General features: G+C 45.4%; 4 protein-coding genes across 4 annotated transcripts in view; 3 read left to right on the forward strand and 1 right to left on the reverse strand.

The window, feature by feature from the left end:
- Nucleotides 1-7,488, forward strand: part of hibadha (3-hydroxyisobutyrate dehydrogenase a) — a 22,670-nt gene extending 15,182 nt beyond the window's left edge. Inside the window, exons 5-8 of the mRNA XM_084455597.1 lie at nucleotides 782-915; nucleotides 1,126-1,202; nucleotides 5,547-5,703; nucleotides 5,947-7,488. Of these exons, the coding sequence (XP_084311723.1) occupies nucleotides 782-915; nucleotides 1,126-1,202; nucleotides 5,547-5,703; nucleotides 5,947-6,105 (527 nt within the window). The 3' untranslated portion in view covers nucleotides 6,106-7,488. The remainder of the gene's footprint in view (nucleotides 1-781; nucleotides 916-1,125; nucleotides 1,203-5,546; nucleotides 5,704-5,946) is intronic.
- Nucleotides 7,489-28,720: 21,232 nt separating this feature from the next.
- evx1 (even-skipped homeobox 1) lies at nucleotides 28,721-31,237 on the reverse strand (the record flags this gene model as incomplete). Its single annotated transcript, XM_084455678.1, has 3 exons — nucleotides 28,721-29,248; nucleotides 29,646-29,878; nucleotides 30,865-31,237. 3 exons carry the CDS (start codon nucleotides 31,235-31,237, stop codon nucleotides 28,721-28,723), a joined length of 1,134 nt encoding a protein of 377 aa, XP_084311804.1.
- A 9,927-nt stretch (nucleotides 31,238-41,164) lies between these two features.
- hoxa13a (homeobox A13a) lies at nucleotides 41,165-42,298 on the forward strand (the record flags this gene model as incomplete). Its single annotated transcript, XM_084455683.1, has 2 exons — nucleotides 41,165-41,831; nucleotides 42,057-42,298. 2 exons carry the CDS (start codon nucleotides 41,165-41,167, stop codon nucleotides 42,296-42,298), a joined length of 909 nt encoding a protein of 302 aa, XP_084311809.1.
- Nucleotides 42,299-52,848: 10,550 nt separating this feature from the next.
- hoxa11a (homeobox A11a) lies at nucleotides 52,849-54,741 on the forward strand (the record flags this gene model as incomplete). The annotated part of the gene is given in 5 exon segments (XM_084454846.1): nucleotides 52,849-52,876; nucleotides 52,879-52,923; nucleotides 52,926-52,997; nucleotides 53,000-53,638; nucleotides 54,509-54,741. Coding segments are annotated over 5 exon segments (1,017 nt in total).
- Between the last annotated feature and the right edge of the window lie 2,890 nt (nucleotides 54,742-57,631).

Below are 57,631 nucleotides of genomic sequence, written 5' to 3' on the forward strand. Positions count from 1 at the left end.
TGTGTTTACGGTATTATGTTTAGGGTATTACACAATAATGCGCTGCTGAAACTTGATATTTCAAGTTGCTTGCAACAGTTAATTTTGTAATTTAATATAAGCTTGCTATTAATATACTGTGCTTAATTACAATAGTGTGTATTTTCCATCATGTGTTGCACTGTAGTTCCTTCAAAGTAAAATACTTGTTTTTTTGTGTGTTGGGGAGGTGAAATGACGGATACCGTGAAATACTGTAAACCGTACCGTGTAACTAGATACCGTACCGTGAAGTCCGCAAAAATCCATACCGTCTCATCCCTAGTGTAGCCTAAAGCGTTTGCTTCTTTTCCTCTCCCACTCTATGTTCATTCATCCATTTTCACCTCGCCTGTCTTTTTATACTGTGTAAAGACACGCGCACACACACACAATCTCTCAAACACACACGCACACACACACACTACACACACTCCACATTACCCATCTATTGTGATCTACTATTCTTATTACAGTGTTACAAAAGTATTGAAGATGCACTTTGTCTTTGTCAGCCATTTTGAATGAATACCCGTGTGGAGCACTGTCCTGCTGCCATACCACCCACCGATATAATATACTGCTTATGCTCTCTCTCCCTGCCGAGTGCGTGTATGTGTGTGTGTCTCTGTCTGTGTGTGTGTCTGTCTGTGTGTGTGTGTGTGTGTCTGTGTGTGTGCGTGTGTGTGTCTGTGTGTGTCTGTGTGTGTGTGTGTGTGTGTGTGTGTGTGTGTGTGTGTGTGTGTGTGTGTGTGTGTACCAGGTGTGGGAGCTGCCAGCCTAGCCAAGCTGACGTTCATGGTGGGGGGGCTGGAGGAGGAGTACCACGCAGCTCAGGAGCTGCTCACCTGCATGGGCGCCAACGTGGTGTACTGTGGACAGGTCGGCACCGGGCAGGTAAGACCGCACGCACACACACGCGCGCACGCGTACCACACGTGCACTCCCATTTTCATTCAAGCATTGAAGCACTCCTGCTTCATGAAGCACTTCCCTCTACGCATTTCCACTCTGCAGTGTTCAAATTACTCATCTCACACAGTGCATACACACACACACACACACACACACACATTATCATAAGTTAGCCATGTTTCTGTCTTTCAGGCAGCCAAGATCTGCAACAACATGCTGCTGGCGATCGGGATGATCGGAACTGCAGAGACCATGAACCTCGGCATCAGGTATTGTGTGTGTGTGTGTGTGTGTGTGTGTGTGTGTGTGTGTGTGTGTGTGTGTGTGTGTGTGTGTGCCTGGACCAGGGTGGAGGGGTCAACCCCGCCCCTTCTCAGACCTGTCATTGGTGGAGTGAGACGGATGAGGGGGCGGAGACTCTCATTTACATCCACTGATTGAGCTCTCAGTGGAGCCATGTCCCAACTCTTACCAGAAACTACACATCCCATCATGCTTAGCGTTCACGATACTGCCTTTAGGAATACCCTTATATGTGGCTCATGCTTCAAGGATGCTTAGCCAGCTTATTGCACATGTCTGGAAACTGCAGTCGCTGTGGCGCATGCTCCGTTTTCTCTGTGTGTGTGTGTGTGTGTGTGTGTGTGTGTGTGTCCATCCATAGTGCAGCTGTATTAGTGCGGCTGATATATCAGTGCTGAGACAGAGAGGGAGAATTGGCATGAGCGCTCGGACGTAAATCCCCCCACTGGTCCCCTGAAATATGGAGGCATTAGGAGAGCAACACAGATTTACACACCGCCCGCTGTTTCTGCTACGCGAGCACACACACACACACACACACACACACACACACACACACACAGAACATTTAGTAGCAATTTCGGCGGGAGTATTCCATTAAATCTCCTCTAATAGCAAACATAGTGGGCATTGAGATGCTGAAGTCCTACGGTCGTAGAAACTCCGTAGTGTGCGTGTATTTGTATAATTTAACCATACTGTTTTGAGACGGGGCTGTGGGTGTGTGTGCCTATGCATGTGTGTGTGTGTGTGTGTGTGTTTTCCCCCTCCTGACTGGCCCATCTCGCCGGCTTTATTAGGGGGGTTGACAAAGACTGTCATCGTTTAGAGAGCCGACACCCGTAAATCTCCCAAGCTGCATTGCGGCCCGGCCTCGTATGCAGATGGGAGCGAGCAGATCCATGCGGGGACGACGCGGCGCTCTCTACATCCAATTTACAGGGAAACAGCAATAACATTTTATCATGCTAGAGTAGGGCCTGATAAGAGCTGCCCTTTCACCAATACCTGTCCACACACACACACACACACACACACACACACACACACACACACACACACACACACACACATATTGGCTCGCTCCCTGTCCCGTCCCTGCTGCTAATTTGTTGATCTCAGATGGAAGCTCGGGCCGTCTCCGACAGAGCGTGACGTTCCCTTAGAGCGGGGAATGGCCCCGCATCACAATTATAACGCCACACACACACCCCACACACACACACACACACACACACACACCCCACACACACACACACACCCCCCCACACACACACACCCCACACACACACACCCCTCCTCCCTATATTCCCTTTCTCTCAATTTCATTCCTTTTCTACTCTCTCTTTCATCTCTCCTCATGGCTGGTGTCACTTCAGTATGCAGCCAGTCTGTGAGGGGGTGAGCAGTTAACAGCGCGGACGACCAACCCTGGTTTTAATGATGAACAGAGAGAGAGAGAGAAAGGGGGCTTTAGAGCTTATGGTTCATCTCACATGCCTGCATCCATGGATTTATTCATGCATCCACCTACATACTGTACACACTCGCATGAATACTACTACAGTACAGACACACACACACCCTTACTGTATAGAAACCCACGCAGAGACACAGGGGGACAGCGTGTCGAGAGACAAGAGGTTTGTAAGTTGGACATGGGCTACACACACACACACACACACACACACACACACATCCCCCGCCTCCTCGTAGTGAATTAGATTGCGAGCATATGTTCCAGATGAAGATGAAAGTTGGGTGATAAACGCGCTTGTTACCTCTTAAATGTGATAGTAAATTGGTGTGTGTGTGAGATCGCTCGTTAGCTCTTTAATGTAATAATAAATGCGGCGCGTGCTTCCTCTCCTGTGGCTCTGAGAGGCGGGGCCTAATAGTCATGGAACAGACCGTTAATATCACTCCAAATGAACTCCACCTGCTCCACATCCACATCACCCCCCTCTCTCTCTCTCTCTCTCTCTCTCTCTCTCCTCCACATCACCCCTCTCTCTCTCTCTCTCTCTCTCTCCTCCACATCACCCCTCTCTCTATCTCTCTCTTCTCCACTTCACCCCTCTCTCTCTCTCTCTCTCTCTTTTCCACTTCACCCCCCTCTCTCTCTCTCTCTCTCTTCTCCACTTCACCCCTCTCTCTCTCTCTCTTCTCCACATCACCCCCTCTTTCTCTCTCTCTTCTCCACTTCACCCCTCTCTCTCTCTCTCTCTCTCTCTCTCTCTCTCTCTCTCTCTCTTCTCCACATCACCCCTCTCTTACTCTGGCTGGTTCTCTTTGATGTGATGGCATCGCTTGGCAACACATCTGTGCCCCCCCCCCGTCCCCCGTCTCTGTGTGTTTTTAGCGTGTCAATCTTGTTAAACCGTGACATGTCCTCTTCTCCGCGCAAATTATCCCTGCCCGAGAGCAACGCCGGCATTGCAGCTAATAACCACGACTGTGTGTGTGTGTGTGTGTGTGTGTGTGTGTGTGTGTGTGTGTGTGTGTGTGTGTGTGTGTGTGTGTGTGTGTGTGTGTGTGTGTGTGTGTGTGTGTGTGTGTGTGTGTGTGTGTGTGTGTGTGTGACGGAACAGGGAGCGGGGGTTCATTGATTTATCGTTAAACAGAAGACAACAGCTCGCCGTCAGCGTCTCTCTGGTCGCTATAACAAACGATCTGCGCGCTCGGACGCGCTTTATTGTAGCACAGCCAGTAACCTTTTCAGCTGCTGACCCAGAACAGGGAGGGGCCGAGTGCGTGTGTGTGTGTGTGTGAGGGGCGTGCGAGGGACGGAGGGGATGAACGATGTCAAACATATGTCCCCCTTGAGTCCATAGACGGGCTGGTCCAGTGTTGGGGGTGAGGGGAGTGTGTGACGGCTGTATACACACACACACCGAGAGAAAAAAGCTAGCATGAGTGAGACTTCTGTGAGGAACAAGCTGACACACACACACGCACACACACACACACACACACGCACAAAGTGTCACTTATACCACATTTCCAAAACAGTCTGTAAAAACGAGGGAGGGAGAGTCTGAGAGAGGAAACCAAAGAGGCTAAGAGGGAGATGGAGAGAGATGGAGAGAGATGGAGAGAGGGAGATGGAGAGAGGGAGATGGAGAGAGGGAGAGGGAGATGGAGAGAGGGAGATGGAGAGAGAGAGAGAGAGAAGAGAAAGAGAGAGAGACAGACAGCACACAAGACGAAGAGAGTAAATGTAATTCCCAGCCTTAATTAGTTAGTAGACGGCTAATAAACCCTCTGTGGCGGTGCTGGTAGAATGAGAGCCAGGTGGGGGGGCGGGGCCCTGGCCTGAAGGACCCATGATGGTTTAGATATCCAGAGCAGAATAGAGTTACGGGCCCTTCGGTCTGCGGCGGGCCGGGCTTGATGTGGTCATCTTTTAAAACGGCGCCCTCGGAACCCTCCGTGCGAGAGCAGCAGCCAGCAGACGGACGCAGACGGACGCACGCCCACTCCCGCGCCCGCCGCTGCCGCGATCCCCGCTCGGCCCGCCGGCGGCGGTCGGCGTACCTCGCCGTGCCGTTTTTACACGGAGCCGACTGCGTGCGCCGCCCCGCGGCGGCGCACGGCCACGCTAACGACACGCCGCCCTCTGTAGCGCGTTCCCTCGTCCTCCGGGTCTCAGTGAGCACCGTCCCGTGTTTATTTCTCTATTATTCTCTTCTCTCCGCCTTCTCATCCCCCGCTTTTGGCAGCAGATTGCTATGGAATAGGAGTGTGAAAGGGGGTGTGTGTGTGTGTGTGTTTGTGTGTGCGCGTCTGTGTGTGCGTGTGTGTGTCTGTGTGCGCGCGTGTCAGCGAGGTTTATGGCCCCTCTGTGCTCCTTAACCACTTGTCCTCTCTTTTTCATGAAGGAGGGATGATGAAAGATAGTGGTCCTGATAAACATCAATACTGCATTAGTCGCTATTACCAGCCCTCCGCCATTAACACTGAGGGATGGACAGAGACACGGGCACGGGGTTCAGCATGGGTCAACACCACCCCATCTCCAGTGCTCTCTCTCTCCCTCCCTCTCTCTCTCTCTCCCTCCCTCTCTCTCTCTCTCTCTCTCCCTCTCTCTCTCTCTCCCTCCCTCTCCCTCTCTCTCTCTCTCCCTCCCTCTCTCTCTCTCTCTCCCTCTCTCTCTCTCACTTCTGTTTTGCTATCCATTACCGTTTCTGTCCATCTTTTTTTCCACCTCTTTAATTTGTCGGACTGTACACCCATCTCACAACCCCCCCCCCCTCTTTCTCTCTCACCTCTCTCTCTCTCTCTGGCCTCTCCTCTCCTCCGTCTACCAGGCTGGGTTTAGACCCCAAGCTGCTGGCCCAGATCCTCAACATGTCTTCAGGCCGCTGCTGGTCCAGCGACACGTACAACCCGGTACCGGGCGTCATGGAGGGTGTGCCCTCCGCCAACAACTACCAGGGAGGGTTCGGCACCACGCTCATGGCCAAGGTGCGCTGGCTTGGCCTCGACTTCCTGTCTGTGTTTCCGCCACTCTTGTCTGTCTTCCCGTCTCTCTCTCTCCACTCTTTTGTCTCACTTTTCGCTCTCATTTTCTCTCTGCAGCGCTTGAATCTCACTAGGAGCTCTAGTTTCTAGGTCACTCTCCCTTCCTATCCTGGCCAAGTATTTGCATATGTTCATGTATATATAACCCCCCCTCCCATCTCTCTCTCTCTCTCCCCCCTCCCTCAGGACCTGGGTCTGGCCCAGAACACGGCCACCAACACTAAGACCCCCATCCCCCTGGGCTCGCTGGCTCACCAGGTCTACCGCGTCATGTGCGCCCGCGGCTACGCTAACAAGGACTTCTCATCCGTTTTTCAGTTCCTACGCGAGGAGGAGGGTCAGTAGGGGAGTGAAGCGCGAACCCCCCAACCCCCCCCACCCCTCTCTCACTCTTTAAACAACCACACCCCCAGTGTTCCTGTCCCCTGACCCCCCCCCCTTCCAACCACAGCTGGAGTCTGCCCTTAGATCTTGCACAGATCTAGGTTCAGAAATGACTACTTAAGGATTATTATATAGGATTTTTTCAGAGATGGGAAGAGGTTCACCCCCCCCCCCCCCAGGTACCAGGAGGGGGTGAGGGGAGCCAGGGACGGGCACCGGGCACGAGGGCGCTGGGTGGTCCAACACAGTGCAATGTGTAGAGGGGATATTTAGAGGTTTACACAGTAAATGATTGACACTTCAGATAATGTAATTTTTTGTTGTACTTCCTGTTCTTTTGTATTTGTTTGTTTTGCCGGGAGTTTGTCTGTTACCCGCGTGAGACCGAACATGCCTCCTTGTCAGAAGGGGGAAAAAACTAAACGGAAAAGCAGCACTCTGTGATTGCCAGGTTTGTTTGTTTGAACAGTGACATATGTTGTTCAATACTGACGTAACAAGGACGATAGGGGTGATAATGATGAAGATAGCAAGGATAACAATGATTTATTTTGAAGACAAAGTTGAGTTTAAGACCATGGAGGGAATTGCCTGCTCTCCAACTCTCCACACACACCAGCACTATGCACCTCATTACCAACAATGCCCATTCAGAGGCATTGTGTTTACTCAATTTGATAGTCTTGTCTGATTTCTGGGATGGGAGGTGGTAACCACAACCTCCCATTATGGAGGGAGGGTAGTATTATTGAGTCCTGCCATTTTTTCATTGTCCATCCATTTAATAACTTCTTCATTTACTTGTTCATTTTGTCATTTGCACGTTTTATAACACGCTGAAGAGCACAGTAGTGTCTGTTTTTGGCACTATGGCCACGGTCAGCACTCATTGGACTGACCAATGAGTGATCAATGCTTTAAGTACTGTGAGATATGATTGGCTGCAGCTCCTGGGTCACCCAGGCACTCCAATCATTGTGGAGCCAGGGAAGTGAATTCTTTGATATACCTCCTTACTGTAGTTTCACAATCTGTCACATCTCTGTAGGTTATTTTAGCTGTCCTGGACTTTATGTTTTTACCTTTTTACTGTCTGTCACAAATATCTGGAACCTCAGTACCTCTCCTCCGTCATCTTTCATTTTTGTCTTCTGTTTCTTCTATTCTCACCCCCCCCCTCTCTCTCTCTCTCTCTCTCTCTCAGCATGTCTGTGTAGAGCCCTGTCGAGGGTAGGCCCTGCCCTGCGAGCATGTACATAATGTATATTTCTTTTGGTTGCTGTAATAAGGAGAAATCAAAGAATAGTCACGTTTTTTTGTTTTTTTTGCTGTAAACTGGTTTATTCGTGGAGCATCTGTCTCTGTTCTGTAAAAAAAAAAAAAACACATCCTCTATCACTACTGTCTACGGAATAAAAGAGGAAATTCTCTCAAACTGAACACAGCATTCTTGTTTCCCCCCCCCCTCACACTCAGATGTAAATGTGTAAATGGTAGTCTACAATTTACAGTGAAATGTTACTGCCGGCTCTGTGATGTGCTCAAAAAAATTACAAACAATCAAATGAGATTAGTCACATGACACAAAGCTATACAAATAAAGTACCTGCATGGATGAATTATGTTATGCTATAAGTACTATGCTATAAAAGTATACTATATAAGTATAAAATAATACCGGGGGGGGGGGGGGTATACTGTCTACAAATGAAGGCATAGGTGTATTATGTACATGCTATAGCTATGAATAATCCCAGGGTAGAGAGATACCATATGCATACAGATATGGTGATATTATATACACTAGTATACTGACACCGTACACTTGATGTAGTGACACTATACACTAGCTAGTGCACACAACTACTACAACTAGCTAGTGCTCACCGTGTGGGTGCAGTACCTTTGACCCGACCATAGCAGAGAACAGTCCATTGCCGGGGTGGCAGGGGTCCTTCAGGATTCTGTTGGCCTTGGTCTTGCATCTCTTGGTATAAGTGTCATGGAGGTGAGGGGTAAGGTGCGTTCAGCTGACTGGAGGGTCTTGCGTTCCTGCATGCTGCTGTTCCTGTACCAGGTGGTGATGTTCCCAGCAAGGATGCTCTTGATTATGCATGAATAGAAGCTCGGTCGAATCTGGTGGGACGTTCTGAATTTCCTCAGTTGTCTGAGGTGGGTCAGTCTCTGACCTGCTTTCCTCACCACGGTGCCCATGTGTGTTGACCAGGTCAGGTCCTTGGTGATCTGGACACCAAGGTACTTGAAACTGTCCACTCTCTCTACAGGGGTCCAATTGATGTTTAAGGGGTTGTAGTTCCTCTACTGCTTCCTCACAAAGTCCACCACCAATGTCTTGGTGACATCCAGTCACCTCCAGATAGGCCTTCTCATCATTATTGGAGATCAGGCCTAGCACTGCTGTATTGTCAGCGAACTTCAAAGTCAAAGATGGCTACACAGTCGTGTGTACAGGGAGTACAGCAGTGGGGACAGGACAGTCCTGGGTGGCTCCCGTGTTGAGGGTGAGGGAGGAGGTGTGGCTGCTAACCTTCACCTGGGGACTGTCCGACAGGACGTCGGACACCAGGCAGTGTTGTGCTCCTCCTCTTGGTCAAGCTATCTTATTTTGTCAATGGTTGCTTCAGGTTCGGTCAATAGTGCTCCTCCAGCTGACCATTCCAGGTTATTCTATCAGGAGTGTGCATGTGCTCCTACACACACACACACACGCAGGATAGGCTAGTATTGAGGTGGGTTGAGGACCAGTGTTCCTCTGTCTGTGTGTGTGTGTGTGCGCGTGCGTGCGTGCGTGTGTGAGTGAGACGGTGCCCTGTCTACGCACCCCAAGGTCCTGTCCCTTACGCCAGGCAGGCCCAGCCAGGATGGCCAGCCCTGTGGGCGGCTGTTGTTTCATTGTCTCTCTAAAGCTCTTCAGCAGAGGCTCGTATAACGCCCAACGTCAGCCGGGGAGGAATAGAAGCACTAATCTCAAAATGATGCCCTTATTTCCAACATTACAATGAAATGGGAGGAAAAAAACAAACGCGGTTTTGTTTTATTTATGTTCGGGGGCTGGTGGTGTTTTTTTCTAAGGGCTTTTATGGAGCTGATGTTGTGCCCGTCGGAGTGCGCAGCAGACTGCGGCTAGCCATGATGGTGTAGCCGTGGTGATGTTGGTTTGTGACTCAACCTGTTGTTCTGGTGTGAAGTTGTGGATTCATCACTTTGTTAATGTTGGTTATTAATTAGTGAGCTAACCATTTTGCCAGTGTCCCGTGTGACAACTATTTTTAGAGGCTAGATTGCAAATGACAGAGCTCCATAGTTCCCTTGTGAAGATGGGAGAACCTTCCAGAAGAACAGCTATCTCTGCAGCACTCAACCAAACAGGCCTTTATGGTAGAGTGGCCAGACGGAAGTCAATTCTCAGTAAAAGACAAATGACAGCCTTCTTGGAGTTTGGCAAACGGCACCTCAAGGACTCTCAGACCATGAGAAACAAGATTCACTGGTCTGATAAAGCCATGAGTGAGCTCTTTGGCCTGAATGCCAAGTGTCATGTCTGGAGGAAACCAGGCACCACTCATCACCTGGCTAAGATCATCCCTACGGTGAAGCATGGTGGTATCATCACCTGGCTAAGATCATCCCTACGGTGAAGCATGGTGGTATCATCACCTGGCTAAGATCATCCCTACGGTGAAGCATGGTGGTATCATCACCTGGCTAAGATCATCCCTACGGTGAAGCATGGTGGTATCATCACCTGGCTAAGATCACCCCTACGGTGAAGCATGGTGGTATCATCACCTGGCTAAGATCACCCCTACGGTGAAGCATGGTGGTATCATCACCTGGCTAAGATCACCCCTACGGTGAAGCATGGTGGTATCATCACTTGGCTAAGATCATCCCTACGGTGAAGCATGGTGGTATCATCACCTGGCTAAGATCATCCCTACGGTGAAGCATGGTGGTGGCAGCATCGTGCTATCGAAGTGTTTTTCAGCAGCAGGAACCGGGAGACTAGTCAGGATCGAGGGAAAGATGAATGCAGCAAAGAACAGAGAGAGAGGATGAAAACCTGCTCCAGAGTGTTCTGGACCTCAGACTGGAGTGAAGGTTTACCTTCCAACAGGACAATGGTAAATGGACCTTTTTCCACCTTAGCGGCACTCAAAGCACCCATTCACACACACATGGCGGCAGCTGCCATGCAAGGTGCTAACCTGCTCATTGGGAGCAATTTTGGGGTTAGGTGTCTTGCTCAAGGACACTTCGACATGTGGACAGTCGGAGCTGGGATTCGAACCGCTGACCCTTCGATCATTGAACGACCCGCTCTATCAAGTGAGCTACAGCCGCCCCAGCCAACAATGACCCTAAGCAGACAGCCAACAAAGGAGTGGCTTCAGGACAAGTGTGTGAATGTCCCTGAGTGGCCCAGCCAGAGCCCGGACTTGAACCTGATCGAACATCTCTGGAGACATGAAAATGCCTGTGTACCGACGCTCCCTATCTATAATGTAACAAAATGTGTAAATGGTAAAGGATGAACTGTAGTGTATACTGTGTCTGGTGAGGTCCAGTTTTCAGCACACTTGCCTAGAGGGTTTGTAGGGGACTAGCCTACTATGGGCAACCTAGTTTTTCTCATACTGTATAGTCTGAACAAGGTCTAGAGCAGTGGTTCTCAAACTAGGGGTCGCGACCCCACATGGGGTCGTCTGATATGAAAATGAGTTTTCAGGGGAATTTCCAGATTCAAATTAATGATTTTAATTTATTTAATATTAAAATAATGTTTTTATTTAGTCTTTGTATCTCAGAAGCATTGTAATGTCAGGGTTCTGAGTCTCTGCCAGCAATATATTGGGGGTCGCGGGCTGAAATGTTCCACTGGTCTCGAGGACATGATTGAGTAGGCTAAACTAGAACGTCCCTTACAAATGTTTTCAATCTCTCACTATCTAGTAGGCAGAGTCCTCTTCTTCTAAGTGAAGGTTCATTTCATGTCTGGCTACCAAATCTCCCAGACTGTCAAATCCTGCAGCATGTGACGCCGGTGTGCTGGCCACAGGACATGCAGTCTGAGTAAAGCTGAAACAGCAGTGCAATCATCCAGCCTCTCTCCATCCCTCCCTGCCTGCCTGCCTATCTGATTCATATTTGGGTGTTTTAATTCCCGTGTTTATGAGCAGGCTGCTGAGCCGGCGGTTTCCTCATTAAAGGCAACATGAAAGGAGGCTGTAAAGGAGCCGTGGTGAGACCGGGCCACACTGACGTCTGTAGGGGACGCGACCGACCGACCGACCCACTTGACGGGTTGGCCGGTCTGAGCGCCTCACCCTCCTCCGCCAGTCAGCCCAGTGTAGGTCTGGACATTGGGGCCACTCCCTCTTGGGTTGGATGGTTTAGTTATAATCAGGCTGTTCAAACTGTAAATCGTATGCCTGTTTGTTTGTTCTGGTCCATCTTTGGCCTTTGGTCTTTTGCAGCTCCACAGGAGATGTCTAAGAAAGCAATGTAGCAACGAGGCCTCCTCCCCTGGTGCTAGCCCTCCAATGGGCAGCCTACTTCACATGGTGAACATATGACCTATTCTGTTGAGCAATGGCAAGATGACTCCAAACAGTAAAGGCCTGTCAGATAAAGCCCACAGTTTTGAACTCTTTTGGGGAGTTGAGGATAGCTAAATTGGCCAAGAACAGAGCCCTGAAGTAGGCAGACCTCGATCCAGAGGTAGGTCTAAGGTGTCCTCGTAACACCACGTGCTTTATTAAACTACAAAAAAGTCCCAGCTTTGGTAGTTGTCGCTGTTATAAATCCCTGAAGCGAAGACGCTCATTATTTCCCCGTTATATTCGTAGGTGGATCTCCGCGGTTTAACGACTCCCTCTTTAAAGAAGAGAGAGTGGCGAGGTCACGGCGTGCGGGGGAGCGCGAGGCTCCTTAAGTGGCCGTGATTCATATCAAATGTGAGTTAAAAGGCGCGAGGCGGGTAAATTAGTGGCTGCGTATTAGCGGGAATAATGGCTCGCTCAATGATGCGGGACCACTCTCTCTCTCTCTCTCTCTCTCTCCCTGTCTCCCTCTCTCTCTCTCTCCCTCTCTCTCTCTCTCTCTCTCTCTCTCCCTGTCTCCCTCTCTCTCTCTCTCCCTCTCTCTCTCTCTCTCTCTCTCCCTGTCTCCCTCTCTCTCTCTCTCCCTCTCTCTCTCTCTCTCTCTCTCTCTCTCTCTCTCTCTCTCTCTCTCTCTCCCTCTCTCTCTCTCCAGGAATATTTGCTGCGCTACCTCGAGAGTGCGGTGATAGGCCTAACCATGTTCTATACAGGCACACCCTCACCCCCAATTCTCACACATACAGTACAAACACAGTCTTATTGACACTGCTTAGGCTCATTACTACAGAGCTTTCTACCACAGACAGGGGTTAGAACACAACATATCACTGTTGACAGGGGAGCACACAACTCCAGTTAATTATTCCTATGGAGTCCTCATTACCGTATTGATGAAGAGGTAGCCAGCTACTATGAGACACGGACACCTCTGTAGCTGGTTATGAGGTCACCGCTCAACAGGATGAGTAAACAACAGTAGCTCGTATGTAGCCTACCTGTCTTCAACATCATGGTTCTGCTCTGTGAGTCTGTCTCATCCTCTCTATCTCTCCCTCTCCTTGCTCACCCCTCTCTCTCATCTGGTCCCCTCTCTCTCTCTCTCTCTCTCTTCTTTGTTTCTTTCTATCAACGTCTCACCTTTTACCCTCTCTCCTTCTCTCTCTGTCCCCCATATTTACTTTCTTTCTCTCCTTTTCCCTGTAGTTATGGTATTTTATTGTTCTCTCTCTCCCTCTCTCTCTCTCTCTCTCTCTCTCTGTCACCCTTGAGCAACGACAAGCAGTGGACTCTATTCATCACCCTGCACTACACATGCTCAGTAGCTCGTGATTATATTAATTACTCTCATTGGAAGAGTGATCATCAGTCCCGTCAGAATCTATCACGCCCTGGTTTCCCACAGCGACAAGGACCCGACCACCGCCGGTACTGTAAATAATCACCGGTACCGGTAAGGGGCTGACGCCTGGCGGGCCCCTCCGGACCCACCGGGGTGGCCTCTAAATACCCAGGGGGCATTACTCCCGTGGAGCAACATCCATCTTCGCCGTAGCCCCAGGGAGTAGGTACAAGTTACTCCTAACGACTGATACAGGATCGGGTATCATTTCATACCTCTAATGGTGTAGGTTTGCAGTTGGACTTGGGTATTCTGATCCCTGATCTGTGTGTTTTACTGTCTGCACGTTGCTCGTTTCACAGCAGCGTCTTGAGAACTGTAGCAGGGCCTGTTGTGTTGTGCCTGTACATGTGGCGACTGACGCCTTTTCCACCTTAACAAAGAACACACAGCATCATCAGGATGTCTGAGTCCACTGAATGGGAGGATAGAACCCCTACTCTAGTCTGGCTGCAGTCCTAATAGTTTATAAGTATAATTTCAACCTCCATTGCCACAGGAAGTGACACCCTCTTGCACAGAGATGGAACATAATGAACTAGATACAAGAAATACAGAAATGCTCGTCTATCCCGGAATCCAACCACGGATATAGTCATTCCAGAATCCTATCACGGATATAGTCATTCCAGAATCCTACCACGGATATAGTCATTCCAGAATCCTATCACGGATATAGTCATTCCAGAATCCTTTCACGGATATAGTCATTCCGGAATCCTATCACGGATATAGTCATTCCAGAATCCTACCACGGATATAGTCATTCCAGAATCCTATCACGGATAGAGTCATTCCAGAATCCAACCACGGATATAGTCATTCCAGAATCCTACCACGGATATAGTCATTCCAGAATCCAACCACGGATATAGTCATTCCAGAATCCAACCACGGATATAGTCATTCCAGAATCCAACCACGGATATAGTCATTCCAGAATCCTACCACGGATATAGTCATTCCAGAATCCTTTCACGGATATAGTCATTCCAGAATCCTTTCACGGATATAGTCATTCCAGAATCCTTTCACGGATATAGTCATTACGGCTGTACTGAACTAGAGCTAAGTAGAGTTAATCATCCCTAGAGCAGCTCTCTAAATGGCAGTTCCCTGCTATGTTTAAAGCTCTCTTCACGGTCAGTTGACCCGAGACCTCATCCTCACTAATTGAACAGTTAGTGAGATAGAAACGAGATGGAGAGAGATAAAAGTGGGAGGAGATAAAGAGGTATAGACTGTAAAGATGAGCGAGATTGAGAGATTTAGAGAAAATATGAACAGAAGGAAAGAGGGGAGGACAGAGAGAGAGAGAGAGACAGAGAGAAAGTGAGATGGTTTAGCAGGCAGAGGCCCCATTGATTAGGTGGTGAACGGTGCAATGTTTCTCTCCTGACGCTTAGACACATTAGAGCTACATAAACACCCATAATTGGTTCATTTAGAGTGGGGGAGCACAGCAACGACACTGTAATGAGTATGTGTAAGTGTGTGTGTGTGTGGGTGTGTGGGTGTGTGAGTATGTGTAAGTGTTTGTGTGTGTGGGTGTGTGTGTGTGTGTCCCAGTTATCAGAGCTGTACTAAGCAGGAATGATAAAACTATTTTCAGAGACTAGTGAAGACTGAAACATTCCCTTTAGGGAGGAGGGAGGAACTGCACCGACTGACACAATAACTCGCCAATATGCAGGCGTCTGATTGGTTGGGACGTCAGGAGGGATGGTAACGGTTGGCTGGTTGAGTTGATGGATATTATGCCATTCTAATAAAAGAAGCTGTACATTTAGGCTGTTCCGTCTCTGCGCGTTTGTGTGTGCGTGTGTGTCTGTCGATAAAAACACAAAACAAAACTAGAATCACCAATGTGACATTGGGATGTTTGCGTGGATACACCTCTACCCCATATGCTGTGCTTGTTAACACAGCACACAGTGTGTATCTGACACATATGAGTGTGTGAGGGGGTGTTTGAGAGAAAACACCATGGGGGTGGTTCTCTCTGTCCCCTGAGCGCTACATCCATCAGGAAATAACACCCCCTGACGGGGTGGAACTGTCCGGAATCCCAGGGTGCCGTGTCACCGGCCGAGCGGAGCGCTGCCCGGACGTGGAATGATGGGATAGCTCGGACGCTGCTGTCATCTCTAATCCGGCGCTCTCATCCACACAGCTGAATCTTCATCTCTTCTCTCCAGACACACACGCACACACACACACACACACACACATACACACAGGCATACACACAGGCACACACACATACACACACACACATACACACAGGCATACACACAGGCACACAAACATACACATGGGTACACAAATACGCAACCACATACACTGCATGCATACACAAATATAAAAAAATGACAAACTGTTGCACGTGCATACATACACACACAAACCTATTTGCTGTTACAGTATGGATAGTAGCACATACGCATTCACGCACGCACGCACGCACGCACGCACGCACGCACACACACACACACACACATACACACACACACACACACACAGCCAATATGGATGCTCTCTGCATTTGCACTGCTGAATCTACATAACCTGTGTGTTGCTGGGTGCTAAGTCACCATTATGGCCTCTCTCTCTCTCTCTCTCTCACACACACACGCACGCACGCACACACACACACACACACACACACACACACACACACACAATGTGCACGCGCAGGACGCTGTGGGTCCCGGGCGCTAGGCTGTGGTAAGCAGGTAAATATAGCGAGGACGGGCTTTATTAGAATAGAAAAGGGTCTGCAGCTGTCAACATTAAGCATGAGGGATCGGGCCCACATCTTTCCTGCCCAGCGCAGGGACATGCAGCTCTTCCTGGATATTCCCAGCAGCCCCCTGCACGGGGCCATGGCTTCTCCTCGCCATTCCAAGAAACCAGACCACCTCCATTGCTCTCTGTCTTTCCCTCTCTCCCGTTCTTTCACACGCTCTACGTATTGAATTCTTACTCTGGCTCTCGGTATCACCATTTCCTTATAATGAGAGGGTGCTCTGTGGTGTTGCTGACTGTGTGTGTGTGCGTGTGTGTGTGTCTAATGTTTCTCTAATGTATTTGCCCTATTAAGAGGGGAGAGATGTGTGTATGTCATGTCTTTCTAATGTAACTGCCCTGTAGATTACCGTCTATTACCTCCCAATCAATACCCTGGAGCTTGTGAAAAATGAGACCAATGTTTCATGTTCAGTCACCTCAACATCACCTTAACGCACGCATGCACACACACACACACACTCACTCACACATACCTGTACACACACACACACACACACACGCACACTCACACATACACTGCTAAATGCTGCACATAGCATTCAACTGAAATAATGAGATTGGGGAAGAAAGAGAGAACGAGAGAGAGAAGAGAGGGATGAAGATGTAGGAGAGAGAGGGAGAGTGTGTGGGGGTCTGAGAGAGAGGGAGAGTGTGTGGGGGTCTGAGAGAGAGGGAGAGTGTGTGGGGGTCTGAGAGAGAGGGAGAGTGTGTGGGGGTCTGAGAGAGAGGGAGAGTGTGTGGGGGTCTGAGAGAGAGGGAGAGTGTGGGGGTCTGAGAGAGAGGGAGAGTGTGTGGGGGTTTGAGAGAGAGAGACAGTGTGTGGGGGTCTGAGAGAGAGGGAGAGTGTGTGGGGGTCTGAGAGAGAGAGGGAGAGTGTGTGGGGGTCTGAGAGAGAGAGGGAGAGTGTGTGGGGGTCTGAGAGAGAGGGAGAGTGTGTGGGGGTCTGGGAGAGAGGGAGAGTGTGTGGGGGTCTGAGAGAGAGGGAGAGTGTGTGGGGGTCTGAGAGAGAGGGAGAGTGTGTGGGGGTCTGAGAGAGAGGGAGAGTGTGTGGGGGTCTGAGAGAGAGGGAGAGTGTGTGGGGGTCTGAGAGAGAGGGAGAGTGTGTGGGGGTCTGAGAGAGAGGGAGAGTGTGTGGGGGTCTGAGAGAGAGGGAGAGTGTGTGGGGGTCTGAGAGAGAGGGAGAGTGTGTGGGGGTCTGAGAGAGAGGGACAGTGTGTGGGGGTCTGAGAGAGAGAGGGAGAGTGTGTGGGGGTCTGAGAGAGGGACAGTGTGTGGGGGTCTGAGAGAGAGGGAGAGTGTGTGGGGGTCTGAGAGAGAGGGACAGTGTGTGGGGGTCTGAGAGAGAGAGGGAGAGTGTGTGGGGGTCTGAGAGAGGGACAGTGTGTGGGGGTCTGAGAGAGAGGGAGAGTGTGTGGGGGTCTGAGAGAGAGGGACAGTGTGTGGGGGCCCGGGGCCCTCTGGCCCCTAAGGAGTCATCTCTTCAGCAATGTCACCGGTGGCAACGCTACGGGAGAACCTGTCCCCCCTTCCCCTTCCCCCAACGCTCATTGATCGCGTCAACAACCAGACGGAGGAAGAAGGGTCAGTCGCTCCTTATTCCCTCTCTCTTTTCCTTCTCTCTCACTCTGTCACCGGATCAATATTGATTATTATCTTTGAACTGCCTGTCTTGTGGCCCGCGAGCGAGCGAGGAGGTCCTGACTGGGTGTGGAGGAGATGAGAGGAGAGGAGAGGGAGAAAGCGTGAAGAGACATAAAAGGGATGAGTAGCAGAGAAGATATTGATCTTTTTATTTTGGATTATTACCCTGTCCCTTGTTTATGAGTCTGGAGAGAGAGGGGGGTGGGGGGGGGGTGGAGTGAGGAGGTCAAACAGCGTAAGGACTTAGTAACGAGGAGTTGAAACAAAGACGGAAGAGGGTAAATAGGATGCTACTGATTATTCTCAGAAGTGTGTGTGTGTGTGTGTTTGTGTGTGTGTGTGTGTGTGTGTGTGTGTTTGTGTGTCAGAAGTGTGTGTGTGTGCAGGCATGGTTCATTATCAGCTCATTTTACCAACAACATAAACACTGTTTTCAGTTTGAAAGGCACATTTAGGATTTCTGTGCAACAGTCAACTTCTGGTCACCACAGCGGTCCTATAGGGCTCTACACACAGAACATTTGACTGCAGGACATGCGCTGGTCAAAGAAGATGCATATATGTTTATGTAACCAGCCCCTCTACACACACACACACACACACACACACACTCCCGCTCACAAACTCCTCTCCCCGTCAATCACGCCGCTGGGCAGGCCCATGATCGCCATCGACACTCAAATGATTGAAGTGAATAAAACTCATTACAGACAGTCAAGCATGAGTCATGATGAGGTGTTAAAAGTTGCCGTCTCTCGCTCCTGGTCCTCTCATCCCTCACGCCGTGTTTTATGATGGCCGGCCAGAGTCTCCAGCCCCCCCCCCCCCCCCACACACACACACACACACACACACACACACCACGCTCCATCAATCCACATACCTATACCGACTCAAACCTCCATCCATCTCCCTCAGACTCTCTCACCCCATCGCTGGGGCGAGCGAGTACAGGACCTGGGAGTGCGGGACACGGCGGCACTGGGCGTTCTGGGGGAAAAGCAGAGGGAGGAATTGGGGAAGGGTGGGGAATGGGGTCGGTCAGTTCCCTGCTTCTGCCCACGGCTGCGCAAGCGAACCCTTTTATCCTTTAATCCTGACCAACCGACTGACTCCCCTCCTTCTCGAAACTAACCACGCTAGCTTTTGAACCGTGTAGCCGAGTGAAACGTGGAGTAGCTGGTGAAGCTCACTCCTCGAAGGAGCGCTGACAGTCCCTCCAAGAGGGACGTCCCTATTGGCGGGACTGTCAGTGCGTCCGCCTCCCAAGCCGAGAGACAGGCGTTCGAATCCCGCCCGGGGCATCCCGGAAATGTATGGGTTACACGAGCATAAACGAACCCTTCTCCCAGTGCCTCGCCTCCCACCCCCCACGGCCACTTCTTCCAGACGGACTGACTCTGCTCTCGTAAACCCTGTGGAGAGAGCAGAGTGTTTAAACAAACGTAGAGCGGCGCACCTCTGATCTGCCCTGCGATAGAGAGACCGAGAGAAAGAGAGAGACAGAGACAGAGAGACGGATGCCAGGGGTCACATGATTGCAGGAGAAACCTATAAAAGTTCCATTAACCCGTGAGGAGTTAAAGAGGCCATGTTTTCATCCAGGAGACAGGAATCACAAACAGAGCATCACCATAAACCCGAGACTCCCAACCCCTGCCCTCTCTCTCTCTCTCTCTCTCTCCCTCTCTCTCTCTCTCTCTCCCTCTCTCTCTCTCTCTGCCTCTTGCTCTCTCTCGCAAACCCTAGCCAGAGGAGTCCCTTCCTTTCTACCTCACGCCTCCTTCACATCCCTTCTCCCTCTACCCTGGAATCACCAAATACTACCTTCATGTTCCTCCCGCTTCTCACCAACTCTGCTTCTAAACCAACCTCCCCCCTTTTGCTCAGTTAACAGCAAGAACTCCCAGTCTTCCCCCCCACCCCTGGTTAAGAGTTCCTGATCTGTGAGTCACAAGCCGAGAGACGCCACGGGTCTGTCTGTCTGTCCGTGTCACAATGTCTGTCATCCTAAACCAGCCAGCCCTCCGTCTCTTCCATTCTCCCTTTCTTCTTCTGTCATTCCGCCGCTGTGATGATGAGCCTTTATGTGCAGGTTGATATTGGGATAGACGTGGTCTGCGTCTACAGACCACAGGCTTAGCGACATGCTGCATGCCAGCACGCCAAAACCACACAGCGACATACAATGGCTGCGTTTCCCAAAACCTTCTTAGCGCCAAGAAGCTCTTTGAGTCTTCTTAAAAGGCTCCCGAAACAAGCAAACGGGAGCCTTAAGAAGACTCAAAGAGCTTCTTAGCACTAAGAAGGTTTCGGGAAACCCGGCCAATGACAGTACACACACACACACAAACACACACAAACAGGTCCTAGTTCCGCCCCCCCCCCATGCCTTCTCCTCCTCACCAACAGTTTATAGGTTTGGGATGTCTGCTCAAAGACAAACAAAGTGAGTGTTCTTTCAAGGCATCCATTAAAGACACTAAGCACAGGCTCTTAGACCCTTGTTGATGCCCCCTCTGTTTTGACACTTTTGTCTCCCACACTGCCCCTTTCCCACAGGTTGACCCTAACCCTCACCCTTAACCCTCCTCTACGCACGCACACACACACACACACAAACACACAATCACAGGCATGCAATAATGCACCAATGCAGCCACACACACACAGGCGTGCGTGCGCACACACACAGGCATGCAATAATGCACCAATGCAGCCACACACACACAGGCGTGCGTGCGCTCACACACAGGCATGCAATAATGCACCAATGCAGCCACACACACAGGCGTGTGTGCGCTCACACACAAACAGCCTTCAGCCATCCATAGTGGAGTTGTAGTTAGTCACAGTAATCTTCCCTGCACCTTCCTCTCGTGCTGGGATCTGACAGGCTGACCCCTGACCCCTGACTCGAACCTTAATCATGAGGAGGAAGTAGACATTTCTGATAGAACATCTACAGCTACAGTCTCCTTGTTGAAGGGAACAGGATGTTAAATTTACCCTGTTTTTATTGTTATATGGTTGTTTGTTTTTAAATGACGTCGTCTGTAACTCGGTAACAGTGCTGCTGCCTGTCTTGGCCAGGACACTCTTCTAAAAGAGATTTTTAAATCTAAATGGATTTATTTTCCTGGTTAAATAAAAATAAATTAAAAATGAGGACCAGTGATGTCACAAAGCCGCAGCCATTGGTCAGCAGTCAGTGGTCAGAGGGAGTAGTTGGGACGACTCAGCACTGTGGCGACTGCCAGAGGGAGGGAAGCCCGGACACCCCTGTCCCAGAGGAGGGGTGCGGAGGGTGGGGTGCAGCAGGCCGAGTGTGACGGTCACGGGACGGGCAGATAATGAGGATACATCACCGCAGCACTGGGGTGCTCCATCACGAACACACACACACACACACACAACGCAGCAATACCCGCACTCATGCATAAACACACACAGCATCGCACACACACAAAAAAATATTCCGACCTAATCTCTCTATACTTATTCAATTTTTTTTTTTTTTTTTACCTTTGAAGCTGTATCTATACTAGTGTGGAGAAAATGAGGTGAATGAGTATCACCATAGGCATTATATCCATCACAGCCTAGAAGATGGCGAGATGGCTGTTGTGTCTAGGGTCCCAGTCATGGATGTGTTAAAAGGGTCCCAGTGCTTCAGACTGGGGGAAGAAGACTGGGTTTCTCCCTCTGTTGTGGATTCTGTTAGATGATTCCTCAGGAGAGTGAGAGGGCGCTAACTTTTCCCTGTCGCCATCAGCGATGGCTGCCATCGCTGAGTAGTAAAGCGGCCAGCGTGCCGTAAAATAAAACGAGGTGTGGAGAGAGCTGGACTGATCTGCAAAGCCAATGGCTGCTTGGAGGGTCATAAAGCAATAATACTCTGCCATAAAGAAAAATGCGTATTAAATAATTTCTAACAATATCACATGATCTGGGTCAGCTCCATTGTTCCAGGCTCCACAAAACAAAACAAGAGATCTGATGGTACAAGCAGCTGAAGATCATGAGGGATGAACAAATGTATCAGCTTTGATATTGCCTGAGCTTATAGAGTACAATACAGTGACTTGACCATCAACTGACCATTACCTGACTCTGAGGTGACCATCACACATCTGACGGCCCCGGTGTCTGTGTCCTTCAGGAGGACAATCTACACACCAATCTAGTCCATAGGTTTGTTTTGCTACACACACACACACACACACACACACACACACACACACAAGATTGATCCGGAATCTCCTCCTAAGACTATTTTCTTAGGTGGTGCACAGAGAGAACCCCATGTTTTATCGCCCCCCCCACACACACACACACCCACACAGTTAACATACAGGGACACAAATACTGAAGGAAACACACACACACACACACACCATGCATGCCACTTCTACAACTTCCACAAAACTAGTGTGACGGTCTCCATGATGAAACCGACTGCAGAATCGACAGGCTCCGACTTCTGCGGCATTCCACCATTTGCACCACATACAGCTTCAGTTTTGCTGAGCAGTCATGGTAAATGGTAAATGGACTGCACTTATAGAGGGCTTTTATCCAAAGCGTTTTTACAGTGGCCTCTCATTCACCCACACATTCACACACCAATGGCGGCAGCTGCCATGCAAGGCGCTAGCGTGCTCATTGGGAGCAATTTGGGGTTCAGTGTCTTGCCCAAGGACACTTCAACATGTGGACAGGAGTAGCTGAGATTTGAACGACCCGCTCTACCTCCTGAGCCACAGCCGCCCACAAACTTTTCATCCGAGAACTTTCATGCCGCAGTATGATTACCGCTCCTTTTTGGGTGAACATTTGAATGGTGGCAAATTGAGTTTGAAAAGGAAATACATTAAAATGAAATAAAAACAGTATAAGTAAAGGAGAGTTATAGGAGAGTGCAGCACTGGCTCCTGTATGTGTATAAAGCTTTCTTACAAAAGCTACCTAACTGCCTTACCTTAGGGGTAGCCTACTTTCTTAAAGGTGGGGTTAGCCTCGCGTCACCAGTCTCTCCTCGGGGAGGAGAGCCTGGTGTCTATTTACTTCACTGCCTTAAGCCCGCCCCATCATCCGGCTTGAGCCTGTAGAGCCCGCCTCCTACTTCCGCTTGCTTTATTTAAATCGATGGAAGAAAACATGGACATACCTGAAAAAATATTTCAAGAAGTCATGGAAGAAGTGTGCCGGATACATAATATCACACATTTGAAGCCACTGCAGCGTCTTACCGTCCGAAATAATAGATACAACAACTGTTCTTCTTCCGGTCCAGACTGGAAGATTATGCGATGCGTCATCCTAGGCGCTTCCCCTCTAGACCGGTGAGAGACAGGCCCCAGACTAAGGTGGGGTAGGTAGTTTGACGTCAACAAGGCCTCCGATTGGTCATCTTTTTCAAAAGAACCCGCCTCTCCCTCCTGTCAATCACGATGTAGTCCCTCCCTCCAAACATGACTGGTAGGTGTGGTGAGATAGAGACCCTGATTGGTCAATACATTCGGGCGCGGTGCATTCTTTGAATCCAAAATACAGAGGCAGCGGGAAACATGGAGATCCAAGTTTATTCTCAGAGCGCTTCTGTTGCTGCTAGCTGAAAGGATATTATGCCAATTTTACCAAATAAAGCCAAAAGCAAACTACCTATCCCACCTTTAAGGGCAGTCTGAACCACGTTCATCCCGTTATAGTTTTAGCCTGATTACAGCAAAAATATACATTTTAAGAGGAGAGTTGCAATATATCTGCGCAAATTAGGCTACATCATTATTCTGCAATCAACTTTATGAAAATGACTAAAACATTTTGTAGCCTACACAAATTTTATTGAGCCAAATATAATATAGGGACTATCCATAATATAAATCAAATCTGTGAACATTTTCTTATGTAGCCTAAAGTGGCAATTTGATGACATGCTTTTCTGGCTGGATAAAAGGGTGTACACACAGGTGTAATTGATTAGCCTACATTAATTAAGCTCCCCTTCTAACTCGTGCTTCGTGTATACGCCAACCAACTCGTGCTTCGTGTATAGGCCTACGCTGTCCGCGTAGTCATTTGGTTCATGTTAATCATTTCATACCATCCTCTCCATGCGTTCTGGAAAGCTGGCCTACCTCCTCAGGATGACATTCCACCCAATGTATTGTGCTTAAACCATGGGTAGCGCATACTGTCAGGTAGGACAATTCCAAATTTCTGAAACGCAGCCTATGCTGCATTCATGTGCTCCTCGGATGGTCCAGGTTCCCGACTTGTTAAGTCGTTCTTCCGACGTTCTTCCGGCGTCTTAACAACCCGCTGGTAGCTGTTTCTAGTTTTTACGTGACAATAAAGAGCAAAGGATTCCCTGAAGCACAAAGATAGCCTATTGCTTTACCTGACTTGAATCACTTTAACTAATCTAGATCACTCTGTGTACAGCAAATAACGTTACAGCCTAATAGCCTACCATACGGCTTAGGGCCTAGCCTACCTTACAACTTATGTGAGACAAAAATAAGCAGTTTACCACCACAACTAAACAATTAACCTACTTTCGTCCGCTACTTCCTGCCTATGGCGTCACAACTCGGCAAATCGTGTAGTCTGCCAACATTTTCGCCGACTTGTTCCGACTTGAGGGGACCTTGTGAATTGTCCCACTCTTGAACTCATTTTCCTGATTATTCTGACACCACATGAATGCAGCATAATTAGACGATTTCCAGATATTGCCATTGCAACTGGGCCAGTCAGGTAGGCCTACTGCGTCCTAAGTGCTGTTCTGCCCCCAGTGGGCACACAACATGGATGTATTAATAGAACTGCACACAACCTCTGATTGGGTCCCGTAGTTGTGATGATGGGAAGTAGCTACAGGCAGTTAGTAAAATAATAGCAGCCTACTATCCTAGCCTAGGCGGCGTCTCCCGAAGCAACGAATAAACTTACAGCCATAAGTGCAGTTATTACAGAAAGACTCAGTAACAACAATTAGGCTTAACAAGAACAAGTCTATCGTAAGCTATAGGCCTATGCACTAACTGAGTTTCTCGACGGACTTCGAACGGTGTGTTACGCTGATTGGCTGAAGGAGTTTGTCTGTCAAGGCAAGTAGACTATAGGCTATCCTACTCCCGCCCACTGTAGATGACAGCTAGCCTATGTGAGGTGAGATCAGTCCTTGCCTAGGCCTACATCAAAACGAACAATCTTAACTGGGATATTGAGTAGGCTAGTCTACTTGACAGTTGGTGTATTTCTTCTTCTCTCGAGACGAATTGTAGGGTAGGCTATAAGCATATACATGCTTGAGTAGGCTCTTATGACTTTTATGGCATTTAGTTTATGTTGGCAAGGGTGGTTGGGGGCATGGTTGGGAGTTCACGCTACAAGAGGTTGATAGGCTACCTCTGCGTTAACAACCCTCCACAACCTGGTTCGTTCCACCTGAATTGTCTAACCGGCGGGGAGAATGGAAGAGGAGACATCGGCCCCATCCTTTCCTAATGTGGCGGTTGTCACAAACAAGCACGTAGCAGCCGGGCCCCTCTCCCGGGCAGGCCGGTGCGAAGCCGTCTCCCGTGCGCCGTAAATAATGTTGATAAAGACGCCACCGAAAACGACTTCCACGCGTCGCCCGATTGATTTAACGTGACCTCCGTTTCCAAATGATATTGGAAGCCTATTTAAACAGATGAAGGCTTAAATTGTCTTGCTTGTATGTGCATTAATTCCCCATTCATCATCATTACTCCGTGATTGGTCCGTCCACGCCTCTCCGCCAGCCCTGCGCTATGACAAGGGCCTGTAAATTAGAATGTAATACAATTTAAACAGCGGCAGCAGCCGCGGATCCGATGGGTGTTTTTTCCTCCAGTGGACAGCTGCACTGCACCGCCCCTATGTAAACGCTTTGTGCTGGACGGGGAGCTGGGGAGCCAGGAACCAATTTTCACTAATAAGATCTTATAAGGCCGAGGTAATTGCTGTTATGTGCGCAATATAGCAGCCCATCATATCTTGTAGCTCGGTCATACGCTGTCTTCTAGCGATTAAATGGTGTGCTGATGCTGAATTAGACCATTGAGGATTCAGACGGAATGGGGAGAGTTGGGGATCCATATGCGTCGTTGGGTAAATGTGGTTGCAATTTGCCTCACTTTTATGTGTCATTCTGGCATTGTGTGACGCGCGTTTGGGAAGATGATCATATGGTGCTGCTGCTGTGTAAGCTAATCAAGTCAAATCCAAGCATTTGTGACTGAATAACTCGCCATGACAATGCCTAATAGGAAAACGTTTTGGGTAGGCCTGTGTAGGCTATATCAATATGGAGGCCTATTTCGTTCACACCAAAACAACTCCCATTTTCCTTTGCGTCCTGTATCCTTCTATCGGGCTAAGATATTGCCTGATAGCTTACATAAATCTGCCTTGTGGTTTCGCCTCGACCCGGGCGGCTTAAACGGTGTATTATTCCAAACATATGCATTTTAATCAGCTCGGTCACACTTACAAGAACTCCAGTTAATAAGGCGATCAATCACAGGCGCGTGGGGAGGAGGGCTCCGCGGGAGGGGGCTCGCGCAGGCCGTCTGATTAGGATGAACCTTTACCTCTGTAACACACCGGGTAGGCTAACACGGTAACGGGAGCATCGTACCAACGATTAGCCAACACTTGGTTTTAATATGATACTAATGTGTATTGTCATATAGACTACGGAAGTTATCTAGACCTGTTTGTCAGAAAAATGAACATAGCCTATAGGCCTAAGGGTTGGCTGGGTTGGCCACGTCAGCATCATTTCAAGACACCGCGACCTCTCGCAATGTTTTCTGGATAGGGCCCTCCGAAAATAAGAGCATCTCGTTTGCAATGAAATTGAGAAATATATCTAGGCCTATAAGCTATAAATTCGTTAGGTGACCTATTCAGAACTTTCATGTAAGAAAATACATTAGCCTCCAATTTATAGCCTGCCGTCAGCTATGGCTAAATTTGACTGTAGAAACACAACACAATCAAGAATAAGGTTGTTTTCTTAGGCCTACATGAGCAAACACAAGCGAGTTATGTTGGCCACCGAACGAACGTGGGCTTAAATTTAAGTCACGTGTTCACTTCTCATTTTGTAGAAATAACTCCCGAACTGCCCTCACGGCGATGTTAACGCCTAATAAACGTCTCTTCTCCTTTGTAGCCTCGCCAATGTGACCTATTACACATCTCTCTAATTTACGAAAAGCGTGCGCCTCAATTAGGCCCTACGAGTCAAATGCAGCAAATTAAGAACGCGTTGATTGGTAGGGCCGGTGTATCATCGATCTCTTTGCATTCCAATATCTTCAAGACATCTAATTCTGCCATGTCCATTAGTAGACAAAATATGACTGGCGTTAACTGAGCGCTGGGACTATTTAACTGTCACGGTCAATCTCACGCACCTATCAGGGGGGAGACCCAGAGAAACAGTTGTGTTTTGACACCGACCACTTAAGAGAAAATTAGCGCTCGTGTTATTGCAAAGACAATTCGAATTACCCGAAATTACACTGGATAGATAGACTATGTTATTGCAAGGCGGCAGCTGAATTTAAAGTATAATGGCTGGAGTATTTTATCAATAGGCCTATCTAGCCTTTAACTTTAGCATCCTCCTTCTTGTCCGCAAAATGTCTATCATGTCTCAGCCTAACCTTTCCAGCTCTAGGCCTATATTTTGGGTTATCTGGGGCTATGTCTATTTCGGATTATTATATAAATTATGGCTTCTGAATAAGAATCAAGAAAGCATTCAATAGATTTCATTTGAAAAGCTGTTTATTGCAAAATGTGACGTCCAGAACAACCCAACAACAAATCAGCTAGACACCAGAGAGTCGCTTTGTATGAATCTGCTCTCTTCATCTTTTTGCAGTAATATCCCCCCAAACTTGACAGTATTTCCACGAAACTAAGCAGTGCAAAGCGAGGAATAGACAACACAAAGAAAAACATTTTCCCTAAAATAGTGTAGCCTGCATGGAGTAGACTATGGCTTATTGACAGAATAAGGCTGTGACATTCATCTTATTAATATTGTAAACTGCAAAATAAGATGTTAAGATGTTACGGTTTTGTGGGGAGGGGGGATGTTCAGTCGAGGGCATGGGGTGGAGATGGGCACTTCAAATTTGCCCCAATTTGCCTTGTGCGATTGTCCAACGGCTCATCTCTCTCCCCTTCTCCCTCTCTCTATCCCCATCTCCCCCGTTCTCTCCAGATCCCGTCGCTTCTCCTCCACTTCCCCCGTCAAGCCGTGTGAGCTAATCCGTTCCCCTGGCGCCTTGTTACCGTTTGGCAGCAACGATCCCTCCCGGCCAGCGCGCGCCTCACGGTATTATCATTAATTCAACACTCAAAATTCATCCGTACGTACATATACATCACTTATTAATTTTACCAGCATCTGCACATTTCGGCCCAGCCCGTCAAGGGCTGGTGGATAGAGGGGGAGACATAATGAGACGGTGCAGTCTGTTAACAAATTCCCTTGTTAAAAAGAGAGATGGAAAGCATCATTCTAGTGTAACTAACAATACATGTAGGTCAATTCGGACATGTGAAGAGACTACAAATAATGGTAAAGCGTTAACACCATCCATCACGGAGATTTAAACGTTTTTCTGCAATTCCCTCCCCGCCTGTGCCCAGTCTCACACCAAATTAATCTTCGATAAATCAAAGTATGTTTTTTATTCGTTACCGTCATATTTCAGGCTACTATCTGGTTTTGCAACTGGAATCTTTTCAGTGGGTCGACTATAATGACATTCACTTTAATCTTAAAAACTGGAATATTTGCGTGTCCACGAGTTTAGGCTAATCATTGTTCCTTTTTGTTAAGCGTGGTGTAGGCTAACAGCGCGCGCCCAAGACCTGTCATGTTACTTCTTACATGTTGACTGCTCCACGTGAACGTGTTTTTTTTTCATGCTATTGTCCTGTTCCTGTTTTATTGTCGTTTGATAAAAGCTTATGGTAAAAGCAGATGGCACTCGTTTCACCCAGTCCGATGCCCTAACACGGACGTGACCGTGCTTTCTTCGTTTTATCTGGTCAGAGACACCTCCTCTCTCTGGTCCAAAGTCACCGAGGAGGACTTGCTCAGCACCGACGGCGTGAACGTTAGGAATGCGTCAGTCCTGCTCGTCGGGGAGCATGCGAAGTCCGACCCGGGGGGCCTCTGAGGAAGGCCGTTTGATTGACTGGAGTGACAGGCGAGGCAGGAGCAGGGGCTTCCCCCGGGACCAAGTCCGTGGACCGGACTGGGGTACAGGGAGGGGTGCCTGAAAGCGCACAGTAGCTCCGGCCTCTGGTAGGGGTGAGACAACATCCGGAAACTGTCGAGGGATCTCAGGGGATTGGAGAATGGGGTGGCGGTGGGGGCAGAGCCCGCCCCGACCCCTAGGTGGGAGTAGTACGGTAACGGCAGGTGGGTTGGGAAGGGGTACGGAAGGTTCCCTGTGGCGGCAGCATGGCTCATCATGTAGGTGTAGAAGGCGGGGTCGGCGGGGTGAGGCCACGTCATGGCCAGACGCTGTCTCTTGTCCTTCATCCGCCGGTTCTGAAACCACACCTATGGAACACAGACAGGCAGGGCCAAACATTAACCATAATCGGCCTCGCACTGGAAACACAGCAGTTTTATAATAGATTTGTATACAGTCATATTTGTATTGGCTCTCTTAAGCATGTTAGTAAATGTGGGGAATAAAAATCTAAGGCTACTGTATGCCTTCAGATCTAACAGACTGTTACTGTGGAAGAAATGGACTATGCATCCAATTTACGCAGTAAATGTGGGGAATAAGAAGCTAAGGCTACTGTATGCCTTCAGATCGAACAGACTGTTACTGTGGAAGAAATGGACTATGCATTGTAACCACGGGCCGCATTCGGAGCTATACCTCAATTGTCCACGCATTTCATTTCCCTTGTTGGAACCAGTAGGCCTTGAAAGACCACAGGCCTACCTTGATGGTGGTTTCTGGTAGATTTAGGGAAGCCGCCAGTTCACATCTCCTCGGTCTGGACACATAATTCTCCCGGTAGAATTCCTTCTCCAGCCGCCCAATCTGCTCCCGTGTGAATGCTGTCCGGTACCGTCGCATCTGGTCTGCTCCATATGACAGTGAGCCCTGACTCGAGCCCATCTTACCGGAATCCACGCTCTCACTCGGATGACTGGGAGAATCACTGTTTCGATCTGAACATTTTGAAAAACAATTATGTTTAGTTACATTTGTGCAGTTTTGAGTTAATGCGAGCTTTAATATCATAATGCCTATATCTAAATAACCACGATGATACCCCTTTTCGTTTGACTGTTTGAAAACAGATTAATTTTCTGCAACACAAGTCATTCCAATTAGGTCAATAATAGGCAACTTACACTACAGAATTAAAAGGCCTATCTCTCTGGATCCGAATAGTCAATAACGTAGCATACTGCCTACACAACCCTTTTAGGCTAGGCTACTCATTTCAATAAGATTTTCACAGTCGACATGTCGAGACAACTTTCATCATCCGTCCCAACATAACATAAATTTACATTTAAATAGGCAACAATATCGTCGAATTATGCATCGGACAATGTTATGATGGATAATATTGTTTTAAATTTCATATAGACCTACATTTAATGTAACCATATGTCTTCCTCCGATTTCTCTAAAACCTCCAGTCAGCATCAAATATACTATGCAAGACCCTTATTTTTTACATAATTTTGCCTTAGTTTGAGAGATTGTTCATTCAATGTTCATTTATGAAGGCCAATTTGACAAGGGGTCCAATAGCCTACCGAGGTGGCGCCGGTGTGGCTGGTTAAAAACCTCCCTACATAGACCCAAGAGGGTTAACACAATTCGACATTATAACGTTGACGCTTCAACACGAATGGATACAATTCAATAGTATGTTTCTGTAAGCCCATAACGGCAATCATTTCAGCAAGTTGTCATTCACACTAGCATGTGGTTGCATAGCCTATGTTTTGTGATTGATGTAAGAGATCGATTCCATGCACAATCTGGCCATACGAATGGAATGCATGTGATATAGGCTATGCATTTGAGTAACAGTGGCAGTCATAATTATATCGCTGACATTTAGTTAACTTATAACACATTATTTTAATAACCGTTTTTTAACAAACAAAAATGGGGAGTGTCGTGCAGTTGGATGTACCTTTCCCGTTAGGGTAGTCCATGCTTTCTGGTGTGCAGCTGACATCAATTTCTTCATAGAAGTCTGACTCTGTGTCTGAGCTGCTCCCGTCTTTGTTATTGTGAGCGTTCCGGTGCCTCTCGGTAGAAGATGACATGATAACCGGCTTTATATCAGCGCACACGCTTCTCCGTGCGATCTCCACCTCCTCGCCCGCTCGGTCTCTTGAGTACTGCACGGCGCCGGGGCTGATGCAGTTCCTATGGATGTTTTTCCCCGGTGGTTCTCGCACCGGGCTTCCTACTGCTTCAGACAAATTAGAGCCCGTCTTGCCAACCGCCGTGCCAAGCTGCCCCCCCTCCACGAGGATCACCATCTCCTTTCTGTTTTCCATTACCGACGGGACGAACGCGCGCGGAACAGAACGCGAGAGCAAGCGCCAAATTAACTTGGGAGAGAGTGCAAGCTGTGTGACACAAGGCTACAGTGGCTACAAAGGTTTGAGTAGTGCGAGAGGAGAGGAAACGAGAGGAGACGGGAAAGAAGGGACGTAGTGCGTTCTGACCCTGAGAGACGAGCGCTCCAGAGTGCGGCACGAGCACTGGGAGGGATCACCATTTGCCCTGTCTTTCTCTCGAGCTGTCATTCTTAATAGGGCGGTAGTCATAACGGTACCCCCGATGACGCCACGCATCGATTGGATGTGGATAAACAGAACGAGCAATCACAGTGGCGGGGGAGGGGGGGTCGAGGGCTAATAGGAAAACAAGCAGCTTTGAGAAGGAGGCGTAAAGACCAGCGACCATATGCCAGTGTCAAGAAAATAGCCATTCGAAAGTCCTTTGGATTTTGGAAAGGAAGAATGATAGAAAAAGAGCAAAATATTGCAATAATAAAGTCGTTGAATCTGAAGTTAGACTAGTGGTGGCATTGCGGTTGGAGTAATTGTGCATGATTCATACTAGATTGTTTTTGATTCTGTGTGGTTTTAATTAAGATGGGCGTCATGATGTTCTCTGTGCAGATCTCAATGAAAGATCCAATAAGATTAGTATGGAAGTTGCTGGATAATCTTAGGTGAGCATGTCAATGTACATGGCACTGTATCTTGTGTAGGGTACATATGACAAAAATAAACATAATTGCATACTTTATCAGTAGCCTATAGGCTATAGTAGCCTACTGTATAGTTTTCCTTACTACCAATTCGAAACTACGTGGAAAATAGTGACCTTTTCAGTTATGAGACTTTCACATCACATGACACTGTACACACACTGTATACTCTCATCACACTCAATTCTTTATATTGTGTATTTTGCATTTGTACATTACATTACATTTGGGATATTTGCACTGTCCTGTCCTGCACCCTGATTAATGTATCCATCAGTGTAAGCCTATGCACCATCGATCTAAACAAATTCCTTATAGGCTATGTGTAAACCATATACATGGCAAATCTGATCTGAATCTGATAAGCGTCAACTGAAATATGATCAGTGTTTCAGATTCGGGGTCGAGTGCTGCTGTCCATTGAACGCTGCTTAACTGGAGGAACAATGCGCGTCATATTTAGTGGAAGGACCTCTCTCTCGCCCCCCCCCCCTAAAGTGGTGTCAAGTGAAGAGTTATAAGGTCAAATCGTCGTGGTCAGAGTTAACAAACCTTAGGCCTACGTCATGTTCGTATAGACTGGCCAACGTGTATCCTATACCCTTTCTCTGGACATAGCAGAGTGATACGGGACTGAAAATTGCTAAATTGTTGGCGTTCAGCATAAGGCCTATTCAAAAATTCATATTTCGACCTTCATTCTCAGTGTTGGATCTGTGTTTGTAAATTAGTATAGCCTATGTACCCTACCTATCAAATTTTTAAAAACGGCAACAATAAACCATGCCCAATATTTTATCTAAATAAAGGAACATAATTAAGATATGCTTTTTTGTTTCATTTTACTGAACAAAATAAACCAATGATAACTCATCCCTTTTAAACTCTCCATAGAGGACTAAAGGTTTATTAACAAAAGTAAGCATGAAGCCGAACTACCAGGAATTAGGAATTCTGTTTTTAAATCAATGACGAGTCAATCTCTAGCTACTACACAAAAAAAAACACAAGTTTGTGCAGATGGCAGAGAACGCATGCTCGTGCTGCGGGTAATTGCACATGCGCAGTCCAAGCGATTAAATGCTTCCAGGGTGGGGACTGTTTCCCTAACATCCCTTTGATGTTACCCATGTACTCGTGCAGTAAAAAAACACTATACACAGCGATAAAGGAAAGGGCTTCTAAGGCTAGGCTGTGGCCTTTCGGGGGCTGAACTTGAAACTTGAGTGCCGCAAACCAATAAGCATAAAAGCAGAGATGCTTAGGACTACAAGTTAACGCGGGCTTACCTTTGGCATGCCAGTATTCTTCCTACAAACTAGAATCAGAATCAGAATCCGTTTATTGCCATTGTAGTTTTTCAACATATAGGAATTTGCTTTCGAACGTGGTGCATAACATTGAGACAATATTGGACAGGGTGCACGAACGAGACAGGACAAAGACAGGAATGTGCAAAGGGCGATTCAAGTGCAAAAAAAACAAAGGGACGAGCTAAAAGAGAACAATATAATGCATGAGCGAATCGATGGGGAATGAATTATAGGCTAATACATGGAAAATTGGCATAATTTCTATTAACTCTTCATGTTTGTAGTTGTATGTATCTACCCAGGCCATTTCCTCTGGTTTTCATCATCCTGGTGAATTAATCGTCCCAACAGAACAGACAGTAGGCTATGTTTTGGAGAAAGGGTGACCGACCAAATTTGACAAATAATTAGATGGTTAGCCTATAGCCTACATTTCCAGATCTTTCATTGCACGCTTCATATTTACCAGTCAGAGCAATGAATGACGTCAGGAGGTCGCAGTGAGAGGAAAGTGACGCTGGGATGACGGGGAGTCGCAGTCGAGCAGGCTTCGCTGTCCTCGTGCGCCCTCGCCTGTTCAAAAGAAGGATGACTCTGCTCTCCGGGCTTTTCTCTGTGATTTAGAGGGTGAGTTTCCTGCATACCCCCCCCCCCCCCTCACACACACACACGCCGAGTCGGCGTCCCCCGCCTTCTTTTTCTTCACTCACTATTTCCTCTCTGCCTTTCTTCTCTTTACCTCCATCTCATTCAAGGCCTTTATAATAAACGGAGCCTTTAAGTGGTCAAGCGATCGGCTTGATAAAGATATTGAAAGAACATAAATTTATTGAATCGAGTTGCACCAAACCAAAGCGCTGCATAGGCCCAGTAAGCAACATTTGTTCATTTTTTAATTATCTACAGTTAACTAACGTAGGCCTACTTCACAATGCAATTATATAATTCCAAAATGCTTTAGCACTAGACTGACTACGTTAAATGCAATTATTGAAGGTCGCTTTGGATAAAAGCGTAAGGTATTGCAATGGTTGTATTTTTAGTGTTGTAGACGTCACATCAGTCTTTGCACGAACACCTGATTAGGCCTAGGACTATAATAGATCACATTATAACCATACTGTTACATTGTCATGACTTCTGGAAAAGGTTTATATTTACAGATAGAAAATGTGATGAGAGCATTTCGATGCAATTGAGTGTTTTTATTGGCTCTAGGGTTGTCATTGGTTATTTTACACGCTTTGATGTGTCCTGTTAGTTTGTTAGATCTGTTGCTCGAAAGTGAACGGGATTGAAAATGTGGTTAGTCTACCTTTATATGATCATACTGCTTTAAGGGTAGGCCTATCCATAACCGCTGTACAGTGTAACATTTCAAAAACTTGTGTGGATGATTCACAGTCACTTTGGATGCAGCTAGGCTGTCTTTGTTTTTTCTTTACAAACTACACTTCCAAGCTTACGTTACTTCGGCCAAATATCCTATAGTTTTGATTCCATTCAACCTCATTGACTGAAAAACTCCTTGCGTTAGAACATCTATAAACTGTTTTCAGTTAAGGTCTAAATAATGGCTCCGTAGATATTAAACAATAATTAAAATGAAGTGTTCAGATTTTAGAAAATAGAACCTTTCATTTTGATACATAAGATAGTTGTTGGTTAAGCAAACAGGCCTAGATAAGACCTGTAAGTCATGTAAGCCCATGTATAACTGGAAGATATCAAGAAGGATGCAACCCTGTGCATTGTTGCCTTTTAGACGTTATGCAAGGTCATGACAGATAGTAGCCTATCTTGTGATCCATCCGGTGATAACACTTCCAATGGCCTTTGCGCAACCACGGAGGTGGCCTTGTTCGTCTACAGTAGTGCCACTTTATTGTGTGTATTTTAGATATGGAAGGACACCGGATGGGCTGGGGGCTTACGAATTGCTGGCGAAAGAATTTCTCTATGGATTCCAGAGCATTGGAAAAGCTATCAGTGGATTTTTTGTAAAAAATCTCCAGTGGTCTGGGCACCGTTAGTGCTTATAGGTGCAAGCAATGGAAGGAAAGTGAATTCGTTGTGCAGACTTCAGTGGTGTCTAATGTGGGATCAAAGCGGGGACCCCCCCCCCCCACTACCACCACCCGACATAGCAGAATGTGCCCCTCAGTTTTACTAGCGAGCCCAACTTGAACTTGACCATGGAGTCTGCGCAATGCGTAATTCGTCTGTTTGGCTATTGCTCCAGGGTATTTGGGTTTTGAACAAAGGTCAGGCAACTGTTCATTATTGACTGAAATCAAGCAATTTTCAACGTCACATCAAATTATTTGTTCATGAAATCGGTAGTAAAACGCACAGGCAATAGAACAGCAAAAATGATATCCTACCCGTCCCTCCCCTCTCCTTCGCTTCAACTTGGCCTTGAAAGTGGATGACGCAGCCTAGAGTGGTTTAACTGCGTTGTCCTTGGAACGCGCCCTGGACATCTGTCTAGAGATTGCGAGGTGACTCGAGTGCTCTCTCGCGTTAAGCCCCCACGCCCCTTACGCGTTAATATTGCGACTTCTATAACTGTTCTATAGGCTACTACAAGTAGAGCTTACCAAGCCACTGAGACCAAGGCCTGTATCACCCCATAAAAGCTGCTAGCCAAGGGATATGGCTTACTAGCACCCATTCAACAGTAGCATGGCGATGCAACATCCTTCACCTGGTGCGAACCTAACCGTACATCTATGGATCCTCTTAGCCCTTTCTCGAGCATTTCCCAGTCCTCCTGTATTTCCACAGATACGCATATAGCCTAATGGTGTTGGTAGGCTACTATAATTGTTCCATGCCAATAACTCGAAGATGTTCATTATAGCTACAAGCTCGACAGACAAAATGGGCTAACTAATGTATAGTCTACCGTGTTTTGCACCGAAACGTCATTGGCCGGGTTTCCCGAACGAGTTAAGAAGCACTTAACTCCAAAATACTTCTTAACTCCCATACAAAGTGTTGCTTAAGAAGGGTTTCTTAAGAAGGTTCTTTATCGGGAAACGCGGCTATTGATATTAGAAGGATGTCGGTGCCCAGCTGAACCATTGATTACCGGATGCTTTGCTTATTTTGTTTATCATCTTCGCAACAATTGTTATGCTTATTGTTAAACGGCTACTGACGGAGTTCCACCAAAGCATTGTTTAGGCAGCCTTTGACAGAAAGAAAGATAACCTCTATTCGTCTTCTGAAACTACATCTAGAGACATAGGCCCTAGTGCATATAATAAAGTAATTTGACCTGCTAGCTGCCCGGTTTAGCAAATGGACGGTATCCAGTAGACCTACAATGTTGGGAGGCGTGTCCATTGCGAAAATATAGATATTGGATGAGGGATAAATAGGTAAATGATCGAATGTAGCATGGAGTGAGTGGCAGCATAATGTGTTAATTTTCGATGGTATATGCTCTCCTTTATGAATTGGTTTAAATTACGTGAAGCGCAGTGGTGTGAAAGATGGTAGACAATGATTAGGCCTACATGAATGTTGTTACCAAAAGCAGCTACCTGTATGAATTCTGATAGTTTTTCACAGTAGGCGTAGTCAGATGGGACTAATGCGTGGGTTTTATGCACAGTACGTCTATAGTTATTTCGATCTGTTTGAACATGTTGATCTGCAGCCTGAATACACAGCCTGAATAAACAAACATCATTGCTGTTATTCTGACCGATGAATGTCAAATGCTTTCTTTGGATAGCCTATGTGTGGATATAAATTGAATATCAGTCATGTGACCAAAAACACTTAACTGACTATGCGACTCAGGCAGAATGGAACAGAATAGAATTGAATAGAAATATGTTGGTTATGTGAAAGGAATGGCAGTGTGTAGGCTACTTGAATATGCTTCAAAATTAAGTACTCTATTATTGACAGACAGACGTTAGCCTATTGTCGCTTCTTTCGTTTTTTCTTGTTGATGTTGTTTTTTAAACTTATTTATAGGCGAAATACACAACGTCAATAAGTTTGCTTACTCAAGTTTGCTTAATAAGTTCGCTTAGCTACAGCTTATGCAAATAGATTGATGGATGTAGGCTAATGCAACACTTCAGAGTCAAGTAACTTAATTAAGTTAAGTAACGCAATAATTTGGTTCTTCTAATGTTATAGGCCTATTTTCAAAATGATGAAGCCCATATAGCTAAAAATCCTGCTGTAATTTGCATCGAATATGAGCCTATAAGATGTTTGTTGATTGGGGGGGAGGGGGGGGGGTATTTTCGTTTATTGGACAGTTCGTCTACTTAGTATAGGCCTATGTTGGACCAGGAAAGAAAGACCTTGGAAGCAGAGTTATGGATCCCCGGTTCTGGACCAGGAAAGAAAGGCCCTGGAAGCAGAGATGCAGACCCCTGGTTCTAGTCAATGCGCTAGGCTGCCAAGCACTCATGCAATTCACTGACGGCTGCTAACATTCGAAATGGCTAGCGGCTGGAATTCCATTGAATTAACTGTAGGCCCATATATTTAGGCTACAGGGATTCCATAATGCTAATAAATGATTTAACATGCATCTCAGTGTTAGCAGCCCGTTAAAATAACATTTAAGAGTTCTACTGGTGAAACTAAGACGGACCAACAACCTGGTTGTCAGTCATATGATTCAGCTGCCCTGTGATTCTAAATGTAGATTGTATTGATGTAGCTTTGTAGGCTATTTCATCTTTCAGAGTCCCGTCACGATACGGTCAGAAGTTAGAGCCAGGCCGCTCTCTGGTTCTGTTACGGTCCACTTTGACCATAACAAAGCATTTGGGGTATTATGAAAACTTTTTGACAGTCGTCTACTTGCCCATCGCAGCATACAAAGGCATGCCAGAGCGTAGGGGATTCAAGCTGAACTATAGGCCTATATTGGCAGTTCATTTTAAATGTAATGAAACTAAGGACGTTTAAGTCTGTAGTGTCATTGTTGCACTGTAACTTACATTTTACCTAGAAATTAGAATGTCTGGCTGTTCCACGAACTTCCACCCTCTTGATTATCACCTCACAGACATGATCTAGCTGCAGAATGTCTGGCCATTGTTTTTGCGCATGGAGGTGGTCTGCTCCTCGCAGCCGTCCTAGAGTGTCTGACCACTGGCTGGAAACGGACCACATCTGCGCGCGCTTCGTCATCTTTGTGATGGCTCTCATTTGTCGTTTTTGTAAGCACTGCACCAAAACACCCTTCTTGGGAGACTCAGAATTGTATCATGAATATTTGTTGTTTTTTAGGCTAATGTAAAACTCGATCCATTGTAATCCACCAAATGGCCAATCTTATTATTATTATTATTATTACTGCTTAGGTAGGCTATATCACAGTTCAGCATTTCATAAATTTGAATAGGCTAATATAAAGTGGCCTAGAAAATGTGCTTAATAATCATAATCTCTTATTTTTCACTTCAGTGTGAGCGGTAGCCTACTATGTCTAACTTTAAATGAAAGTAGGATAAAGGTTAGGTCTACTTTTTAAAAGAAATGGTAGGCTGTGCCTATATGTAGGCTATAGCCTTGAATGCGACTAGCATACTCTTATATCATCAAAAATATGGAATAGATCCTTGGTTCGAATCCAGCTCCTGGCATTTGTACACATTCACCACGCGATTATTCTACGTTTTAGCTTAGTTTAGGTACCACACACCCTGATTGTAGCCTATGTAGGCTAAGCTAGGTTATACCTATCTGTTCCACCACAATATGAATGTAGTTAAGACGCAATTCAATTTAGCGATAAAATTGTGCCCTCATCTTTAGGTTAATCCTTGTCTTATCATGTGTTATAACTAATATCTTCACTAAATCGAATTATTGGAATAATAACAATCTACGCTATATTTAGCAGCAACATTTCCTCAAGAGCGCGATATCACAGCAACAGTAAGGTTGCAACAATCTGATTTAATTTCATTGCATATAATCATATTTCAGTTTAGTGAATATCTCAGTCGCAAAATACAGCCACCGTTCACTCTGTCACACTGAGATTATCATATAGGCTAGGTCTTGAAATAAATAAGTCATGTAAGTGTTATATATTAATATAGCCTAGGAAATGGTGTGGATCACCTACGTGCAATATAACATTTTACGTTGAAATTCGAGGTGACATTTTAACTGTCGTTGGCGTATGATAGGCTAGCAGGTTTGGAGGTTTGTTATCAACTGGCACGAATAGACAATGAAAGAACGCCAGGTGGAATTTCCCACTGAAACCTTTAAATCGTAGTATTTTTAAGATTGTTTTTTATTCTGGGCCAATTTGCCATTCTGATGTGGCATATTGATATCTTCAACCACACACAAAAAGCACATTAGGCTACATTTCCTTTTGGTTTCAATCAATTCATGTTCCATTGCCGAAGCTGTGATAGTCTAACAGATGGACCGTGTGCATGGTTCCCAAGCCCAGGATACAATGGATACTTGGTTTACTTCCCACAACACACATTGGAAGTAAAAGCCCTGGTCGTAAACACGAACAAGCAGACCAGACACTGCGGCACGTCTCTCCCAGGGCCTTCTTTTGAGAGATCTCATCATTTTCACACGTCTTTGCTACAACTCTCATTTAGACTCTCAAATGAAAACATTCAGGCTATATTTTCTATGTGAGACCATTTTGTTTACACTATCAAGTACCAGTAGCCTACCTTACATGCACCGCGAGAGAATAACGTCCAAGAAAATAAAATGATTGTAAAACTTAATGCCCTCCAAAGCTTTCTTTCGGGCAGGAATTCTCACCCTTCTTCCGCCCTTTCAAGAGCCAAGATGGGTCCTTCAAAGGCTGAATAGCTCAACAGGCTCGCCGGCTAGACAGTAACTTTCAACTTGACCTTGGCCTTTAGCCGCGTCTAACCCGCATGTAAAAACCGCGCTGCGAAACCAAACAGAAGTGTTTTCTGTCTTTGCATAGGCTAACAATCTGGAATATGGAGTAGGCTCCCCTGACGTTATATCCTAATTCTCCAATTTCATAAACGCCTGAATCTTGAATGCTGTGTGAAAGGCTGGGTCGTGAGATGGGCCTGCCCTGCACATCGATCAAAACGGCACATAAAGAATTTAGATTAAGTTTGTGTTAGATTTAAAGCCCCATTTACGTGTAATAACGGTCTATTTTTGATATTTAGCATAAATAACAGGATTCCAAGATGAATTACCCGTATTCAATGATTCACTCTGCTTCAACAAGGCACAGACAAATGCTAGTCCATCATTGCTTATGGGGGATAACATATTAGGACATCCTGAATTGTGTGGGATATTTTCAGGGTGAGATATTTTAAGTGTGCTTCTGTGAGAGTGTTATATTACTGTGGACAGTAAAATGAGCAAACTATGTAAATAATCAACACTGTGCTTTGGCTGTGCGTAAAAGGCGAGGTGTGCGTAAAAACAATAGCCAGGGAAGATATTCGAAATGGTCTGCGAAGCTAAATCCTTTTCGTTGTGCTTTACAACGGTAGAACCGAATGCCCTTTCAAACTATTTTCTCTACTCACTCACTCATGGTTCTGAAATGTAACCATAGATAGCCTAGAATATATTTCTTTTAAGATTTACTCACGAAGCTCCTTACTTTTGAAGGGCAAAAGTCAAGCCAAATCCCTTGATGGGTACGGTCACCTTACAACGCCGCATTTTTCTAAATTTAATTATCTGCATTGGGAGATGTTTATCGCCCTCTTTGCATATCACGTGGCCATATCTTGGCCAATGATGTCGCAACCTCTCTGCACCCGGGCGCGTCAGACTCGCTTACTCTCTCGGAATCAGTGTCTCCTTTTTTCAGTCTCTGAGCTTTTTAAAAAAGAACCAGAAGCCTCAATGTTGGATGTCGTGCTATGACAACGTCACTGCTCCTCCGTCCTCGCTGGGTCGACCCGTCGGTGATGTTCCTGTATGACAACGGCGGCGTTGCCGATGAACTAAGTAAGAACATGGACGGTAGTGGTTTTGCTGGAGGTAACTTTGCGGCAAGCCAATGCAGGAATCTGATGGCGCATCCCGCGTCGCTGGCACCGAGCACTGCGTACTCGTCGAGCGATGTGCCCACCTCGGGTATGGTCGAGCCAGCGAAGCAGTGCAGCCCCTGTTCGGCCGCGCAGAGCTCCTCGAGCGCGTCCCTGCCCTATGGATACTTCGGTAGTGGCTACTATCCGTGCAGAATGTCGCATCACAGCAGCATAAAGTCATGCGGCACGCAGCCCCCTTCTGCGTACGGGGAGAAGTACATGGACACGTCCGCCTCAGGCGATGACTTCACCTCCCGGGCGAAAGAATTTGCCTTCTATCCGAGCTACGCTTCAGGCCCTTATCAGCCTGTTCCTGGGTACCTGGACGTGCCTGTGGTGCCAACCATGAGCGGGCCAGCGGAGGCAAGACACGACACCCTGCTGCCCATGGAGAGCTACCAGCCGTGGACTCTCACCACTAATGGTTGGAACGGACAAGTCTACTGCGCCAAAGAACAGCCCCAGCCCGGACACATATGGAAATCTTCTATACCAGGTACAGAAAGAGAATCCAAGCTTTTACGCAATGAGTCAGGCGGGTTTTAGGGTTTTGTGTTTGCGAAATATTTTGGACAATGCGTAATTCACAATGAGATATGCTATTGTTCGTGAAACATTGTAAAAACTAAAAGTAGTAGTGAATAAATTCGATTGAGTGTGACTTATGAGCGTCTGTAGGCTACAGGATAACTCTGTTTTCCCTTGCCTATGCCAGACACAGCGTCTCACACAGGAGGGGACGTGGGCTCCTACCGACGTGGAAGAAAGAAGCGCGTGCCATACACCAAGGTGCAACTGAAGGAACTAGAGCGCGAGTACGCCGCCAATAAATTTATCACCAAGGACAAGCGACGGAGGATATCAGCGCAGACGAACCTGTCCGAGCGGCAGGTCACTATCTGGTTTCAAAACAGACGCGTAAAGGAGAAAAAAGTCGTTATCAAAGTGAAAACCATCAGCTAGTTTTGACAGACAACAACGATGGGAATTCAACTATCACACACACACACACACACACACACACACACACACACACACACATGATCTCTTTTCGATCGGAACAACGGACTATTTGAACATGACTCATTAAGCGTCTACTTTGCCAAACGAATTCCTGGACCTATGTGGACCTTACATGTAGGCCTATAAACGCTGGATCCTCCTACACCATCCCTCCATGTTGTAAAATATTGTTCATGGTGTGTGGAGTTATATCAAGGGTAAAGAAGTGTGTGGTTTTATGCGACTCTTTCAAATGTAGTAGTACCCTAAACCTTCAGCTCAGGAACAGGCTCACCTCAGTGGTGTACACGATTTAGATACCTTTCAATTTGTATCTGTAACTCAATTCACTGGGAAAACTTTTGGACACCCACAGGAAGTGACGGCATTTAGGATTGTAGCCATCCTTGTTAAATATTAATCAAGTCCACTTCTCTTCAAATGATAGGCTACCCATGTGCTAACCTTAAAGGAAGTTTAGTCCCGTCAACATGGCTTCATGTTCTCACATCGAATAGGCCTACATAGTGCAATCCTGCTTGTTATGCATAGATAATCGTCTGGGAAATGTGTGTCCGTGAACCGTAGCTTTTATATTGTGTGTATTAATGTCGATGAATATAAAAGTACATGCTGGCTTTGTATCTAGTATTTCGCGGCCATCTGTGTCTCAGTAATATGATGTCGATGTAAACGTATATTGAAACAAAAATCCGTCCTAATAAAATATGGACATTATTATATCTGAATTATATCACGATCTCTACTTTGACCATGCACCCAACCTTTAAAGATACATTGGCTTCATTTCCACACTAGATTGGTACAACTGTATCGTATCGTATAGCCTATGTTTAAAATAAAAGGATCGTTCTGTGGAGGAAATTCTTATCCTACTGGCAGCAGCCTACGAGAGGCCCGTATGAGGAGCCTAAATAGGAATAGCCAGCTTTGGGCGTCGAATCATTTTGAACTTCGACTAATTCATATCTGGGCGTGTTTATCTTTGTGTAATCCGTTGTTTGAGTCTGTTCTGAGAATACAGTGAAAATTTCTCACTGAAAGATAATCGATGGCATTAGTTTCAACGACTGCAGAATTGTAAGCCGACATCGCCATCTAGTGACGAGCCTAAAGCCCTGTAGCCTGTTTGGAGCTAGACGTATCGATGGGCCAAGGACATATTATCACTTATAAGTAGGCTATTAAACACACAGAGCCTGCCGCTGTGAAGTGCACAATGTCAGAAACGATTAAAACAATAGCAATACTAATAATTACCACAACCACAGCAATGATAATAATAATAATAATAATAGGCCTAATGATGTTAATGATATCATGTCATACTAATGTAACAATGATAATGGTTATGGTGATGATGATAATAATAGCCTAATAATAATAATAATAATACCCTAATAACAAAAATAATAATATAGCCTACATTACACGTTTATTATTATTACAGTTATTAATACTGTTATTACTATTATATTAATATTTCCTGTCAACCTTGTCTTGGTGTAGCCTAATTAGGCCTATAGTCTAGGTTTTCATTAGACCTATTTTGCTTCTCATTCTTTGGAAATGTGTCAAGGACATGCATGCTACCCCAATGTAGCCTATAGCCTATTAATGTCTTCCAGTCTTCAATTTATTTAAATTGTTCAAATTGAATATGTATAAACGTAATTTATCCCCGTAATTTGAACTCATCGTTGCTTGCATAGGCTATATAGGCCTACCTGTAGACCTATTTCAATATTTGTTCTCACTCAAAACCACCTGCAGAAACGTTCATTTTGTCATAAATATTAGTCATTGTCCTCTCTCAATGCAGGACCACACATTAAAAAGTTATTTTCAGTTATTATCAAAGGTCCCACAATTGCAGTCTCCACGACAATCCAAGATCCTCCCTCTTAAGCACCTATTGTATTTTTAGATTGCTATTCTTGCACTTTGCCTTCAGCGCAAGATTATGCTCTTAGTCACTTGTTTTAGAAAGAGATGCACTTGTCTTCTGGAAAGTAGTAGTACATTGGCTTTTCCTACTTAAAATGCAATTATTCTAAGTCGATTTGGATAAAAGCGTCAGCTAAATCTAATGCAATAAAATGTACGGCCTAACCGTGAACTACAGCCAAAGACTACACGTACGCCAACACATAGGCCTAGTCTACGGTAGCTTGTAACATTACGTGTTGTTTAATGATGTAGTGGTTACTGAAAAGTGGGTATACAACAAATATTCTGAAATTGTTCAGTTTTTACATTAGTGGTAAATAAGAAGTGGGTATATTTCCGTATACGCTCGACTTCACTACTGGAATTTAATAATCTAACGTAGCCTATCAGCAACCTATAGCCTAGTCTCAATAGCCTACTTAAAAAAAAAAAAATCCAGATGCCTGCTATTAATATAGACCACACCTATGTTTGATTGTAATTGTATTTGAGGGCAGGACAACATTGAATGCAGGACATTAAATGTAAAAAAAAAAAATCACAATCGTATGCAAAGAAACACTCTCTTAGTATAGCCTATAGGCTACGAATTATGGCGACATTGCTCTAGGCCTATTTGTTGCTTATGGTATATAGCTGCTCTAACAGTGGCCTACTTACCAAACAAATACTATAATCTATTATAATTTAAGGAAAACTGAGAACTGATGTTTTAATAGCATGGTCATTATCGGCCTACAATCAGTAGGCCTATGTTTATAATAATCATGTTAAGATTAAACTTTTTTTTTCTTTTTTTTTAAAGGCATAATACAAATGAAATACGTTGTTAGATGAATTATGCGGTAGTCTTCTGAACACATTAATTAATGCCAGAACTTCATTCTTGTTTTACCCTAATAGACAAAGCAATAATCTATAGGCTACAGCAGGCTTAAATCACGTAAATCACATGGTTCTATAAGTCTTGCTCTCTTTAGTTTTATTTTCTTATGCACAACGTGATTTTGTGAAGGAAATGACTGCGTGCATATCCTCCGTTGCTCGTCATCACGGGCAAATGCAGGATACATGTTGGCTAGTTCATGTGTGTGAGCCTAGTTCATGTGTATGAGCCTATCTGGCCGCGCCCTATAGTACCATTTGCTCATCTGTTTTCCTAATGTCTCGCACCTGTCTTGAAGTTACAACCCGTCCTCCTCCAAAATGGCACGATAACTTTTGGAATGGGTTCACTGTTGTTGGACTGTCTCGAAATGTTTGCTGTAGGCTATGCCCATGTCCCAGGTTAACACCAAATAGACATTTTAAATCTCATTGGCCTTTATGCGGTTGTTATTTGTAGCTTACTATCCTGCTGTAGGGATTTTAAAATGTATAAAATGTGTTAGTTTTCTTGGGCCGATAGGATCAGTTCCTGGGACTGTTCACAAACTTGTCATATTCGATTATTGTAACCTTAACATTTCTTAAAAATACATTGAAGTTGAATGACTGATGAAATCCTCAGTGTTATCAGACCAAATGGAACTTATTGGTGAAATTGGTGTATTTATTGTGCATTTCAAGAACATTGCAGTGTCATTATGCCAAATGGCCTCAGCTGATATTTGAGACGTGCTGCGTCCTCGCAGACACCGCTCACGTAACCACACGCGAGCGCGCACGCCACTCGGGGAGAGAAATTCAAAATGTGGTGGGAACATTAACAGGCCTGGGTGGACCGGATTGCATCATGTGCGCCTGTGCTAGCTGTGACAGTTAGGATTTGCTGCCACCCAAAGGCAAAACAAGGAATTATCTTTTTGCTATTTACAAGTAGCCTACAATTTTGCATTTCCCATAGCTCAAAAATTGGAGAGAGAGATATATAGGCTAAACAACAATAATAATATTAATAATAACAATATTGATGTTATTATTATTATTATGAATAATAATAAATACATTTGTATTATATGTTGATTAGCCTATATATTGATTGATTACATGATAATTTATTATTATCAGAATAAACTGTCAGAGTAGCCTATAGCACAACTCAACAACTTCTTCACAAAACATCAAGAGCAAGTGAAATGACATGATATCAAACATTAAAGGCAGCTCTGTAAAAATGGGTTTTAAGAAGGGACAGAAAGAGTAGAGACTGTAAGCCTGATATAGGTTTGGAGAGCTCGTGAGAATCACGCACTGCCTTGCTGATTCTAATAATCAATCATCTTCATAATGGCAGTGGGGTGAGTAAGAAGTAGCTCACACCACCATCGTCTGAATCCGTTTACCGCTCCATCAACTCATTCCGACGTTTTTTAAGGGCTGTGTCATTTCACTATTCCATTCCTTGTCACATAACGTGAAATGGCTGCTTTTAATTAAACGTCCAGGGAAGTTGATATTTATTCTTCGTCCATGCATGGATTATGAATTTGGTATTGAGTTCAGGAGCTTTTGCATGGATTCATACACATTCATACACAAACTGTTTCTTTTCCGTTTCAAAAATCTAGCCAGAACAGAGAATAGAGAACATGAGTCTATTGTCGTAGACGGTCGCCAACTCCACTGCACTTATTTCTCTCTGTCTGTCAGCCATGGTGATCGAGGCCCGGGGCTAACATGCTCTTTACATTGACCTTCGTTGTCTCTCCGCGTAATGGAGGTGAATGCTGCAACCAATTCAGCCAGTCAGCAATATAACAAAAGCGTTGGCTCATTCGGCCTATATAAAGCATGTAGTAGTCTCATTGAATAATATCACTGGCAGACAAGCTGATCAAAGGCTTTAACCCTCAGACAGGAGCACTTGACCGATATTATAAACAAAATGCGCTCTGCCGTGGTTTAGGCTATCCGTTTAATCGGCCGGTGGTATAATTTTCTAAGCGCAAACTATTCAGTGGTACAACGATATAACCCACAACGATACCTTATTAAAACAAATAAGAACCGACTGGGCTTTTCGTTTTGGAGCTCAGGATTCTTGAAGTCAGATCAAATCTTCTCGGCCAGCGATGTGTAGGTCTATTTATTTTGCAGTTCCAAAATAGCTCCCGAAATAAACATCTGGTGATAACTTCACACCAAGCATATTTCCTGGTCCGTTGTATTTCGTGGACATAATTTTTTTAAGCATACAACATAATTTCATTGGAAAGGATATTCAGAATCCAAACCTACGTAATGTCGTTTAGATGGTCAATTGTGTTTGTCTGTTTTAGGGTTGGCCTTTAAATGTTTTTAATTGGATTTGAAAGGTTGGTAAACGAAAAGTGCTGTGTATAGCATACATTTATCTTTGTTTGCTGTTACCATAGATATCCCAACATGAAGACATTTCGAATTAGGCCTATCGCTTCCCGTTGCACTTGCATAGCATTGCGTCGACGGCCCGTTCAATAAAATAATGTGGGGACATAGCCTACTAGTGGTTTTGTGAAGCGGGAATAGATACACATTTATTTACTTACAAGGTCTATATTTTCATTGCCCAAATTGTTTACAAAATGGGAACATTATCACGGCTAAATCCAAAATACGGATCTTAAAAGGGAGAAATAAGCAAGGTGTAGGTCTATGCCAAAGGGAAGCTATTGTATTGTAGTAGATGAAGGATTCCCAGCGTAACGTTGGATGAAGTTATACAATTATTTCTGCACAAGATTAGGCTAGCTCTGTAATTAGATCAGAATGGATGATGCAATAAGGAATCAAGTTCAAACGTGCACGATACAGAGCCAAATAGGCAATGCACAAGAGGGGAAATCTGCATTGCGGTATAGTTCTCAAAGAAAACAATTGCCAAGAAGCCTTTGTGGTATAGGCACTAATGTGCTATTGTTCGACCAGAGCTAGGGCGAAACATTTTTAATTGGCCTATAGATCGACACATGGCAAGTAGAATTAAATGACCAAACTCCATGTTATGGGGAAAAAGCTGGGAATAAATTTGAAGAAACGTTACGATCTCTTGTCATTTTATTGCTTTTGTGAAATCGTGTAGGCATAACAAGGGAATAGTCAACCCAGTTTTCAGAATGGGCGGTATTAGGCTACTATCTGATGTAGGCTTATGTCTGAGATGGTGGTAGTGAATCAATTTCCATCCACGCAAGTGTTTATCCAGTCAGATAACAGCGTATTTGTCTCTTGATTTCTCTCACTCCAAAAGTCATCAATATTTTCAATTGATTCGAGACTTTGCAATGCCACATCCTCCCATTGACCATGGAGTTGAGCGCTGTTGCCGTCCGGCGCCGTCCTGCCTTGTGTGGTCTCTCCACTGCCCCCCTGTCATCGCCATCGGCCACTGGCCACACGTCTGTCACCTGTGGATAAATCAACAGTTCTTCATTAATTTAAACAGGTTCACGCCTCCCGGTAGGCTGTATTCCTGTTTGTTCATTATGCATTAAAGTATGTGCTTTTTCGCTTATGTTTCATGTGTAGCATTTCAGCTTAGAGCTTAATCTCAAACGTCGCTAATGGCTAACAAAGTGACAACAGAATCAACAGCTAAGATTGCTTATCATTCAAGTTCAAAAGCAGAATTTTGTTCAAAGGTGAGTATGAGAACTGCGGGGGTGATACTTTAGGCTATTCATTTTCACTCCGATGAATCAGTAGCCTATATAGGCTATTGTAAATATTATTCTGGTCGAATTCTTTTGTTTTTAGCTTGTGCACCATTGAGTCAGATTTTTAGGCTAGTTTAGGCCTGTAGGTTGTTTTGCTTACAGTGTGCAATAGCTTTTCATAACTCACATCGTAAGTAACTACATCCATGTTATTGCACCACATTTACGATTCATCTGACTAACTTCCGAAGGCTAAGAATCGGTCTACCGCCAGGATTTAGGCCCTGTGATGTGTCCACATTGCTAGAATGAGTGGACCTATAGCGTAGGCCTACTCTATGCAGGCCATTTGAACACGTGATAGGCTATATTCATTAAAATATGAGTTCAGACTTGAATATAGCCAATTCTTAACTCGAGAAGCAACATAGCAACACAAGGTGAGTGTTCAGGCTGCGCCATTTTGTAGGCTATCACATTTATTTACCCAAGGCTACATCAACTCCCACACAATGCAACTTAGTGTGTATTGCAAATAGACTAAACAGGCCTACATTCAGGCTATTACATTTGCTATAACATATCGGCTATTATTGGAGCGTTATCAAAGATACCTGAATGATCAAATATGTTCACTTAACATAAAGAAATGTTTTGGCTTATTGTTACATGTCCGATGGCAATCCTGTCACTTTAACAATAGTGGGATTTAAGATGGCTTCTTATGCCCGCCACCCCCCACCCCCCACCCACACACACACACACACACACACACACACACACACACACACACACACACACACACACACACATTTTCACGGATGTGTCTGCAAAGTGAGCATTTAACTGTGCGTAAAATGTACATTGTTTAATGTTGTCAATGGAGAGAGCTCTTGCGCTCGTGGGCTCTTGATCATTGCAATTACTCCATCATTGCAAAAACTCCACGCGCATTGCTATAGTCTCAGTGGTATTTTAACGGACAAACAGCTGCAACCTGTACCAAAGGTAACTCTGGCTAAATCTCAGAGAAACAGTTTCTGCGAAGGTTAAGTTCAATTAAGAGAGGACCCACACCCAGGCTTAAGGTACACAACCGTCATGTAGCTATACTAAAGGCCACATCTCATTTTCTTTGCCTGCCATACTACATGCTGGTGGATAAATTTGAGTTCGCAATCAGGAAGACTTCATTCGGGGTGTACTGTGCCCTTAAATGGCGTCGTTAGTTTCCTCAATAGTGCCATTTGCAGCTGGCGGTGGCCCTCTCCCTCCCCCGAACTTGAAGTCGACCGCATAGACAAAGCTTTAGCGTGAGGGGCTTTTACACAGAGATCCCGTCTCGTTTTTGGTCACCGAAACCCCAGTAGAACCGAAGAGATGTCCTGGTGTGTGTCATTAAACTTTTTCCTTACATTAAACATGTTTACATTTTAAGTTTAAACTCAAATAGGCCTACCCGCTCGAACAACGTCAACTTCAAGGTTTGGCTAGATTAAACGTGTTTACGTTATTTGTCCTGCGACTTGATAGGAATAAGTCGATTCTTACCTTTTGCTGTTAAGGTTTCGGGTGTCGTTTTTTTAATGTCTTTCGGTGGCTTCAAGTCCTGACTTTGAGCCCGTGTAGGTGGTGACTTCCTATCACGCCTGGTCAGTTTTGTGGTGTCTGGGAGAGGAGAAAAGGGTTCTATAGGAGCTATAAAAACCCAGGTCTGTGTAGAGCTGGCTTTGGTTTTCGTGGACACCCTGTGCTCAATTACAGTTTAAAAGCTCTAGCACAAGTCGTAGAATTTGTCTGGATTGACGAAGAGGCGGAGCGTGTGGTCGCATAGGCACTGGTTTGTGTCCTTACAATTTATTCAAATAAGATGCCTATCAACGTGGAGACCGATGACCCAGGAATATATGGTATTCCCTTTTTGAAACAAGGGGCTTAGCTCTTACTTATTGTTTCCTGGTAAAAGTGATAGTTTAAGGTCATGTTACATAGACTATGCCATCCGGCGCGCCCTGGAGCTCCGTGTGTAGGCCGGGTGGATTTGGGCAAAGCACGGCGGGGCCGGGGGGAGTCCCTGCGGTCCTAATCCGTTCTCAGGTCTCTCACTCAGAGCACATTAGCCTCAAGATCCAGTCACCCCAAACATGCACTGTGGCCCTTTCACGGAGGTGTTTTGTGGCGAAGCAAGTGAAGCGATATTCCTTCATAAACAATAACACCCTTATAACTATTTCATGCAAATTAATAGCTACACCTACTGAAAAGATAATCATTTGCATTTCATAGAAAACACCTTGTTAATAATGTACTCCTATAGGCTATTGTTATTGCGGTTGTAGGCTATATGAATGACGCAAACAATATAGGCTATAAGACATGAGAATCTGACGGAAGGCTATGACTCAATGTTGCTTCAGTAACTATGAGATATTGCCGGGGTCATTTTAATTTATTTTGGTCACATCGTTGTACGAACATGAACATTATCTCAACATTTGATAATGGTTTTAGAACGCGTTTTTTAAAAAGTATTTCAAATAAGTTATGAATGACTACTAGGCCTATTAATAATACTACTAGGCCGACTACTACTACTAGCCTACTACTACTATTACTAATAATAGGCTACATGTGAAAATTAACTAGGCCTATGAAAAGCAATGTATATAATATTAGATAATTCAGTGCCAACAACTTGTGGAATAGCCTACATAATGTGCTATTAAACATTTTTAAAATATTGTCCGCTAATTGCGTAGTAAAACATGACTGTTGTCATCCTCACTTGGCTAAATTATAGGCCTACTATTAGCTAAAAACAACAATGTATTTTATGGAAGAAAAAAAAAACAGGATAAATCACACAAGTAGGTTTAGACCTACCTATTATTAGTAAAACTACTAGGCTTTAAAAGCAAGATTTCACTATCTATCACTGCCGTAGGCCTAGTCTATATAGGACACAGGTTTGTTTTAAATACGACAGCCACAATCAACTCATAGCCTACATCTGCCTATAGGCCTGTTTACATAGCCTTCCCCCTGGGCTCGGTGAAGGTTATTGATCGCGTAGGCCTAGTTATTGCAGTCGTAAACAAAATTGCATGACATTGACAACTTTCTAAAACATCATCCAAAAAATAATCTAGCTGGCAAGGTTATGATCTGTCGGGTTGGAAAACAGCCATGAAATGTTGGTGTCCAGTTGGGATGCCTGTTTGCCTATAGGCTACAAACTCTGCGTTGGCCTAAAATATCTCATTAGCCGCTGACACCTGACTGCAGCCCGGCCCAGACATCAAGCGTTACTTGGACATGACCCTGATTGCCAAATGTTGAAATAAAGCAAATGTCACGTTGTAAACTAATGAACAAACATCTTATGGCGACCATCCACATCCTCTTGTCGAGTGTATAGTCATAACATTGGCAACGAGTAAAATACGCTTAGTCTTACTTTGAATTAGCCCCATGTTATTGATTGAAATGAGCTAAGACTGGGCAATTCGGATATTATACTACGCCTTAGCGCGCCTCGCTTGTATCCTAAAGCTCGAGAGTTGCACAATTCAAACTAGCACCAAAGTGCATGTAAAAAGCCGGGGGAAATTGTGCAATCATTTCGAATTTCCTTCATTTTAACAACAAATATTATAGTGTTTCCTCTGACTTGCTGCATGTATAGGAATTCATTTTAGATGGCATGGCGTCGGCGATAAACCACCAATGCCAGGCTTTGACAACCAGCAGTATAGGCACTCACTCACTCACTCACTCACTCAGAAACAGCGCGCGCGCGCGCACACACACACACACACACACACACACACACACACACACACACACGCACACACACACACACGCACTCTCACTCACCCACTCACTGAATGACTCCACTCACGCACGAACACACGGAAAATCTGTCAATTTCTGCCGTTGTCACGTGACCCACGCCTCCCTGGAATGGATCGAGATGGCTCTCCACGTCAGCTTACGTCTCAAAATTTCAGCCTCGCGGACCTGCTTCAAAGAGGCACGAGCCAAGGCGCTCCAGAGCCATGTTAAGGGCGGCTATAGAGGCGAACCCCTGATAGAACACTATAGAGTGAAGGAATGATGGATTTTGACGAGAGGGTCCCTGTCGGATCGAACATGTATTTGCCTAGTTGCACCTACTACGTCTCGACGGGGGCAGAATTTTCCAGTCTCCCCTCGTTTTTGTCCCAGAACCCGTCTACTCGCCCCATGACATACTCCTACTCCTCTAACCTGCCGCAAGTCCAGCCCGTGAGAGAGGTGACGTTCAGGGACTATGCTGCTATTGATGCGTCCAGTAAATGGGCTCACCGGGGGAATCTGCCTCAATGCTATCCTTCCACCGAGGACATGGTGCACAGGGACTGTCTGTCGGCGCAGACTACAGTGGGGGACATGTTCGCCAAGAACAACCCTGCTGCCGCGGCCGCGTATCACCACCACTCGGGCGCGGGCTCCGCATCCAATTTCTATGGTAATGTGGGGAGGAACGGGGTGCTGCCCCAAGCATTTGACCAGTTTTTCGAAACGGCTTATGGGAATGCTTCAGAAAACCCGTCGGCAAACGACTACTCAGGGGACAAAACGGCTTCCAAGACGCCAAGCTCTGCGCCGGAGCACGCGCCATCGTGCCGGGATTCAGAAGCAAAGGAGCCGCGAGAGGAGACCAGCAGCCCAGAGTCTTCCGGCAACAATGAGGACAAATCGAGCAGCAGCAGTACGTATTAAGTCAGCGCCTTGGTTATGAGAGAAAGTTTGCAATCTAGCGCGCTGCTGTTAACATTTTTATATGCTGTTTTATAAGCATACAAGGTTTATAGAGGGCCTGTAGATTTCCCCAACAAAACTTTGTTATAAACTGCAGGATCACGTGCTTGGAATTGAAATTGACCATGAAAGATACCAGACGATTTTCCTAGCGCACCTTAACATTTTCAGCAATCGCATGGTTAGGCTGTTACTGTGAATTCATCATAATATTCGAGTTCGTACATTCGTCTCATGTATCATAAATGCACTAGCTAGTTTCACGGTTTCTTAGCGTTAAAAGAGCACTTGGGTATAATGAGGGTGGTGCCTCCGGTTCAGGGCTTAGTACAGCTCTAGCACTAAAGCAATCATGGAGGGCATGTGAGCTGTAGCCTACCTATATGTAGCTAGATCCTTCTACATTTTTGTCCATTCTGTGAAAAGTACGTCTGGTTATACTGTTGAAATAATTTTACAATCGTTTTGTTGTAGCCTGCCTATAGTACACACTGGGAACTATATTGTTCATTCAGTGACCTATAGGCTATATTTAAAAAAATAAAAATAAAAAAGTAAAAAAAGGCAAAATGAACTTCTATATTTTTGTGACCATAATACTGAGAGTAAAATGCTGCCTAAAGACAAAAATTGTCTGTGATCATGTATTTACTCTTGGCCTCTAAAACATTAGCCTGACATGAAGAGCTTCGAGTTTTTGGCTTCTGCCTAATTTGACTTTAGGCTACTCCAAAAGCTTGCAATAATATAGGCTAGTCATGGATAATTTGTACTGTTTACATTTCCTGTGACCTGTATATTGTCCTTTTGTTTCCTCCAGACGGCCAGAGGACCCGTAAGAAAAGATGTCCTTATTCAAAATACCAAATAAGAGAACTGGAGAGGGAGTTCTTTTTCAGTGTGTACATTAACAAGGAAAAACGGCTGCAGCTCTCTCGCATGCTGAATCTCACCGACCGTCAAGTGAAAATCTGGTTTCAAAACCGAAGAATGAAGGAAAAAAAAATAAACAGAGACAGATTACAGTATTACACCACGAATCCTCTGCTTTAGGATTTATTGCGTTTACAGACTGACTGGTCGTGTCTTCTGACAAAACAATAGCCAAATGGCCGCAGCAACATCAGCGATGCTCAACGGTTAATTTCAAGTTCGAGGACAAGTGAATCTCCTGATTTGAACCTTGTTGGGAATGAGCATGAATGAAGACACAGTAGCCTATAAAGATCTATTTTCTCTTCAGACTTTAAGAAAATCTCTGTGGATTTGTCCTCATAAAGACTTCTCTCTTGTGTAGGCCTATTCTAAAATGATTGTGACTCAGTCTCCTTCATTTTCTTTTCACGCGGATATTTTGTAATCAGAGAGACTATCTTTTATTTTCTGTTTTAAAATCATAGTAGTGGCAACGTGGTTGGTTTACTTGTGGCGAATATGTGTTGTGTGTGTACATGTTAACAACTGAATTTAATTAGTCCTACTTTGGTATGACCAAATAATGAGTCTGGGCGGACGCGAATGTAAAGTGTCTGTTTTTATTTTATTTATTTTGTAGCCACTCGTTGACTGTCACATGTAAGATATGGCTAACAGTTTGATAGTAGACTATTCTAATTCAGAGATGGACCATTTGGATGGTCCGTGATAATTTGTGTGACCCCAAACCGTGCTAATGTCATTGTCTTCACACATCACATGCATTGTAGCTATTTATATTTGCATATCTCTAATTACGACACATATTTGGTTGTGACTATGTGAGGACTAATAGGCCTACCAATCAGTGAACGAAAACAGTCCAAACCACATATAAGCTTGTTGAACACAATTGCCGCGGGTCAAATTGTCGCACTGTGACACACTGATAGGCTACAGGTATAATGCGCAATAGGGTAGATGTCTTTCAGAAAATAGGACGAAATAGTCCGCCCTTTCTCCATTGCTCACATGTCTTGTTGTTTACTGCAGTAACACGGTTGCGATAAAAATTGAAATGTACTGTCAGGGACATAATTGCTTGGTATCCCCCAAATATAGCCTATACTGTATTGTCCTATTTCGAAATTAAAATGAAAAGATTATGGAAGGAATTTACATTTGTGCCTGGTTTTTCTATTCAGACCTCAAACCACTTCAGTCACCATTAGGGTTTAAGCCTATAGTCTATTTTGTAGACGAAATAGCCTATCGTTTACGCAGAGTTCTCACTTCACGAATATTGCGCACGGCTATATTTAAGAACATTATGCATAGTTCACAGATTATAGCATAAACAATGTACAAGAAAATCAAGTAGCATACACAGGTGAGTTGGATAGCTCGCTTGTCTTGGATACTTGTGCTAGGCCCAGATCAAACGTACTATGGAAGCATAGTTTAAATCACAAATGCAGCATACACAATCCGAGTCTTCACGCATGCAACCATGCAATCCACTAAAATAACATTAGGCCAATGGGACCCCGATAGTAAGTCTAGTGATGGATTTCAATGGACTCTGGGGTAGGAATAGGAGTTGTGTGGATGTGTTATTAGTGTGGTTGATACCTCGTGGTGCAGCCATTTGCAGCCTTTGATTTGTGGAGCGACGTGGACTACGCTGTTCCTGTACTATCCAAATGTTGAGTTCATTCATTGGCTTTGAACTTCTATATTTTTGTGACCATAATACTGAGAGTAAAATGCTGCCTGATGTTCACCATGTGCACTTTATTTACATTAGTCTGCTTGTGAGTTTTCATTCACGGATTGGATTCAAGAACTGTTTCGACAACAATCGTCTAAACGAGAATCGCCATATTTGCTGTTATTATCACTCTGTTTATGACCGCCAGCCGCAGCGCATTGGCGTTCATATATGACAGTCAAAAGGGCCATAAACACGGGGAGAGAGGCTGAAGTTTATGGTTGCTTCTCTCTGCCTTAGTCCGGCCGTGCCTAGCGCATCCTTTACGGCGCGCTGGAATTCCGTCCCTAATTACGGGACATCCTCCCCGTTGCCGCGGCAACGCGGCCATAAAACCTGTCTGAGAGTCTGGAGCATTTGTACAATTGGAGTGCAGTGCAATAAACTGTCTGAGACCCAAGGTTATTGACTGTTACCTAGGAGGCGAGAGCGACGACAGGGAGAGGACGGATCGGAAAAGTCTCTGCTCGCTCGCCACTTCGACTTCATTTGTGAGGCTTTTCCCCCTTCCTCTGGAGCGTCCCCCGTTGAATCAGAGAGGCTTGTGGCTGAGCTAGTAAATAGACGGTTAAACCACCAGGCGGCGCTGCTGAGACCAATGTCATGGCCGTGGATCTTTTCGTCTACAAGGACCCCATCACTGCCTTCTTCAAGCTTCTCAAATTAAACTTGTATGCAGGTAAATTATCTTCCATTGCGCGTAGCCGCACGGTTCCTCACGAAAACGGTCTCTTCTTGTACAAACACTAGCATATATGAGCACATTTAAAAACATAATTGTCTTATGTATTTTTAACAGCGAGACGGTTTTCAAAATTGCTGTTGAACATTTCAGTACAGGTCACTGGTTGGCTGCTAGAGGAAGTCATGTCTGAGGACCTTAATAAGGCAACACATAGGCTATGTGGCCAAATCCTTATGCTGCATGTGCTACTAATTTTTACCGAACTGGAATATTTATGCTTTAGGTAGGCTATAGCATGGCTCGAGAGACCATGCATGGTTAAAACATCCTAGCCTCGCCTCATGGTTAGGGTTTTTCTCGCTTAAATATTTTAACTGAGTAGTGCATGTCTAAATGCTAGCTCGGTTTTTGAGCAGTAAGCAGCGGACGTCGGATGCAAAATAAATGATTCCATTTTTCTGATGTCCAGTTTGAAGCAGCGACTCTTAAATCAATATCGTGGTGATCCGGGCCTAGCTACTCTCGTTCGAAGATATTTTTTTGGAATCCATCGTAACTGCATTTGGTGTCCT

The sequence above is a fragment of the Borostomias antarcticus genome (genome assembly GCF_949987555.1).
Source record: "Borostomias antarcticus genome assembly, chromosome: 21".
NCBI classification, from domain to species: Eukaryota; Metazoa; Chordata; class Actinopteri; order Stomiiformes; family Stomiidae; genus Borostomias; species Borostomias antarcticus.